At 35.8% G+C, this 72,089-nt stretch overlaps 1 protein-coding gene across 3 annotated transcripts; it reads left to right on the forward strand.

Annotated features, from left to right (window-relative positions):
* Nucleotides 1-4,252: 4,252 nt before the first annotated feature.
* LOC142326731 (uncharacterized) lies at nt 4,253-55,771 on the forward strand. 3 transcript variants are annotated; one of them, XM_075369509.1, is made up of 7 exons: nt 4,253-4,452; nt 8,214-8,282; nt 9,712-9,880; nt 16,945-17,179; nt 18,406-18,776; nt 48,972-49,452; nt 53,779-55,771. In XM_075369509.1, exons 3-7 carry the CDS (start codon nt 9,732-9,734, stop codon nt 53,953-53,955), a joined length of 1,413 nt encoding a protein of 470 aa, XP_075225624.1. In that variant the 5' UTR covers nt 4,253-4,452; nt 8,214-8,282; nt 9,712-9,731; the 3' UTR covers nt 53,956-55,771. The 3 variants fall into 3 exon arrangements, with proteins under 3 accessions (XP_075225624.1, XP_075225541.1, XP_075225697.1); XM_075369426.1 differs by lacking the exon at nt 8,214-8,282 and having other exon boundaries at nt 53,779-55,763; XM_075369582.1 differs by lacking the exons at nt 4,253-4,452; nt 8,214-8,282 and adding an exon at nt 5,877-6,017.
* The last annotated feature ends 16,318 nt before the right edge of the window (nt 55,772-72,089 follow it).

Raw genomic sequence — 72,089 nt, forward strand, 5'->3', positions numbered from 1 at the left:
TCGTTCTAAACAGTGTCATAGTTTTGTAAGTTTCTAAATGTGAATTGTCAAGACGCACTTTATAATCTTCAAATATAATACATTTTCGCACAATTATTTTACACCCTTTGCTTTTTTGGCAATTTTATAGTTTACTGTTTTAAAGGTGTGTATTTTCAATCTCAATCCGATAAATTCGATTATTTGATTACCGTTTACTTCGTCTTTAAATTTACCCAATACTTTTTTAATTTTTGTAGAATGATTCGGGTGATCTTTCGGATAATCTGACGTATCGAAATGTTGAAACAGATCATCGCATCTCATGTCGGCGTAAAAATCATCGGTTTCAATGTCGTAGGTGAAGCTGTTCGTATCCATATAACATAAATCTATTTCATCTCTGCATTTAACCTTCATAACGTTGTAATGAAAATCTTACATTATAGTTTTACTGTGATGCAATATTGTTAATGCTACGTAAATCGGCTTATTTAAATGCACCGTATCTTTGGCCATTCGTACGTCGACTAAATACTTTAAATATTATTCTATCTATAAAATTTGATTTCGCGATTAGATTACTCAGTTGATTTCTTTAAATTCTTGTAGTTTCTTACGTTTTTCATAATTTTACCGAATACAGAATTGTTTAAAAATTTCAAGAAGTCATTTTCGAAATCGTTTGTGGCTGTTTTCCGGTTATTAGTATTCAAATATATATAGCTCTTTAACCACGCTTTCTGTTTAAAGGATAGTATATTGCTTTTGTTCTACAATCAATCCGTTCGCTATAGCTTGTTTTAAAACTACATAGTGGCACGTAGTTTGTTTTATCGTCTAATGTGGTCAATAATTTTCTACAATTTCAATTTCAATTACCAGAGTGTCGGCCCTACGACGAGCTTGTTGGATACGTTAACTTTGTAACTTAACATATAAAGCCTACATCCGCATCATGAGGATGATTCATTATAGAATATAAAATTTGATTAAAATTCTGTTCATCGATCCATTTAAAATTATTATAAGGTAAAGAAAGGCTGACTCATTGAAAATTGATATAAGTTATTGTCAACGTAAGTTATATATTTACTGGGGGCAATGTTATTATAGTTTTCAAAATATTTATTGTTTGCTTCAAGGTATTTTTTAATACAAGTTGAAATGGCGCCTCGGATGCCCGATTCAATAAACATATACATGTCGATGTTCGCGAACAGTTCCAGTAAAATATTTGTTTTGTACAACATGGTGTCAAAAACTAAACCCGGCACCGATATATAGTGCGCAGCATCAAGATGATATTCTCGTAGGCATAATGTCCTGAAATTCTCGAAAACATCGGCAACAATAGCACATGATATTTTAAATATACATCGCTGTATTCTCTCAAAGTTTTACATTTAAAACGATCCCAAACTATTTTTGCGTGATTATATTCATCGTCAGTAATATGCGAATCGGTTAATGAACTATAAAAGTGTTCTTTTGCCGGTAAAAAAGAACATGTGTTCATCCAATTTCAACCGTGAATCAGTAAATTCATACGGATACAAATCATTTTTTGTGACTAACAGTAAATCGTCTACCGTAAACTGTTGTTGACATGATTAAATGATTGTTTTAGTAAATTGGACGCTAATTTTTCCAAACTCGAGACCATAAATTGAAAAAATGTCTACAAATTTTCTCGAGAGAGGCAGTCTCTGTGATTGCCGGTATCAAACCCATTGACATTCTAGCTACCGAACGTAGCAAGCGGTGTGTTTCTAAGAAGGGAGGCCTTCTTACTTCTGGCCGTTTGCGAGAAATTGAAGACCAAGGTTTTGACTCTTGGCAAGTTAGGTGGAAGGATTCTTCTACTGGTCGATACACGCATGGTATATTTCCAAATGTTAAGGAGCTGCGAGCAATTAGGTGGGTCTCCCTCAATCGGTACACAACTCAATTCCTTTCAGGACATGGTGCATTTAAGAATTGTTTGGCTAGGCTTGGTTTGGTCAACCCACCAACCCGGTGGGTTGTCTAGTGGTGAGCGCGTCTTCTCAAATCAGTTGATTTGGAAGTCGAGCGTTCCAGCGTTCAAGTCCTAGTAAAGTCAGTTATTTTTATACGGATTTGAATACTAGATCGTGTATACCGGTGCTTTTTGGTGGTTGGGTTTCAATTAACCCCACATCTCAGGAATAGTCAAACTGAGACTGTACAAGAGTACACTTCATTTACACTCATACATATCATCCTCTGAAGCAATATCTGAACGGTAATTCCTGGAGGCAAAAAGGAAAAAGAAAAAACCGGTTTGATTTGGTCGATTCGGGCTTGTGCCTGAAATGTAGGATCGATGACACTGCGAACCATGTTTTTTTATGTTTGTCCCCGGTACGAGGCTTAACGTATCAGATTTATTAGGAAATTTCGAGAAATTGGATTCGTTTTTTGATCTGCCAGACAACTGGAGGACTCACGGAGAATGGGCTATTGTGGCTTGCTCGCCCTGAGCAGGATGACTGAAGGGAAATAGTAGACCTCGGGTGGCTAGGGACCGCTTGGGCAGTTGATTTGCCGGAGGTAGGCGTATTGGCATCGAGTCACGGTCAGTTAGAAATTAGTGGTGATTTTTGATAGCGGAACGACGACTGCACTGCCGAGGGTATGGGTTACCATGCAGCCGTGAGGTGTAGCGGCGTTTCGACGTTGGCAGATTTTTATTGAGCAAAACATCAATGTCGGCGGTATGGCGACTGCACTGCGGAGAGCACGGATCTCATGCAGCAGCGAGGTTTAGCGGCATCTCGACGATTGTAGTAGTGAATGTAAATGTCACGCGGGACTCTGCATTGGAGCTGAGTGGAAGTAGGAGGTCTGTCCGCCAATCCCTGGTAGATCGGACCGGAGTCCACAAATGAAAAGTCGGGGGGATGAACTGAAATTTGAGTTCACTAAGAGAACTACGTTTAAATTTTGTTGTTGCGAATATAATTTTTGGTGGTACGTTAATATTCATTCTATTGCCTCGATTATTATGAGACATTTACGAAATTGGCTCTGTAAAATGTAGAAATTGGCGTGGGGTTCGTGCTTCCGCACACCAGTTAGCTAGTTCAGAGGGAAATGATGTAGAACTTTCAAGATGTCCGAATGAGACCCACTGCGAAGGCAAAAAGTGAGTTTTAAATCCCATTGGTGGCTTCCCAACGAGCCCTGATTTATTACTATGAGGTGTAAAACGTTAGAGGGCGAAAGACGGCTCCCGTTAAATCCCATCAGAGCTAGGAATGGAGGGGGGGGGGGGGTCGTGGCGACCGGAAGCGTCGCAAGGCGGGTGTCTTCCACTACGAGGTTGGGATGTTCGTGATCGGCCGGGTCTTCCCCTGTGCACATTTTTAAACTCTCTCTGGCACCGCCGTTGAACCTCGTGAATGTTCTCGTACTTCCAGTTCCACTTCAGTACAGCCTTGCGTTCAACTAACGATAAGCGAATCACAGCCATTGTTGTTACTTGACTGTCTTCTGTTGCACTGGGTAAAATATGACTGGGTCGTTCCATTACCAACCACCCGCGCATGTGCGGCATAAATTGCCAGCTCCGCCTACCCTGACAAATTTAATACCTTACACTACACTACACATTAGATTTGTGTAAGTATTTATGTTTAGATATTATTTACTTACAAACAACGATTACAGTTTTTTGGACTCATCTACATACTGTATGCAAGGAATTAAGATTCTGAAATAAAATGAACGACAATAAATTACTTGCAGACTTTCTGATTAATATCAAATTTAATACTAGAATGAATATATATGTATGGCTTTTTATAAATCTTTAAATGATATCTTACTTCACCCTCTTTTCCGCCTTAATAGTAGGGTAAATTTTCATTAGTTTATGGAACGATTTGATCAGGAAATATACAAGCCCGGTGCAATTATTTTAATCATCAATTTTGAAAAACTACTTTAACCGCGCTGCTGTAAGAGGATAGTAATAAAGGTGTACTTATCTTTAGTGAAAACTATTTATTTATATAAATACTAATATATTCTTTAATGATAGATAAAAGAAATATAGATTAGAAAAATAAACTTTAAGTCCTTTCGTTTATTTATTATAGATGCAATTTACATTTAATTTTTAATCGTACCTGTTGAAAAAAAATAGAAAATTTTTCAAGTATCACTTCAAAAAATATTTTAAGTACAATTTTCTGGTATCTAAGATAGTATTATTTTATTAATAATTCAGATTAGATATACCATTTGACGATGAATTAAGTATGTTATTTTAAGAATAACATTTATGACGAGTAGATGAGATATAACAAACATTTTTCCACCTATATAAATAAAATAGCAACAACCAGTGATAAAATTATTTTGATTTCCATCAGAATTGTAATTTATTTTGCTCATCACGCTAACTGACAGTTTTAAAAGTTAAACGGTAAACATCTATTCTTTTTTGTAAGTACAGTTATTGATGATTTTTATTTTTGTGTGTTACTTATATCTGTAAATTAAATATTTATTAAATTAATTTACCTTTATTTACTGCTCGATTAACATAAGAACTTTAAACTTTTTTGCCCGCAAAGCCTGATCGGTTGGATTTAAATTCGGATGTTAGGAAGTTTTATGTAAAGCTCTTTCGTTGGAAATGGTGAGGAAAGATTTTCTTTATAAATGATAGGCGGGATTTCTTTTCCGTCTTGGAAAAGATTTTCCTTATTAACTCATCACATACCTCCGATGACAGACTCATCTCCGTCATCGGAGATGACGGAAACTTAATAGAATGATAGAATTCTGTCACCTGCAATGACAGAATTCTATCTACTCCTAACATAATAATTAGCATTAACAAGCCTTGTCCCAAAAATATGATAGATTGTAATAATATAAGTAAATATAACGTGGGCAGTTGTCAAACTGATTCTAATTTTGTACGAATATCAAACGCTGATTCTTTCTCCCCTTGTGTAGTTAAAGTTAAAAAAAATTTAATTTCCCTAAAAATAACATATCCCACTTAAGCCTAAGAAATAATACCGAACGGGGTGAATTTTTCTCCAACGAGCACCAGATTTTGGATATTTCTCAGAACACTGGTTGATCAATACGGAAGAGATTTCTGTGCTAGGTTAAGCTTCCCGAAGCTTTTTTTAAAACTGCTCATAAAAATAAACTGAAAAAACTAAGAAATATACTGTCATAAAAAGTGTTTTAATTTTTTGTTAAAAAATACCTTTAAAGTTGAAAGTTACCGTATATTCACGGAAGAATTTAATTTTAAATGCGATTTGTTAATCTAATTGATGGTGATTTACAGATATCTGGTTATTAATTTATCATTGGTTATTTTTAAACCTATCTTATAAATTATCGGAAACTTTTTTTTTAAATTCCTAATAAATTCAATATAATAGTGTGTAGCGATTATAATTTTAAATTTCTACCTAATTCTGGTCTTGTGACTATCGAATTTTTTGTGACTGTTAGAATTAGAAAGCTAAAATATTTCGATCTCTCAGGCAACCGGACTTACGAAGACTTCGCCCAATTGTACAAACAATATTTATACAAAATTTAACGAAAGAAAATTCTTTTGCGCAGATAACTGTAATTCAGACCATAATTGTCAAATTGCAGTAACATCATTTATTAATGAAAACGTGTGACGAGACAATGATTATTTTTATCTTTTATCTCTTCTTCAAGAGGATGAACAATAACAAATAACCCTATCGTTTCAGAAACTTATCTGAAACAATAGGGAAAATAATAACAAAACTAGCTTTAACGAAATATAACAATTTTCTTAATCAGTTTCAGAAGGTTTTTTTTCTAGTTTCACCTTCAATTTGTTCTTGTTTGATCTTTAATAAAAAAGAAACAGTTTTAAATATTAAAAAAAAAGTTTGGATTACTAAAGGTATTTTAAAATCATGCTCTACGATAAGAAATCTCCAAGAAATGTCTGCATATAATTTATCTAATAACTTCCAGAACTATTTGAAAAGTTACAAATGGTAGGCTAAAATTATTCTAACTGCTAAAAGATCATATGATAATTTAATATCTAATTCGAACAATAAATTTAAAACTATGTCGACAGTTATCAAAGTGAAAATGAATTTGAAAATAAAACAAGTCAGATAACGTCACCAAAATTACAAAAGAACTCAACTTTCGTTTTCTGATTCACTCTCCAGGTAACTGAGGAGTTCAATAATTTCTTTTCTAGTATTTCAAACAATATTGATCCATTTCAAACAAATCCATTTACAAGGTAAATATTCATAAATAGTAAATACTCACTGAATATTCATGCTAGTATTTCAAACATTGTAGATGCAGTTGTTATCCCTTTTACAAATTTAATTAATGGATTTATCAGCAAAAGAGTAATCGGTAGCTGCCGAACGGCTGTTGCTAGCCCACCCTTAAGAAGGGTTTGGCACTTAATTTATAAAATTAGACCAGTTTCGTTAGTATCCATATTCTCTTAAGTTTTGAAAAATTTTTTTAAATCTACTTTTATCATTTCTTGCAAAGCATACCGTATTAACGTACTTTCAGAATGCTGTTAGGAAACATTTTAGATAATATTCATTTTATAACTTCAAGAATCCATTTTCAATTTTTTTCAACCTCTGTAAAGCTCTGGATTTAGTTCCCTTTTTTTAGTGATGGAAGAACACAAAAACGTAAAATTGGTTCCGCAGATGATGTAACTGTATGTATATTTGAAAAAAAAACTATTTAAAAATTGTAAAGTAATTTCTCATGGGATGATCAAATTGATTTCTTTTGTAAAAAAATCAAGCCGTACTATTTTGCTCTGAAGCGCCTTAATAAAACGCTAGCTTGTCATCATTATCAAATATTTATTTTATTACGTCTCCTTATATTCTTGTATGAAGCTTAATGTCATCTCTTGGAACTCCATCAAAAATCAGGAAGAGTTATGAAGATACAAAAATGGGCTATCAGATCATTATATGGAACCCATAATCGTGTAGACCTATATTTATTGTATATTTAGAAAATTAAATATGTAATATATGTTTCTATTTATATATTATATATATATATATATATATATATATTATTATTATTATTATTATTATTATTATTATTATTATTATTATTATTATTATTATTAAATATAGATTTATATTTCCGAATGTGCAATATTATAAAAAAAGAACGGTTAACTAATTAAAAAAAAATTACTACATCCAGATCTTACTTATCAATCAACGGAATAGTTTCCGTGTAACTCAACACAATATCACAAGACAGACATATCTTTTTTTACTTACGTTGCCATTTTTAATAAATTGTTGAATTATTTGAAAAATCTTTCCACCAATTTATTTAATATTAATGAATTATTTAAAATGGAAATTATATAGATCGGTAAAAAGCATCTAAATTATTTGAAATTTAAAATCTAAATTAACAGCCTAAACTAAACTTAATCTAAACTGCCTTAAGGAGACAATTTTTTTTAATAAAAAAAAAACTTATAAATTGTAAATAAACTGCGAAATGTTTTTTCCAAGTTAAAACAGTCTATTTTTGTTAGACTACATTTGTCTGTATGTAACCTGTATTTAATTGGATACAATAACCTGTATTTGTTAAAAGAAGAGACAGACTTATAGGCCACATACTAAGGCATCCTGGAATAGTCGCTTTAATATTGGAAGGACAGGTAGAAGGAAAAAATTGTGTAGGCAGGCCACGTTTGGAATATGTAAAACAAATTGTTAGGGATGTAGGATGTAGAAGGTATACTGAAATGAAACGACTAGCACTAGATAGGGAATCTTGGAGAGCTGCATCAAACCAGTCAAATGACTGAAGACAAAAAAAAACAAAAAAAAACCTGTATTTAATTCTTATAACTCTGGACCACGTTGATCGATTTTCTTCAAACATTGTTGGCAGGTATACTGGTTCGGGGGGAAAGAATATTTTAATTTTTTTATAAAATTGGAAAAAGGATGGGATGTTGTGGGCGAAATAAAATTTCAAATATTTACTGGAGAACTCAGCGAAAATTTCCTTACAAAAGTTGAAGTTTTTTTATCACAATCACAAAGTGCCAAATATTTTGATTTATTATTCACCTCCTCCCCGAAAAATGACTTTAGATATTTTACTGCCTTGTACGAAGTAAAGGAAATATTGTGATTGTGAAAAATTTCGGTTTCCAGATTTCAACGGAAATATCCATTTTGACTAGTTTCGACTTGGCGTCTGTATGTACGTATGTCTGTATGTATGTAAGTATCTATCTCGCATAACATAAAAACGATTAGACGTAGGATGTTGAAATCTTGGATTTAGAACTGTTGTAACATCTAGTTGTACACCTCCCCTTTTGAATGCAATAGACTGGACCAAATTCATTTGGATAAAATGAATTTGGATTTTGGACTTTTTCTTAACTGCAGTAATAAGCCCTCATTGAGAGCTTTTCAACGATATATCATAAGTTGTACTTATTTTCATTGGTTCCAGACTTATAGTCAAATAACTTTTTAATTAATGATACGTTTGGATCTTACAAGGCGAAGACACAGCGGTTCAAATCCGACTTCATCTCCTATTCTTTTATTTTTTATTTTTTAAATTTAAATACATTGATTTATTAATAATTATTAACTTCTGACTGTAAAAAACTTTTTGCATTAAATAATAATTCAATAATTACAATAAAAAAAATATGAAAAAAATATCAGAAGTTATTAATGAAATAGAATTTTATGTACTTTTCATTTTAAAAAAAATTGTGTATATGTAATTTAATAGGTGTACAAGGAAGTCATCTGTTGTCCATATCAGATTAATTTTTACAAAAAAAATATTTAGGGGCAACTATCTACATGGAATTCTATGGACAATTTTATCTTCAATTCTACACAAAAAATGAAATCAAAACACTTTTTCTCAAGGTTAAAGTTTCATTCGATCATTTTCCTATTACATTAAGTTCTTTTATATTTTAAAATAAGGCTTTTTTTACGTAAATATATTTATGCCTAAATATATTTATATTGAGCTAATGCTTTTTGCGAACCATTTATATACCAGATCTCAACGAAAGAGATGTGATGAACAAAATGTATCACAACTTATTTTTAAATAGTATTCTTAATGGTGTTTCGAATGTTATTGAATTCATCCTATAGAATTCGTTGTAGGATAAAAACGATATGTCTCGTTTTAAAATTAGATCCCTATAGAAAAAAATGAAATCGACCAAGTAACCTGCGTCGTTATCAGATTTATTTTCAATCGAAAACACACAGGACTTGAGACGGCTGTTGAGCGAGAATATTGCTTCGTTACTCAAGATGAGGTAACTCTTAAGGTGCGTTTAATACGGCTGTACCGTTTGGTGAATTTACATATTAAGGGCAACTTAAATCTGTAGCGAAGAATATTTTAAAATAAGAAAATTTAACACCAGCTCCTCCAGATTTGACAAAAAATAAGCATCTTGCAAAGTAAATGCATTTCTGTAAATAATCTCAACCGTGAATTTTTTCTTGAATTCGTTATCATTAAGAAAAATGTCCGCTTGTTGCAGAGAACGACTACGTTCTATGACCAAGCCTTTTATTGTACATTTTTTTTTATTTGGGAATGAATATTAGAACTACTTGTTCATAGTAATTTTGATTTCACATTTGTTTTTCACTGTTTCAGAAAACCTTAGTGAAGAAAGTATGGAAAGTATTGAAAATTTAAAAAAAAGCCTGCAAGAACTAGAGTGTCCTTTTACATGGAATATTCCTGAATGTATAGATCGACAGAATATTTTAGAGAGATTAAGTAGTAATTGTGAAGACATTCAGTCAAATTTTTTATTTAATGGGTAAGACTAATAGTTAATTTTTAAAACTGTATAAATAAATAAATAATAAATAAAACTAAATTATGAAGTGAGTGAACGATCTTTTAATTCTAATATTAAAAAAAATGCGTCAGACTACTATCATCTTACCGGTCGTTTTGTAGTTTTGAAACCTGCTTGTGCAACTCGTGTAATTTAAGAAGGAAAACAAAGTAATGGTTTTTATTCACGATGTGACTAATTGCAATTCGTATTTAATATCAAACCAGTTGGATTACCGCTATAGAGATTGGTTGCTTGGCATTTCTTCCGCCACCACCCAATTCGGTCGCCCTAAAGCATAAGACCGTCAACAGCTAAAAAAAAAATATGACATCCATAATAAAATTTATTTCATCTAGGCAGCAATTCGCTGCCACGCCTAGGTCGCTGAATGCCAGCAAGTACCTGTCCACTATTTTATAGTCCTTGGAGCCATAATAAATGACTGATGGTCCGCCATACTCAGTGTTCGCTTCCCATGGCAATACGGTAAGAGCCTTTCCCGTAAGCAAACTACGGACGCCGATTAAACAAAGTAACCGCATCTAGGAACTCCTACACGATCCGAAACTGCAGTTCTCGCCACATTGACTTGCCGCTTGTGAGTGGCCAATTTTCCCATCCATTTCTTAGTTTCAGGCGGCCCGGTATCTGGCCCCTCCCAAGAGCAGGGCAGTCAACCATTAGGTGTTCATTTGACTGGACCTCTCCGAAGACGCACAGCTCATCAGCTGCCAGGGGGGAACCTAAACAGATATTGGTTCAAGTTAGCGCGGTTGGTGAGCATCTGGGCATCCGTTGCCTTTAAAAAGATCTCGAGTCATATCATCCCCCTAGATCCTGTATAAACTTCCTTAGTCTTGTATAAGAATCTTCCCTTGGTCGTGGTATTCCATTCCAGATGCCATGCATCCATCGCGAGGCTCTGCAGCCTCTTTCGTAGGCGAGAGATGGGCAACTGAACGAAATTTAGATCCGGTGTATTGTGATCATCGTTCCGCTCCGATACTGGCCCGGCTCGAAACCTCATCCCAAATACTTCAACCACCACTTCTACCAGCCCTTTTCGTGAAGCCATACTGGCCTCCATTTAGAAAGCAAGTTCACCTCAATGCTTTCCCAGAGTCTTCCACAACCAGCATTTCAAGTAACTTGTCGATTACCGGCAAGAGGCTGATGGGCCGATAACTGCCAAATTCACTCGGATCCTTACCTGGATTTAAGAGCACCCTCACCAAAGCCACTTTCCAACAAGTTGGGAAGCAGCTCTAGCTTAGGAACTAAGATCCGCAGACCCTCGGCGCTTACGTCATCAACGATAATCATCGTTAGGGGGCGACGCTGGTATCTTCTTCTAGCGGACTAACTCTTGCGCGCAGCGACGCTAAAGTCAGAGGACCACCACTTTTTCTCGGGTTTCCGCCTGCGTTTAACAGACGGCTTCCTGGAAACAGAGGTTATGACGGCTTGGATTCAGAGGTCATGAATAGAAGGATCCGTCCATTGGCGCAGGCCACCGTAGGACCCTATCGCAGCCAGTCTTGATGGCTCGGCCGAATTGTTCAGCCATCAATTCCACCTCGTTCCGGTGCTCCATGTGCCATTCAAATTCCTGCAAGTCAGCTGCGCACTCGCGCGTTGCAGCCTGTCCTGGTCCAGGCCCCTTAGGTTATAGCGAACCCAATGTGGAGCTCTAAGACCGCCTCCGTAAACGATCTCATAGGTTATAAGCCTATGATCGCTCACACTAACCTCGAGCCAGACAGTCCAACTACTTGTAATTCGTAGCAGGTCGCCCGTCACCAAAGTGACGTCTACGTAACTTTCTCCCAGTTCGCAAGAGGAGGTTGGTAGTTGTTCTGAGTCATTAATCAAGTAGAGGTTCCTGGCTTTAATGAACTGTTCCAGATCAGCGCTTCTGGGATCAATGAGTGATGAATCCCAGGTGGGAGACTTGGCGTCAGTGTTCAGAGAAACCAGCACTCTGATGCTCGAGAGACCGTCCTGACTTACCCTACCCTACTTCGCCAGCAAGTCATCGATATTCCATCCAAGGTGGAAGTATCCCGACACTAGTACGACAACGAGCGTACCCCTAGTGATTCGCACGACGGTGAATTGGTCATCAGATCAATGGGGCATCCAGAAGACACCCTACGAATCTGAGCCAACCATGACCGCGGAGAGCGGCCATCCCCCTCGAGAATGAATAATATCCACCCCGCGGAAACCGACCACCCTATCCCCGACCATGTACGGCTCCTGGATGAAGAGGACCTCGAGGTTGTACTTCTCAAGGATCCTCATAGCTTTACTGGTGGCTGCCCGGGAATCATACATGTTTACCTGCCCCAGGGGCAAGCATTGGACGTGGTGGAATCCGTCCTCAAAGGCTTCCCCCAATTCAGGCGTCGCAATAAGCTGTATTCTTTACCGCTCTTGCCGGAGCAATCTCATACGCCCTACACTGCCTACCTCCGTCCATCATCGCTGCCTTTCATCAATGTACAGTCAGCGCAATTGGCAGGCGAAGACTTGGCAGGGCAATTGACTGCCGTGTACCCTGGAAAAGTACAGTGACCACATATCTCAGACTGTGCTCTGCAGCAGAGAGAGGTGTGACCAAAGCCCTGACACTTGAAGCATCGACCGACTTCTATATGGTCGACAACCCTACATGAGGTCCACCCGAAAAACAGATGTTCATCGGCCACAAAGATCTGCCGGATCTTAGGCGAGGTCTCTAAAACCCAGTGACTCTTTGAGCCAGGTCGCAACGAAATCGCTTCCCGAACCTGCCAGAGGATCGAAATATTATTCGCCTCACGAACCTAATAACGGGTATACGACTATAGAGATAAAAACATTGTACCCAAATATAAATAATGTTTATAAAAATATACAACATACATTCTGGGTCTTAAAACAGAAGTCGCAGTACTTAGCATTTACTTCCTTCTTGTAGATGAATTTACATAAAAGTAGTAGAAGTAAAAATATAAATTAGTAGCAAATAAATCTGTTGAATATGATAGAAAATTATCAAATGTTTTAATAGAAATGAGTTCATTACATCATACTCCAGCTCCAGTAAGGGGTGATCTTATTTTTTTTCTAATTTTTAATTTTTATGTTATTAGTAAAATAACTGGAGGCAGGTGCAGCCAGTAGCATTGCACATATGCACATACAGTAAAAGAGCTACATTTCGTTAAATATAAATGGTATGACTAATGATACGTTAAGGAAAAGTATAAATATATGTCGCTACCTTTACTCCAGACATGCTGGTTAATATACATGATTAATTCAACTACTGGTTGGATGTATGCCGTGTATGAAAGGTACTTCACATTGAACACTTGTAGGGAAAACTATGCTATACTTACTGGGTAAAATGGAAAAGGTGTTATAGGAAAAACTACAACAATAAAGGCCAGAAAACTGTCGATGCCAACAGCTGATGTTCCATTGATCTCGTAGATGTAAATAGGATATTACAAACTGTGAGCAATGTGAATAAAAGCTCTGCAACCAAGAACAAAGATTGCAAGCAACATTAAATCTTGCATGATGTTGCAATCATTTGCAACATCAAACTGCTGATAAACATACTCAAAATTTTGCCCAAAAGCATTACAGGCAAGTTTTGGGTCACAAGTTATTTTGTCATAAAACTATTGGGGCCAATGTATTATTGCTATCGGATTTATTTTTTGAAAAAACTGCCAGAACTTTAATGGATAATCATGCAGATTACCTTCGCTAATCTAAGGTATCTATTATTATTCTGTGTATCCCTTTGTAAGGTTTGCTTCACTAAACGTCTCAATTTTGAGGAGTTCTGCTAGTCAACAGTAAGCCAGAAATTTTATAGCGGTTTTGTGTCTTCTTTTTCTTTTCTATCATCTTGACCAGAGTTTGGGATAACCAAGCCAGAAACGTAAGAAGATCTTGCCTTATTTTTATACAGAGGAACACTCTTGAATACTGCTTTAAAAAGATTAATCTCTAGGACTTCAACAACAACAGTATCAACATCCACATTAAGCAATATAATACTCCATGAAGCCACCACAGCAACATCATTACACAAATTAAGGTAGTCACAACTTTATTATCCAAGTCGCCAAATTCTGAATTTCCTGTGTTGTCACTACCACTATCATGTTGCAAAGAATTTGAAAAGATTCTGATTTCATGCCCTTACTATATCTCATGATTTTGACCAAAGATTTATATCAGATTGAGACATAGCATATAAGTTGAGGAAAAGATAAACAATTTAATTCTGAACACTTAACTTTGTTTTGGTGGGCGCAATTATGAAATGATTACAACCAACCACAGAAAAAAAAGCTCATCGTATTTGGCAAGAAGCCTTCTTACATTCAGGTTTCCTATGATATACCATTTTCCGAAGGCAACATCTCATTCTCAACATAACTAGAGTCCTCTCTTTATTTGCCATAATATGGTGCAATTGGAAATACTTCTGGCTAGATACTTGGATCTTTGGAATTGAGAAAATCTGACTCACAGACCTAAATATGAAAAGAACTGTATGCATTAAATCTGGTGTTCAGCCTTACTCATTTAACAAAGCCTAGATTTAAAGTCTGCAAAAATCTTTTCAGCAGCAGTTGTCATAACTGAGGGTGCGAATCTTGACAGAAATATAGCCCTCTTCTTGGGACAAGAAGGTCTGTATATTATTCCAATCAACACTGACAAATTTTGACTTCTTAGGATTAAAAGGCTTAAAAACTGTCTTGCTCACTTTATGATTGTACTTGATTTTACTTTTTCTTCCGGTTACAACACACATAAACTAGCTTCATTTTTGTAGTTATCAAAGGGTGTAATAATGGATCTTCCAGATGTGTGTTGTCATTCAAATTAATACAAATTTATTATATTACTTGCAGCAGAAACACCTTTGTCTGAATGTTCTACAATTTCTTTTCTACTATTTCAATTTTCTTTAATTTTGGATTCTATATTTTATTATTAATTTTCTTCTCCTTCTTCTTCTTCTTCTTCTTCTTCTTCTTCTTATTATTATTATTATTATTATTATTATTATTATTATTATTATTATTATTATTATTATTATTATTATTTATGCCAAAAGAAGTTTTACTAATATCTTTTACTAAATGAAAATTCATCAGTGTATGATTTAATAGTGAGGAAAAGATTTAAGTCTATGAAGAATTATAAAGGTAAATGTTAACTCCTAACCTAAAAAAAAAACAGCTGTTAACATTTATAAATATTAGTTCAGTAGTAATATAAATTTGGACTAGACTGGAACATTTGAATGTTTTTTGCTATCGATGGATTGCTGCTCCCACCAAGATGTAAAGAAATTAAATAAATCTAGATGAGACAGAGTAAATGATTGAAAAAACTGTTGTTTTAAATGTATGATAGTTTTTTAATCTGAGAGTTGAAATATACATAAAAATATCAGGATAATGAATTTATGAGGTATATACAGGTAGCAAAATATACATACTATATAAATAAATAAAAAAAACATGGTTGTAAAGTTGTCTAGAGAGAATAAAGTTAGAAAAAAAACTTGTCTTGGAGAATAGAGAAGAGATGACTGATGGGTTAAAGAAAATAATGTTGTGAGGAGGGGTTTAGTCCAGAAACAGAAAAATAATACACTAAATGAATAAACACAATTCAAATCTAACATAGTTTTTACCAGATTCTCAATGCCTCTTTTTTAACTAAAAAAAAGGTTCATTAGCTAGAGGATAGCAACAGCAACTGACCTTGAAGATAATTGCAAATGTGACTGAATAGTTAATTCAATTCAGTTTTTCATTTGATAACTTTACCGTTTACAAAATTTATTCTGCCAAAACTAAATCCTAGACAAAATGCTGCACAAATTACACTTAGATTTTCAGCATTTTATTGGAGAATGAAAAAAAAATACAAGAGGTTTCAATATTAAAATGTTGATTTTTAATGAAGGAAATATTATTAAAACAACTTCTTACATTGCATTGTACTAGAATCTGCATCAAATTAACTGACTGGTTAATTTATGGATAACAATGCAATTACAGATATAAACTTCGTTTTTTATGTAGTAGCAACTAAATCAAGATTTTGCATCTTGAATACAAATTTGCCATCTGGGTCAGAAATATGTACTTTTGGAAGTATTCAATATGTCAAAAGTCATCACAACCATCCAAAACTTTCTTAGGATTCAACACAGTGGCCATTTTACAAAATGCACCACAAAGTAAACTACAGATCTTCAAAAATTTGCTCATGAATTAGGTATAATTTATTATTATCTTTATGTTAACACCTTGCCTGTGCAACTTACTATAGTAAATTCTCCATTGGTAATATAGTTTCTATTTTGCAAAATATCATTAAATTTGTAAACAATAAATGGCAAAAACATTTAGCACACATTTTCTTGAATGTATGCTACATCATAAATTACAATAAACACATATTGTGTAGTTTTTATAAGGTTCTACAGATTGCATGAAGCACATATGCTTCATATGATATATGAATACAATAGGATTCATATGACTAATGAAGGCTACAGGTACTTCAATCCTGTGCCTCAAATCAGATAGATCAGTAGGTAGCTCTTTTATTGTTATTCCTATTATTATTTACAAGTTTTTTTTGGAGAATGTGTTATCTTTATTGCCAATAATTTTGCTCACAGTCCACTTAACTTTAAACACATTTGTGAGTTCCAAGAGGGAGAGCTTTAGTGCTTGATATTCTGCTCAAGATCACATATCTCCTTATTAACTCACTATAAGGAGTGGAAACCCTCTTCAATCACTGTCTGCAGTACAAGGTTGGTCACTGTACTCTTGAAATCATCTTCAACAATCTCGAGTTGTCACTGACAAAACTATTCTCCTCAGAATCAGTGATTTTAGATGAACCACCAGAACTCTTGACTGGCGTATCATTATCTGCACTATATTTATTTTTATTGTTGTTAAGTTACGGTTTTATTTTACTTATAAATATATTTTTAGGTTTTGTAATTACATTCAGGAGTGTTTTGAAAGAGCTAATAATGATGAAACTGAACTGGCAATAAGAAAATCTCAGGAGTGTGAAACACAGTTAGAAGAATATTTTCCAACAGGCTTGTTTTCAACATTTTATCAACAATTGTGGGAGAAATCATCTAGGGTTTTGTGGCATGTGTTATTAAGTTTACAGGCACATCTGTATTTTAAAAATAACAATATTAAAATTGCTGAAGAGGTAAGAAATTTTAATTTAAATTTTCACATTTGGGTGGGATAATTATACAGCCTTTATTCAAATACAAAATTATCGGAAATGCTAATGAATCATAATAATCAATAACATAAAAGTATTTTTTATTTCTCACTCGTTAGAGAATATAAAAGGTAGCTGTTTAAAATCATTTAATGCATATTTATGTTTTCTAATTGATTTTTTCAGATTAGAATTGTATGATAAATAATCTTTGAAATATATCTGTATAAACATTGGGTTTGTAATACACTGATACTTGTAGTTTTTTCTTTACAGTATTTTATTTATCTTTTAATATTAAACATGAAATCTCATGTTCAATATGTTGCTCATTGCTTACAGATGGATACTCCACTCTAAGGATTTTGTTTCAAATATCATCTTAACTATTCATTTCCGAATTATCTGTTTACAATACAATATGTCTTTACCTCATAAAACGTATTATTCAGTTAATAATTTATTAAAATGTATCTTATTAAAAAACAATTAGCGTTATAATTCAGTAAATAATTATTTATTTTGTGTGGTAGTGCATAACAGTTTGTGTGATAAAAAGGGAAAATAAAATGCATTTACACCAGTATAGCCACGTGACACATACTTGTCACTTTCCAGTATGTCTTGATTATTTTGAGATAGGTGTATTTTTCTTTACTGAATCTTAAAAATGTTAAGTACTGTGGTGACAAAGATTTCATTATGCAGCTTGCAAAGTGAGAAAAAAATACACAAGTTTTTTCTTAAAACTGTAATTCTATATTTATAAACTCTTGTGTCTCTTTCAGACATATTTTTGTGCCTTTTCTTGCATTGGCTTTACATAATCCTACAATAATCTTTCTCTCTCTCATACACACACACACACACACACACACACACACACACACACACACACACACACACACACACTCCCTCTCTCTCTCTCTCTTCTCTCTTTCTAGTACCAAATTCAACTGTATCAACCATTCAAACTATCCATATTTAATTGTAATTTTTTGCAAAAGCTGGAAAAGAGTTAGCTGTAAATTTCACAAAATAAAATTTATGAGTGGCAGCATTCAAAGGAAAAACGAACATTGAGGCAACAAAATTAAAATTCAGCATAAGGTAGGACAAAAAAGCAAAACAGGAATGTATGGATTTTATTTATCAATCATTTACAATTTAAGCTGCTCAGTGTTTGTCTAAAAAAGTTATTTTTTCAGAAACTTCAGAATGTGATTCCTCTTGAGAGTAGCACAGGAGCATTGTGTGCAATTAAAAGTAGATTCTATCTCTTATATATCAATGAACAATGTCAAAAATTGGCTATAGAAGAGGCAAGACAAGCAGTGAAATTAGATAATTCTGTAACAATGTGGCACTTTCTTCTTGGTAAAAGTCTTGCACAGTATAGGAGAAAATATATTCTATTTGGTCTTCCATCTGATGAAGAGGTTGATGCATTAGAAATAGCATGGTCAGAGTGTAAGGCTCCTTTTATTGGTGTTATGTTATTACATTCATACTACAAATTACATGTAAATTATGGAACAAATAATGAATCATTAAAAAAGAAAATATTGGATCTTGTTAAGTAGGTATTTTCTTCCTATTTTTTACAATAGACAATAATTGATTTATTTATTTTTGCTTTTTTTTGCTCAAATTCAGAAAATTCTGTGATAAAATATAAAAAAAAATGTCCATACTTTCCTTATCGGTTAAGAACCCCTAGAAGTATATAATTTTTTTTTTTATTATCACTGCCAATAAACATGATATGACAAATCTATCTAGCAACTTTATCAGAATATCTGGAAAGTTAGTTGTATTATGATTGTATAAATACCTCATAATTACCTTCATAATCTGAATTTTTATAAAGATGATCATGACTGAATTAATAACAGACTTTTCTGTCTGTTATTAATTCACTGAAAATATTTCAATCTTTCTTATTATAAATTATTCTTTTAAGAGTGTAAAATTTCAGTTTAATAGTTCATATTTCTAATTTTATAGATTATGACTTATATAGACTTATGGCTTACATAGTTGTCAGTAGTGTATAATAACTGTGATTTTTATTTACAATTTTTAAACTTAATCAGCTACAGCCTCGGTAACATTTACCATATTATAAATTAAAGGATGAATCTTCCATTCATTCACGATCATGTTTGTACCAAGTACATAGTCCATTGAAAACTGTGATTTTGGTCTGTGTAACTAAAAAAAAATACTTTTTATGGAAATGTAGGCTACTGTTTAACTAATAGTTAGTGTGTCCTGCTTCTTAGAAATACAGTCAGAAAAAAATCTGGGTAGAAAAAAATCTGGAGATTTTTAATAAGTTTTAATGTACGTAGCAGATAAATTTTTTTTTCTGAAAAAAAGAAATTTTTAAATTTTTATTTATTTAATAAATATTTTACTTTCAATTTGTTTTATGTTAACTAATCAGTTTATTGTAAGAATATGCTTAGCCTTTAAGTGATTGAACAAAAAAAATAATAGCTGATGTGGACACTACATAACTTTCTTGTACGCCTATTAAATTACACATACACATTTTTTGTTGTACTTAATTTATACTTATTTCATTTGAAAGTGAGGTACGATCCTCCAATTCTTTAATAAAGTGGACAGTTGCGCAATTACTGAAATATTAGTTTTTATTATTATTATTTTTTGAGCTTTTTAAGGGCATCGACTACTTTTAGTCATTAGCCCCATCCCACTTCAAAAAGAAAAAAAAAAAAAAAAGGTTCAGTATTCATTTTCATGAGACGAAAATGTTCAAAATTTGCATTCTTCTATAATTTATATCCAAAAAATTACTTTCTAGGCTTTCCTTTCGGCCATCCTTTCTTGCACCGTTTCTCCATTCTTCTGACGGCCTCAACCTCTGATGACAGCATATCTGAGGCCTCAGACATGGCATCGCCTTCCTCTATTTTGGATGCCAGTGACGTTCTACGGCTGACGTCAGTTGATGAAAGTTTCGCCGGTGCTGTTAGCATCTTTGCTAAAGAATCTAAACTAATAAGCGATGATGTCTCCGCGGCTGATGAGCTGGACTCTATCTCTACTGCAGTGCTGGGTCCAGCTGAAATAGATGCTCTCACCAAAGCTGATCTTCGCGCTTTTGGAGGCTCTATTGGTAAAGGTTTTATTTCATCTGCGTCTGGTGCTTTTTCTATAATAACTTGCACCTCCATTTCCGCAGATTCAGATTTTCTTGTCACAATTTCTTAAAGCTTGTGACTAGACGACGGAGTGATCCGTTTCTCTTTGCTAGAAAAGTCAAGATTTTTTATTTTTACTTCAGTTGGTGGCTTAGTAATCGCAGGTTTAGCTGGTGATTTAAACTGTGCTGGTGCGTCTCTGATGTCAACGGCGTCAGTCCGGGGATGAGCCTTCTCATCTTTACTTTGTTTTCTCTGATGAGTCGACTCAATCTTTGAATCAGTGATTCTTTCAATCATTGTCGCAAGACTTGGTGCCATCGTGTTAAGCAACTGCTCCACATTAATTTTAGATGTGTTAGGGGCAGCCGCTGCTTCTGGGTAAGAAGTCGATGGTCGTGGTGTACGTTGATTAACAATCTTCTTCGGTTCAGGATAACTGACCTTCTGAAGCGTTTTAACTTCCTGAATCGCTGTTTCTAATTTATATGTAGGGCAGTTTCTTGAACGACAATTGTAATGCCCTTTACAGTTAACGCAGGTTGGAGGGTCTTTACATGGGTCCCCCTCATGTGTTTTCTCTCCACATATGCATATTTCCTGCGCTTCACATCTAGCTGCTGTGTGTCCGAATCGTTGACACTTAAAACATCTCATCGGCTGCGGAATAAATGCTCGTACATCAAGCCGATGAATGCCAGCTCGTACCTTTTCAGGAAGATTCGGCCTATTAAATGTTAAAACATGCGAGGCCGAAGGAACAACTTCACCATTTCTTCGCACGGTTAGTCTGCGACACTGAGTCACTCCCTGACTCGACATTTCTTGTACAATTTCTTCTTCTGTACAATTAAGAAGATCGCGACAAACAACAACTCCTTGAGTTCAGTGTGCTATGCGGTTGAACAGAAACCGCAAATTCACCGATCTTCTTCAACGCCTGGACTTTCTGGCTTTGCACTTCGTTGATAGTTTCGACGTGTAATCCATTAAAAGTCTTTCGAATTTCTTTAACGGACCACCAGCACAATTTGTAATTTCTCTTGCGATTAAGAATGGACTAACTTTTTGAAAGTTTCCATTCTCCTTTGTAATAATTAAAAATCTTAGGTACGCTATAGCCAAATAAACGTTTCTTTAATTCTTTACTGATTCTATCAGCATCTTTCTTTATCTTATCAGATTCCTTACTTTTTTCCTCTTCGCTTGTGGCGAATCGGAGGTTTCTAAACGAGGGTGTTTACGTGCACCCTCTGCCACGTTAGTTTGTTCAAAAATATTCATGAACATAAATCCCTTCTGTAGCAAGTCTAACCGCCGGGGTACACCCCCACTCCAGGGCTACTAACCTTGGAGGTCCGATCCGGTACTCCGGTGGAACCGGCATATGTCCTGGCAGAGAGCGGATGCGCAGTCTCTGCACTGACTCCAGGCTCCTACTCACCGAAGCTTTCAGAGCTCCCATGCACCGACATACATGGGCACCATTGCTACATGCTTGCCATCGCAGGGGGCATGTTTTTGACAACGGAAGGGTCTCCGTTACACCTGCAGTAACATTGACCCTGGCCGCCACATCGCCAGCTCCAAGAGTGGTATGAGTCCATTTCCAAAATCGTTTATTATTCCATTTCCTGCAGGTAGCCGAAAATTCCAGTCCGTTTAGTGACCTGAAGTTGGAAACAAGTCATAGGTAAAAAAGCATAACCGAGAAACAATACTCGGAACCCCGTTAGCCAGCTATATGTAATGTACATGAGTACAGCTGTTGCCGCCCTGGACGTGGAACGTAGATGTTGTGTTCCGGACGTGGGAATTATCTACCTCAGGGCTTAGTTTTTATTAACATCAAATTTTGTATAATTATTAATTCAACAATCTTACATGAAATATTAGAATAGAGTATAAGTCCCTTTATTACTCATATACTTGATCAGTATTATTCGTATCTTTGTGAGTTGCTGATTAACAAAAATTTCAGATTTCTGGTGTTTGTATAAATAAAAGTTAATAATAATTAAAATAATGCATTAATTTAGTGAACTCTTGTGTACTGGTTACAAATGTTAATTTTGAACTTATGGTGTAAAATATTCAGTTTTTGTTATTGGATTATTTGGTGAATAATGAAAATGAAAAATCAATCATACAGAAAAAAGAAAGATAACATGAAGAAATATATCTCAAAAAAAAAAAATTATAAAAGGATGAATTTGAAGAGGAAGAAAATGTTAAAAACAAGGAAAGAATAAAAGGATTAAGAGAGTATGATGAATATAAACACAGAAAATTTGAAAACTAGAGAATGTGTACACAACTTAAGATCAGAAGAATTATATCAAACCAAAGAGCAATTAAATGATTGGCAACAAAAAACAAATAAACGAAATGATGATCAACTCCGACTTAGGGAGAATACTGTCCGACAATGTCAGAGGAGTATGAACTTAAAGGAAAAAATCTTTAGCAATGTATTAAAGATCGGGCATGTATGCCTCAGTGTATATGTTGTTCTTGTGAAGGTCTATTTTTCAGTCTCTCTGAAGTTAACATTAATGTAGATAAAATTAAACAGAAATTCCAGAATACTTGAATAAAATTATACAGAAGTAGAAAATCCAAAAATAATGCGATTCTAAATTATAATTTTCATTTGATATTAAATAATCAGATGTTTCACCAAATCTATTTACATATTCATTTACGTAATAATGCCTATTAAATTACATATACACATTTTTAAAAGGATAGAATTTTACTTCACTAATATTCTGATTTTTTTTTTCATTTTACTTTATTGTTATTATTGAATATTATTTATTACAATTTTTTTTACAATTACGGGTTAGTAATTATTAATAAATCAATATTTAAATAAATAAATAAATAAACAAAAATTTAAAAAAAATAAAGTTGAAAAAGAGGAGACGAAGTCTGATTCAAACACGATTTCCCTTCCGTTGTAAGTTTCAAATATTTCATTAATTAATATTTTATTTGGCTATAACTCTGAATATCGTTGAAAAGCTCTCAATGAGGGCTTATTATTTCAGTTAAGAATAAGTTCAAAATCAAAATTTTTTGATATGTGAGCTTTTTGGACACTTTTGGTTTAGAGTCTATTGCAATCAAAAGGGGAGGTTCAAAACTAGATGTTACAACAGTCCTAAATCCAAAATATCAACATCTTACGGCTAATTGCTTTTGAATTATGCGAGATACATCATACATATGTCATACCGAAACTAATTGAAATGGATTCAGGGATGGTCAAAATGAATATTTCCGTTGAAATCTGAAAACCGAAATTTTACGCGATAACAATACTTCCTTTACTTCGTACAAGGAAGTAAAATTAATAAAGCTTTTTAATTAAATATATTTAATTTAACACAGTTAAACAATACATTTTATTCACAGGTAACAGAGTTAAAAAAAAAATTATATTAATTTATTTAGCAGGAGCAGAAAAATTAAACTGAATAAGCAAAGAAAACTTATACTGTTCTTCCTCTACAAATACATTTGTTCATAAATTTTTGTTGTTATGAAGTACTCAGTTATATTAAATTTTTATCACTATACATCCTTTGTATTTAACTGATTCATCTATTAGGTAGCACTGTTTAAGAATGTTAGCAGATTCTGTAACATTTTTGCAGTGATAGTTCAAAAAATGTTGTTCAAGAATCAGTTCTAATATTTATGTGTTAATAGTGAAAAAATTACTACTTTTACCTAGTATTTGCTACTATTTTTCTGACAAACAGAAACATTATTCAATATTTTTTTCCTTATTTTCTGTTCATTAATACTGTACTACTTTCTATGATTTTATGAAACTATTAAGAGTACGGAAATAGGGGTACTGCATCAAAAATGACGTCATCCAAGATGGCAGATGGCCGCCATCTTGTCCACCAGCTTGGATGAATCCAATACGGCGGCCAAGATAGCGGTGGTCGGGCATCTTGGATTGTTACGTCATTTTTGACATCGTAGCCCGCAGTGTTGCCAACCTGATTTTTTAGATTTGAGTGGTATACTCTCTCTCTCTCTCTCTTTGTGTGCGTGTGTGTGTGTGTGTGTGTGTGTGTGTGTGTGTGTGTGTGTGTGTGTGTGTGTGTGTGTGTGTGAATAAATACAAATTTAGACATTCCTCAAGGATGATCCTGGTCATCGAGGCGACACCGTCAAGGTTCTCGTCGTAGATCGTGCACCGGGAAGCGGTGTCTGCCCATGCGTGTGTTTGCGGAACGAGGTGATGTTTACCGTGCGGGATGCGGCGCTCGACTGAAGATTCGACTCTCCGACGCGGACGTACTCGAGAATGATCCGAGTCGTCGTAGTCGTTGCACCAGGAGGCGTCACCCACCCTGCTTGAGGTCTTCGTTGTGGCTAGTGCATCGGGAGGTGGTGTCAATAAAAAATCGTCGTACCTCGAGGATGATCCTGGTTGTCACCGCGAAGGAGAGAGAGGTTCTCGTCGTAGATCGTGCACCGGGAGGCGGCGTATGCGTGTGTGTTTGCGTGCGTGCGCCAGAGGAGCGACGCAGAGAGATGTGTTTACCATGCGGGATGCGGCGCTCGACTGATGAACCGTCCGGCTTACGCATGACTTTTTTTTCTTATAAACAGGAAAACAGAAATAAATTGCTATTTTTTCCTTGCAGTGGATCTTTAAAAAAAAAGTTAGTTTAAAATACATTTATGTTAAACACTCTCCTCACCATTCGCGGTGTAATTTGATATCAGATGGTGAATCTGACGTCGGATTACAACGCAGGCCTTGTAATCTTCATCCAGTAATGCCGATCGACTAAATTTTATATAAAAAATAGTCTTATATTACTGTATGGGGGTTTAGAGTGTTGTTGCATTTCCACACCACACAAGAGGTAGCAACTGTCGCGGTGCGTTGAGATTTTTTTTAGAGTGAAATCTCTCCCAGTAGGCCTACAAAACACTCGTACAAACGTATACGATATAAAAATTAAGTTTGATACTATAAAATTACTCCGAACAAAAATAAAGAGAGACTTGTATTCTGTGTATAAAAATGTACGTAAATAAAAATAAGTGGTTGCATTTCTACACCACCCAGGAGGTAGCAACCGCGGCGCATTGAGATTTTTTAACGAGTGATCTCTCCCCTAGAGGCCTACAAAACACTCGACTATATATCTTAAGAAATGTCTTCATGATACTTCTTTACAAGACCGGGATGTTATGAACGACAAATGCAGATGATGAGTAATGATAAACTCGCACAAGAAAGCACATCTATGTGAAAAAAAATCCCATTTAATAAAGGTAACTCTAATTTATGTATGCGATACCCGCCTTCTCGTGCAAGTTTATCATTACTCATCATCTGCGTTTGTCGTTTATAACATCACGCTCTTGTAAAGAATTAAGAAATAATATTTCGCATAAATAAACGTAATATTTCATATGCAAACTTGCACGCATATGTCAATCGTACCACTCCCCTTTTTTTGAAAAACCTAAAATTTGTTAAACACTGTCCTTACCATTTGTAAAACAATTGATAGTGGATAAATCCAATATCATGTCGTGTCGCGGGCCTTGGAACCACTGCATTCAATAAACGTAAATAAATATATTTTTTTTAAAACGATAGTTAGTTACGACTTATTGTATGGGGATTTAAAGTGTTTTTTTGTTTTGTCTATGTGTATAATTTTGTGCTGTTTGTATAATATGTGTTGTAGTCCTTAAAAGGACTTTTTTAAGAAAAACTGTTTAAATTAAAAAATTCGTTTCAATGAACGACGGTTTTCTTTATCCTCTTCTTCGTCTCTTTGTTTACGTTTCGTATTCTTGTATAAAATAAAATAAAAAGGAGCGATATGATGTGCTCTCATATATCGATTGATTTTAACGTAATCGATTTCTGAATTTTCATCCATGTCGTACGCCACCAAGAGAGGTAGGGTATCATCACCACAGTTGTTAGAACAATCTACCTCATCACGTGTTCTGAAGAAAGGTTCCCCGTCTGACGCTACTACATTAGCAGTTACTCATATTTTTTCATTTGCAACAAACACGTTTACAGCGAGTACGTTGTTTTTTTGATGAGACGTACTGAGATCGAACACCATCGCGTCCAAATTCATATTCGACGAATGCTTTAATTTGAACGCCTTCACGTTACCATCGTCACCGTAGAATCCAGAAAATAGCACTTATTTGCCGTCAATAAGTGCGATAGCTTTATCACCGCATTCAAATTCGCAATAATATCTTCGTCCGTATCTGAAATCATAATTGAAAATTATCTTCACAATTAGGTTATCACCGTTTTTATCAAAATCGTGTTCAGATAAATCGACAACATATACGTAACTGTGTTTTAATTTAAAACATATAGGCGTCGGACGTTGATAACCAACACGTACGCGCAGATCTTCTTCACTAACAGGAATCATGATGTTAACACCTCGAGTGTCTCCCAAATAATAAACTACTTGGAATGGAATGGAATGCAAAGTTGGCAGGAGTCTATTACTCCCTACTTTATCGCAGAGCCTGGACAGAGTCCCTTGCTGCTGGATCTTTCTAATCGGGCTTGTTTTTAAAAGGGTCACTTTTAGTCTCGGTTCTTATTTTTCAATTTTTGTATATTATTATTATAGTGAATTTAAGACGGATTTAATTGCATTCCAATTCCGTTGTTATACCAGCGTTACCGAACCCATTTTATGGGCCGACCGCGGAAGGCTAGGCTTATAAAGCCTGTCCTCCCGACGTAATTCCCCTTCAGACCGTCCACTGAAGTCCTTTCGGTGCTAACTCATTAATAGGCTAGCAGGAATACGCCACAACGGGGCACTATCTGTGAGGAGGGAGCAATGCGTCCCCTTTTCCGGAGGAGTCGCAATTGCTGGGTTATTTGGTCTGATTGTAAGTTTGAATTAGGAGAGGTTGTTAAGAAGCTCTTCATCCGCTTCTGGTATGGCTGCCCTTCAGGACGCATCTCTGCTGGGCTCTGTTCCGGACTCCAGTCCGTGATGTTGAGACGAGTGGCTGGTCTTCCTTCTTCTTCATCTTCTCCCTCTTCTTCTCCCGAAGACCTCTTCTTTCTTCTTTGGCCTGCACTTTCCAAGAATTGGTAGTAACCGAAGTTACATACCGTTAACCTTGTAATTCCCGAAGCCCCGAAGGGCTGAACGGGGGAAAGTGCAGGTTTCTTCGCTCTTCTGTGCTGTCAGTGGCTGCTGGGCAGGTGGCTGCTGGGCAGGTGGCTGCTGGGCCGGTGGCTGCTGGGCAGGTGGCTGCTGGGCTTGCGACTGCTGGGCTGATGGCTGCTGGGCTCGTTCCCTCTTTCTTCTTTCTTGAAAGGAAAGGAAGGTAATAGGGAACTTACAAATGGTGATACCTATTCGCGATCGCGGTTTTGGGGCGGCGATTTTTGTGGAAGAAGTAAACAGTAATTATTCACTCCACGTAATTATTAACCTTCAGACACACGTGTGTCTGAGAAGGGGTTGGGGGGACCGCGTGGCCGCAGTGAAGAAACCATTTGTTTTGTGGTGGCTGTTGGTATCTGCAACAGAAGAAGCAGAACACACACACGAAAAAAAAAAAAAAAAAAAAAAAAAAAAAAAAAAAATCTTAATTATAACTTTCTTTCGGCTGGCGGGATGAGACGGCACGTCGAGTCGTTCCACATCCACGTTTCTCCCGTTTCTGAAACAAGAGAAACAGAACAAAACACGCAAAAAAAAAAAAAAAAATAAAAAATAAAATAAAATTTAGACCGCGTTTTTGTTGTATGCGCGACTTACCGTATTTGAAGTCTTCAAATTATATAACTCGCGAAAAAACTAATCACTCGCGACCCCGGAAACGCGTCTGACGCACTATTCCGTTTATGGCTCATGCGATATGGAGGCCCCTAAGCCTGGTTTGTCGATTTTCGGCTACCGCACCGCACCATCACGGTGGTTCGTCCAGTACGGCGTGAGGCCGCTTCCTTACACCTGTCGGAGTTGGGTCCTCTCTGCAGATGTCCCGAAGATGACTGTGTTCGGACACAGCCGCTCTCCCGAACAGTCTGCGCGCCTGCGCCACCCCCACCTCGGACACGGATTGAAATCTCGCATCAGATCGGAGAGTGGCGTTCCTGACGAACCACGGAGCTCCAAAGATCGTCCGCAACGCTATGTTTTGGACGGCCTCGATCTTCTTTTGAAGCGAGGAGCTCAACACTGCCCCCCATGCCGGGTAAGCATATGTTAGAATCGGCAGTACGTACAGCCGAAAAATGAGCAGCTTAGTTGCCAGTGGGTACGGGCTGGCACTGTCCAGCACTGGGTATAGCGAGGCTCTGGCGGCCTTAGCCCTTCGGGTCGCATAATTGACATGCTCGTCGAAGGTAAGCCGCCTGTCCAACACCACCCCCAGGTACTTAACTGTTTTCTCAAAAGGGATTTTCTCCCCTGAGATTTCCAGCTCTCTGGTCGGTTTTCGTGTCTTGCATGTGAACATCACGGCCACCGATTTTTCACCGTTGACCCTGATTCTCCACATGTCGAGCCACGGTTCCACTAAGTCCAGCTGCCTTTGGAGCCTCCGGACCGCGTAATCCACATTTGCGGATTCGTAGAAATATGCCGTGTCGTCTGCGTAAAGGGCCGTTTTGACCCCTTCCGACAGCGGCATATCGTTCACGTACAAAGTGTACATGAACGGGGAAAGTACTGCTCCTTGGGGAACCCCAGCGGCTATTTCTCTGGTAGAGGAAATCGTTTCCCCTACGCGCACGACAAAATGTCGGTCTAGTAGATATGACCGCATCAGTCTGACATAGCGGTACGGGATCGCCGATCGCGCTAGCTTATAAAGCAGCCCGCTATGCCAAACTTTGTCAAAGGCCTTGGCCACATCCAGAAAAACGGCTGCAGTCACCCGTTTCCTGTTCAGGCCTCCGACAAGGTCATCTATTATTTTTACCAGTTGGAGGGTAGTTGAGTGACCCTCCCTGAACCCAAATTGCTCGGGCCGCACTTCTCCCTCCATGTATCGCCTCAGTTTTTCGAGAAAAATCCTCTCGAACAACTTAGACAATACCGGTAACAGGGAGATTGGCCTATAATTCCGTGGGAAAAGTAAACTTTTCCCCGGTTTGGGTAAACATACGACTTTGGCCGTTTTCCAACAATTCGGGAAATATCCAACGTACAAAATGGACGTGAATATCACCGAAATTGCCGTAATCACGGAGGCCGGTATGTTCCGGAATGCACGGGCGCTGATCCCGTCGACACCCGGGGCCTTGTCGGGGCTTGTGGCCTTAATGGCTGCGGAAACTTCCGCTTCAGTGACTTGGTCAATCTCTAGAGGGGCGTCCTCCACCTGTGAGAAATAATCTACAAGAAAGGATTCCACCTCGGTTGTGTGCTCGTCGTTCGGGGATGGAGGGGGGTTTGGAGTGAACTGCTCCTCCAAGGTATCGGCGAATACCTCGGCCCTCTCCGCCTCCGAGTATGCAAGAAAACCTCGCTGCCCCACAACCGGATGGCGAGGCTTCTTCCCTTCTCGCAGTCTCCTGTTCAACCTGAACACCGAGGAGATGTCGTCAGAGACCGAGGCGAGGTATTCGTTCCACGAATCCTCTCGATGGCTTTTTAGCAGTTGTTTTACCCTGTCCGTTTGATTATAAAAGGCCCGCTTATCAGCGGGGGACAGGGTGATTCGATATCTCCTCCTCAATCGTCGTTTCTCCGTTATGGCTTCGGAGATATGAGGAGGGAGGTCGTTTCGAACAACTGCTCGAGTCTTGGCCGATGAGCTGCCTGCCAGGGCCTCGGTCATTGACGACGTGACGCGCCCGACAGTGTCGTCGATTTCCTCCGGGGTGTTCAGGAGCTCAGGATTTACCGGCCTGTACTCCCGCTGGAGGGTTTCGTAGAACCTTTTCCAGTTAACTGACCTTCGGGGTATAGGCGGGGGATCTCGGCCACCCCCTGCCTGACCTAGTTCCAACAGGACAGGGGAATGGTCCGAGCTGAGGTCTTCTATCGTTTCAATCATGAATGGGAGGGTACCCCCCTTCATGACTGCGATATCCAGCACGTCAGGCCTAGATCTGCCTGAGCGATGCACGAACGTGGGCACCTCAGGGCCTACGACGACCAAGCGGCGGGCTCTCGCCCTTTCGTACAGCATTCTGCCATTTGGATTTGTCAGATTGCTGTTCCATGACACGTGTTTGGCATTGAGGTCGCCCATGAGTATCATGGGCCCATCCCAATTTTCCAGCACGGCATCCAGATCTGCGCCGGTTACCACGTCGTTCGGCTTGCTATAAGCCGAAACCAGCCGATACACCGTGCCCAGATGCTCCACATGCACACACGTTTGCTCCATCACGTTTGTATGAAGAACAACGCGCGTATGCATGTGGCGTCTGTGGACTAAAACCGCAGTTCCTCCAGAGGAGCGAGATCCGGGTCGAACTGGCCTATCCGTCCTATATGTAAAATAGTTCCGAAGGGTCAGTTGCTTGTTTGGGTTCAAGCACGTCTCAGACAACAGTATCACGTCTATCAGTAGATCCTCGGCCAGACGGCATAGTTCCTCCGTCCGGCCTACTACTGAGTTGGCGTTCCACTGCAAGAGTCTGAGGGTGGGCCTAACCATACCTGGACAGTACAGTCATGAGGCACTCTATTAAGGACTGAATACAGTCCTTGAGAGATTTTGCCTGGAGCAGGCGTGGCAAAACCATCATGATATCTGGCAGGATATCCTTCACTGTCATCTGCGACAGGAAGTCCCTGCCAGTGGTCTCCAACGGGGTAGCCGGTTTCGGATTTCCGCTGGGGGTGCCTTTTGGCGCGGCCGCCCTTTTGGTGGGGCGCGGGGCCACATGGGCCGCGGTGTTTTTAACAGCCTGCTTGGCCTTCCCAGCCGGAGCAGGCTTTGCCTTTCCCGTCGAGGAAGGCTTGGCCTTCTTCGCCGGGGCCGGCTTTGTCGCCGCCTTTTGTTTTACCACCTTCTTGGTGGTCGCCGCCGGTTTTGGCTTGGCGGGTGTTGGGGAGGGTACCTCCCCTTTTTTCACCACCGCCTTGGCCACAGGTGCCGGCACCTCCGGTTTGGGGGCTGATATTCCCCCACCGGCAACACGGGCCCAGCTGCGGCCGTCTAAAGTCGCGGGCTTTTTAAGTCCCTTGACTTTATTTGGCTGCTCCTTATAATAGGGGCAGCCCCTGTAATTGGCCGGATGTGGCCCCTTGCAATTGACGCATGAGGCTGGTTCCTCACGCGGCTTGACACAGGCAGAAGTGTCGTGGTTTCCACCACACTTCACGCATTGCTGGGCCCTCTGGCAGTAATTGGACGAGTGTCCAAATTTCTGGCATCTGTGGCGCTGGGGTGGCCCCCCTCGTGACACAAACGCAGTCACTGCGACCTTGCAGTAAAAAATACTGCCAAGGTCGTAGATGGTACGGGCCGAAGGGGTCCTTTTAAGGGCCACAAGGCAGGTCGGGGTTTCCCGACCGTCCCTCGTGAGGAGCTTCTTAGCTGAAACTACCTCATAGCCAAGGGAGGTCAGTTCCTCCCTTATTTCCTCCGGGGCAGCCCCATAGGGGATCCCCCGTATAACCACCTTCAGCTCCCTATCCTTCGGGAGCTGGAAGGAGTGGAAGGCGATTCCCTTGGAGTGCAGGAAACTCTGCACCGCCCGGTAATCTGCCTCGCTGCCCAGCTGCAGCCTGATGGAAAGCCCGGTGCTTTTCGCCACCAGGCGTCCCCCGATACGCGACTTAATGTCGCGCGCTAATGCTGGCCACTCCTTCGGGCAGTCCAGCATAATTGGCGGGATTTTCTCCCGCCTGACGGTAGCAGGCTGTGATGGGGCCCCATCATCAGCCTGCGGATTGGCGGCTGCTGCAGCCTTGCTGCAGCCCGCTACGGGCTCCGCCTCCATAGGAGGCGCGGAGTTCCGGCGTTTCTGGCGCTTCCTAGCGCCAGACCCGCTTTCCTCTCCACCGTCGGACAGTTCCGGGGTGGGAGAACGGGGTGGGGGAGGCCTTATTTTTCCTTCCATGAAGGAGAAAATACAACCAAAAATTTAGAAATTTAAAATTAAAAATTAAAACTAGCACTTCTTATAACTACACTTCCTGGAAACACAAGAAATAAAAATAACAATGGAAAGTTAGTCTTTCCTTTTATATAGAATAATTTAAAATTAAATTATTCTATATGGATTAACAGTAATAATAGACCTATACAAAATTTGAATAGGCTATTAAATCTATTACTAATGACTTAGAAAGTTCAATTTACATAATAGAGAAGAATAATAAAATAAAATCTATTATAGTCTTATCTGAATGTAGACAATAGCCTGCTATACAGGCAGGTGCGGCCCAGCGGGTGTCCTAACAGCACTCCTCTACATGGTCGGTCAGGCAACCAGTCGATCCAGGTATAAAGCACTGCAGAAGCCGGTTCCTAGTAGCACTGCACACAGACACACTATAAATCACGTCCTTTCACTTCAGAAGCCAAGGAAGGAATCCATAAACTACTTCACCTGGTTACACTACATTTATATGCTGCTCCCCACCACACCTAACACGTCCTACTCTCTCTACCAATCAGAACGTCAGAGTCTCCCCACCTCACGACGCGGGAAACAACAGCATACCCTGATATGCTGACAACAGCATTCTGAAACATTTTCAAAAAATAGAACAATGTATTAAACCCGATTTTTTTTTTGTTAAAACACTCTGCTCACCATTTGCAACATAATTTGATAGTAGATAAATCTATTACCACATCATTTCGCGGACTTTGGAACCTGCATTCAATAAATGTAATTAAATATCGTTTTTTTTTTATTATTTAAAAAAAAAAAAAAAAACAATAGTTACAATTTATTGTATGGGGGTTTAAAGTGTTTTTGTTTTGTGTATGTATGTATGTGTATTTTTTGTGTTGATTGTGTAATGTGTTGTAGTCCTTAAAAGGACTATTTAGATCTTACTTGTTCACTGTGGTGTTTATTGAAATACCACACGAAACATGCTTCCAATTCGCCCTTTTAACACTAGCTTCAACTTCATCTCAATTATGGCATTCAAGTCTTCAACACTCATCGTAGCAGCGATTCGTTTAGGTAAAAATACCTTAAACATTTCTTCGTCCACATCACCTCGAACTGTGCAAACGATACTTTTCCCGTATCGTGTGTCCACCATATTTGCGGTCAGTATGTCGTAGGGTTTGTCGATTGTCATTTCGCTGACGCTCTTGGTATCCAGATTCTGGTGTACGGTCATCGTGTTTAACTGATCGACAAATTTTTTTCTGTTACTCCGCTTGTAACGCTTGTAGATCCGCTTGTCATCGAACAAGTAGATATAAATCGTTATTATTTTCCTTATGATAACGCTAAATAACCACACAATCATGTTTTGACCTGCTTATCTATTGCACACACATCTGTTCAAGTTATAACAACTATGTTTTCCTTACAAACAGGAATACAGAAATAAATTGTTATTTTTTCCTTTAAAACAGGAAACGCTGCTTATCAACCGCATGAACATGTTTTGACATCCTTATCGCCAATCATATCCGCTAGACTCCGATTAAACCAAAAAAAATAATCTTTTCCTTATAAAACAGGAAAACACAGTCAACCCACCACATCCTACCAATTTGTATAAATAGTGAAGTTTAACTAATACACTTTCACTTCAAAAAATGGATCTGTTAGAGATGAAGAATTTGTAGTGTAGGTAATTGAGAGCGATAGACATGAAAATCTTTCTCCAAATATTGATGAAGATATGATTATTTTGAATCAGTACGTAATACATATATGTTCCAAAGAAGATCTTTTAAGAAAAAAAATAATAATGATTAAATACGATAAAATATATAAACCTTTACGAATATAACTATCCTTTTATCCCAAAAAAACGGTCCTTTTCAGGACCACCTTAAACTAAATGTATTTGTGTTTAACACTCTCCTCACCATTTGTAACACAATTGATAGTGGATAAATCCAATATCATATCGTGCCACGGGCCTTGGAACCACTACATTCAATAAGTGCAATTAAATATTGTTTTAAAACAATAGTTAGTTACAACTTATTGTATGGGGGTTTAAAGTGGTTCTGCTTTGTGTATTTTTGTGTATGTTTGTTGTTTGTGTTAAGTGTTGTAGTCCTTAAAAGGACTATTTACACATTACATGTCCACTACGATCACGTAATTGCACATCCACCAAATATATAATAATCTATGCCATCGAAAATTCAAATACATCGTCTTCTTCAATATTCGGATCAGACCAAACACAAACGACATTAAATTTTTGCGGAACCAACGCACTATATAGTTCTAAAAATTGATACGTTTGATCTTTCTTTATGGTGCTTTCATTATAATATAAAATATAATAAATAATAGTAAATAGTTTTACTATGCGTTAGAATAGTATTAATAGTTGTTTGCCAGCTTAATGCTTGTAATTACTGAATCCCAGTCATATATTCCCGTACGTTTTTTTCCTTGATACACATAACAAACGCTAGTAGTGAACACTGTAAGGTCTGACAAGTGAATGAAAGTTACACGAACATGACTAAACCTGTTTAAATGTTACAATTTCCACACCACCCATGAGCTATGTAACATGGAGTGTTGATTTTTGTTAAAGAATGATATCTCTCCCCGAGAGGCCTATAAACACTCGACGTATAGTTTTACAAACTTACTTTCAAATCCTCAGTGAAGCCGTCTTCTTTCATTCCGTAATAAGTTAATTTCATCGGATGATGAAAGTATTCTGGTAGTCCACGTCCGCAATAGTCGAATTTCTTACATTCGATAGCATGTGTTTTATCATCATCATCACCACCACCACAGTGAACAGAGTGAGTGACAAGCATCATTACACAATATTTGCAAATATACGATGCAATAAATTTCAATTCGTTAACCGAATCGGTAAAAGTTTTCTCCATCGGTAATACAAATCCGATAATGTTTTACAAAAAAACAATATCTCGTTGTAATCTTAGCTTTAACTCTTTCCCAAGCGCTATCGGCTAACTTACGATCCGCAGCCGCTCTGTTTTCGTTATCACTGTACATAGCGTATGCGATATCGTGTTCTTTACAAGCCATGTCCAACTTGTTTATACCAGGGTCACTTCTCTTTAATCGTTTTTTTAAATTCGTTCCCGGTCCGCAGTACTGATAGCTCGGAATCTGTAGCTCTACCGGCAGTAAATAGATTCCTTTGTTTAAAACTTTACCCACGACCTTTTTGACACCTTTTAATGCCTTATCACCGATATAAGATCCTAACGCACCTGCAGCTCCTGTCGTTAGAGATGTGTTAACAATCCTCCGCCTCGTTTAAGACTGGCTATTCGTTTAGATATTCTCACCTTACCCTTTCGAACAGGAAAACGTTTTGACTTCCTCACTCTTGCCATGTTGGGCAGACAATGAACCCATTTACAATGTTCCACCATCTTACATTGGTTCCGTGATCGGTGTTCGTATCATATTTTTATTAACATCCTCCTTCTTCTTCGACGCATCTTTATTTGAATCCGAGATTGGAGGGTGTATCATATTTTTGTTCACATCCTCCTTCGTCTTCATCGTCGTCGTATCTGTGATTGGTAGACGAACGTCATTCTTAGTCAGATCCTCCTTCCCCTTATGTTTAATGCGTATTTCTAGACCTGTGTTCAGTTGGTCTTTTTGTAACTCCACTTTAACATTGTCTAAAACTTGTATTCTATTTTCGTCAACGTAATCAGACTGTTGTTTGCTTGGCACTCTGGCTTTGTCTAAAAGTTGCATAAAGGCGTCTCTATCAACATTATGATAGTTCGGGTAATTAGGAAAATCCTCTAAATATTGCATTATAAATCTGTAAAATCTGAACAGATATTTCACAACGTAATACTTTGTATTTAGATCTAATGACTCTACTGGTATTCTAGCGTTGGTAACAACACTTCCTTTGACATCTACCATTCCATCTTTCCTAAACAAGCACCTATCATCGATATCTTTATTTATACGAAACTCCATTTGATCAACATACCACCTTGTGATAAGATCCTTTGCTCTTATCGCTTCTCTAGAATTCATCAGGACGCTTCCTTTCATATCAATAATATTCTTTTCACCAAACAAGTTGTTATGTAAATAATTGAGGTTAACGGCATCGCTTTTTTCGATAGGTTCACCAACATCACACAAACGCTTATTTGAAAAGGAAAGTTCGTTGTTGTTGATCGAAGGTATGTATCAACTTGCTTTGCTTTATCTTGTTCGTAAAACCAAAAGTGGTAGCATCATCATCCTCTATCGGATATCCCACGTTGCACAACCTCCGTTTTCTAATATTGTAATTTCCATCGGTCGTTTTATCAAACGTTTCAATAACCCGCATAGGTGGTGATCTGTTACCGTTCGCTCCTCCACGAAAATGTCACGAACTTGTCGATACTCATTTTTAGACTGATTAAAGTAAAATGTTACCTCAACCCTCCTTTATGTATCCACTTTCTTCCAATTCTTCTACAATGGACACGATCTCGTTATTATGACCAGTATGACCTGCACGCTTAGAAGCTGCTAATAGACGAAGTCTATCGCAAACTTCGTTCGGATCGTCCCAGTACACGTAATCTGGTCTTAGTGTTTTCTTCGTCCTCATAATTAGTCTTGCACCGGTTATAGGGCTTTCTTCCTCTTGACTACCTAGTCGTCTCGGGTGGGGAAACAACTCTTTAATAATATTATTGTACTTGAATGATACTGGATAATACGCGTCCAGTATTTTGGCTTTAATGCGCCTTTTAGAAAAAATAGATCTATTATTTGCGGACCGTCTAATTCCGGAAAAACAAATGCTCTATTCAACTTGTTGTTTTCGCCCGACAGCTTGAGGTTCAGAAATATTTACGTATTTTCTAAATTGCTGTACCAACCGAAATATAAATTTCTAGAGCGAGCTTTTACCTCACACAAACATATTCCAATGCTGGCAAGCACCTTGTACGAGACAACGCAAATCTCCTTCTTATATTCAGATAAGACGATCTCAATTTACGTCACATCCATCAGGATCACGTAAATACCGATATGAAATTCGACGGTTTAAAAGCCTGTGCGGTGTAGCCTGGAAAAAACGACACGGGTTCTTGGTTGTTAATAAGTAGAGCGACATCAACGTTGGGCGGTATCGAGTAGGCTTCGATGTGTTTGTTAAAGAGATCAGTTGATAAACGGTTACAATGGCAAGCATACACACTACGTGGATGGTATACCGTACGGGAACGCGATAAAATTTAGACAAAAACCACAAAACAACCTGTGCTTCAAATACTTTAGCGATCGACAGAAATTTTGCGGCAACTACGTTTTTCGTAAAGTGAACTACTGCGAAAATAAAGACCGACGATGTTGGCGACAAGTAAAAAGAATGAATCGTGACTATCCTTTGGTTGTGTTGTTGTTAGTTACTAGCGAAAGCAAGATTTTCAACAAGCGTATATGGTTAAAGTTTTTAGAAGAATGCGATGAGTACGAGATGCCTATCGAACTGGTGATTTACGATAAAAACATGTTCAACCAACGGTTCGACATAATGGAACTTTACTTTGAGATTTAGACACTCTCCGCTCGTGTACAAAAAAACCTTTTTTGGAACTTCGAAACTGACATGCATCTACGGACTACACAAACGTTTACATGCACATGTTGGAATACGATAGTAGACTGGAAGGATTAAGATGTAGTACAGTGATCACAGAACGAACTATTCCAATAAGATCACCCAAAACGCTGTACCGCTTAGCGTTATCGTAGGTAGAATGTGTTTTGTAGACACGGCTTACGGAGTAAAATTTACCGACCAAGTACCGGAAACTTTACCGATTAGACGTGGAGGATTACCCTTTGATATCATGAACAATAGGGCTCAGGCCCTCTTTTCCTGCGAGTTTCTCAACAATGCGCTTCCTACATTGTGGTTATACGTCGATTTGTTCGGATTAAACTACGACGATCATCGCGAACTGTTTCATATCCAAAACAAAGATTTGCTGCAAAAATGGTGTGAATATGCAGGCGCGAAACCAGATGAGTTTTGGTTGTTGAACAGCTATCTCTTGCACTTGCATTCACAGAGTGATCGGCATCTGATCAGACGACTTTCCAATCGGTACTTCACAAAGGTCCCACAATGAGATCACTCAATGGTTGTGGATATTCCACTGTGGAACGGAAATGTAAAAAGGTCTGTTGTCTTTAAAGACACAAACACAAAACTGATGATACCGTCTATTGATCACGGTATGACACAATATTGCCGCGAATTGTGCAATACCAATCAGTCCGGTGAGAATGAATGTTTCGTTAATCAATGTTGTACGTTTCTTACGCAGAACCAAAAAACATGCAGTGTTCTTTAGATCGGTCGAAATAGGATGGTGATCGAATGTTTTCCGATCATTCGTAACCACGATATCAAACATGATTGAGGTCGATTCATTGACGTTGTCGTCGTCGTCTGCGAAGTTGGTAATGGAAATCTATAGAGAACGAGATTCGATTAAAAGAAAACATCGCGATATTACACAAGGAATAATGGAAACTGATCAAGTGCTACAAAACAACTTTAAACTGATTGTGGAACCACTACGGGAGCTTAAGGAAATATTTATTCAAATAAAAATGATATAAAAGAAGAAGCGGAACAAGAAATAAAGGAGGAGGGTGTGAAAGAGAAAGAGAATGAGGGTGGAGTATCTACGCCAACAGTTATGAGAACACTTTTTAAAACACCAAAACATCGAATCGTTAAAACTACACACCCATCATCACCTCTGGTTTATCTGTCGTGGTTGGTGATACTAAAACAGTCGATAGTATCACAACCCTCAAAAGAGGAGATGATGCTTTTATGTTTGATAACCCACGGGATCACCATATGCGTATTAGTTTGTGGGTTACAATACACAATTTCTTCGGATTATACACTGTATATCTTCGGATAGATACCGTATTATATTTATTTTTACGTGGGGTAAAGATAGTACATTTGAGTGATGTGTATCCATATGTGAACAATCCATTCGGTTATGTTTCAAACATAGTGTATGCTAGTTTACATTTGACCACACAACTTACTAAAATGGATTATATTAATCACGAATTTAAATTAGAAAATGGATATTCTGTTAAAATAACGGTACGCAACTGGTGGAAGGATGAATCCATCAGCGATGGGTGGTGATACTAGTAAGTACATTAAATTCTAAACTATGTTCTACATAAAATTTAATTCTGGATTAAGGTTGTTTTTTTTTAATAGAATATTGGAAAATTTACGTTTTCTATTTAGGCTGTCACCATCACCACCTGGTGCAGATGTTGTATTCAGAGAGGAATATTATGAATTATTACTCGACAACTGCATGGCAATACCAGAGAATTTAACCAAATTATATTAAATTTTTTATCAGGAACTTCAATGCAATTTATAGTATTATTTTTCAGACATTTGATGAGGAGGTATGTAGGTTTTTTTACTTAAGAAAAAAGTAACACAAAACATAATACAATACAATAATTTATTTTATATTACACACATACATAATTTTTTTAGTTATAATAATACATAATGTTTTTTTGTAAATAAAAGAAAGGCAATATATATATCCGCATGATAAAAGAATTAACAATAGTCATGGTCGTGGGCTACTAGGGTTTTGTTTACGGTTATTGAACTACAATAGTCATGACCGTGGGCTATGAGCACATCGTTTACGGTTCTTGGTCTCTTTTGGGGAGTGTTGTCCTCATTGTTGGGTGAGAGTTTACGTTTCTTTTTGTTTATACTGTAATGCCGGTATGAAACTGTGTTGATTTTATTTTAATATATGTAACGTTTATCGTCGTAAGGCGAAAGTGATTTCTTTGACTTGTTAATAGAAAATATATTGTTCAAAGTGCTTATGATTCCGTACGCGCTTGTAAACGTAACGGTATCATTAAAAAGACTTTTTTTGTACAGATCGTGTCTAAGATCCTTTGCAATGGATACTCTACGAATACCCCTTGCAACATTCTTCTCCTTCTTGTTGAAATCGAGAATGGTATACTTCTTAGCACGAAGTCCGACAAATTCACGAATAGCTTTTCTATTCATCTCGTCTTTGAATATACCAAGTGGTTTCTTATTGATATTACTAAAACATGCGTGACCGCGAGGGTAATCTGAAATATCGAACCGATCGATATCGTGAAGAATATCGTTGTAAACGTTATCGGTCACGATATGATACATCAGATTGTTCGTATTGGTCATTAGAAGATTTATATTACGACCGTACTTTTCCACCATGTAGTCATTGTGGAATTCGTACATGATCATTTTGCTAATGTCCAATACGGTAAATCTGATGTAGATCGGACGATTGAGGAATATCTCCGATTTCTTCAGACTTACCCCGACGACATCCTTATTATAGATGTTCCAAGCCTTAACTCTCGGATAAACCTTATCCAGTTTACGTTCGTTAGTGACCAGTTGGAAGTCTATTCTGTTTCGTACGTTTTCCAAGGACTTGCTGTACACCGCGTTGTTCATCAACTTAAAAAAGTCCTTTTTAAAACTGTTTCGTGCTTGTGCACGCTTTTCGGTAATGAAGTCTTTTCAGTATTTAATTCAAGGCGACTGGGAGAATTCCAGAACTCTGTGAATATTTTTCACTTTCAGTCCTAGTTGAGTGTACAACTTTAGGTTTCTGTAATTTAAAACTTATCGTTTTTTGTCGTACAATCTTGTCAATAATTTCTTTACGGGACATCTCTTTATGTCCTTCAAATAGGAGGACAACATATCATCGGTTGGTACTAATCGTTCTGGTGCGAGAGGGTAATCCTTGTGACGATCGTGCAATTCTTGTGGATACTCAAGATCCACTTCCAAGATGTACCCTTATTCACCACGATCGTCAACGCTGTTAATATTGAGATTGTTAATCTCTTCAGTATTCAACCATCTAAAATTAGCGTATGGTAAGGGCTCAACCATGGCTGTCCCGTAAAGGTTGTTGCAATCGTAATATTGAACCCCAATATTGGACGTGGGTTCGGATGGGTCATACTGATGTGGAATGTTTGGATTGTTCGCATTGGCGTATCTGTTTGAAATCATGGCTATACTGCCTCGTGTACCTTTTTCAACAAACAGATGCATATCCACAATTGGTCAAAAGTTCCAATTTTTGATGGGTAAATTTTAACATGGCATTCCACGTGAAATAGGGGTTGGAGTTAAAGTGACAGGGGTCAAAGCCGTAATATTGCATAGACGTACTACGAAAATGTTCAAAGACGTCTGCCAACAATAATACGTCGCTAAGAAGGTAAAGATCGTGGTAATCGCCTATCGTATTGCATTCAAAAATTTTCCCACACGTTTTGAGCGTGGACGTAATCATCGTCCGTTATGTTCTCTCTTCTTAGCGAACTGTAGAATATAGTCGAGTGGGAGACTGGATAGTGTTTACACGTGTTCGTTTTCGCTCCGCAATTTATTGTATTTTTTAGTGGTTTATTGGATATATTAACGGAACTATACGCCGGGAAATATTGAGGATTGGATAACGGACTAAATTATAAAATTTTATGTGATTTGGTTACGGATTTCTTTAGTTATTTGACTTTTTTATAGTTAAATATTTTACAAGTGAAAAGTGAAATTTTTTATTATTTTTTCTGGTTTTGGTGGGTTGAATTGTGATTGGAATGGATAAATAACTGATGTCTTTACAATACAATATAACGGAATGATTAAACTTAACATTTTTAAGTGAATAAGTTATTTTAAGTTTATATAATATATAAGTTTTAGTAAAATATAAGTTATACTGACAAGCTTTGGCTTGTCAGTAACGTCATACTCAGAAGAAGTAAACAAGGGCTTAAATTTATTTTCGTATAATAAATCTTCAATAGTGAAATATTGCAAGTCAAACGGAGTGTTGTAACGGTTCCAGTTTCAGAACTATAACTTTTCCCTATAGGTCCGATTCCAAAAATTCCAACATATCCATCCGAATCATAAAATTTCTTATTCCCTGACCCCCCATCACCCCTAATTTTTTCAATAGTTTTTGACATCATACATTTTACCTACCCACCCCAAAATGTTTTTGGGGCCTTCCATTTTGGAACCCCTAAAATAGTGGTGTGGGTACTTGTTGGAAAAGGAATTGTCTCCAGAGTGTAACTAGCTATAATGCGTCGCCGAGACTCACTCCCGACGGAAGACATGGCCTCCTAAAATGGTAGTTTGTCGAAGGCGTCCACGTCGAAGAAGGTAAAGAGGAAAAAAGAGCACGTCAGCGTTCATCAAAAGAAGAAGAACCTTCGCCTGGAAGTTTGGGGAGCCTGACCTATCAGTTGGGTTCGGTCATGGTCTCCCTTAAGCAACATATGGGAACCGGACTATCCAACTATATTAACGAACATGAGCAGGAGTTGAAAAAAATATACTTGGGGTTGAAGTCGTTGATGCAAATGTCACTCCCATTTGCGCCAGTCACTCAGGCTACGCAGACAGACACATTGGCTATGGAGGTGGACATGGAGGCAGTATTGTCTGGAAATTTGTCAGACATAAAATAAATAGAGCTCTTACCGAGGAAATGGCCAAATACATTGCGAGAATGAATTTTAAACATCACAGAAGTTCCTGCGGAAGCGGGTGATAATTGTAGTATTAATGACATAGCAAAAATCAATAGAGCAGAGGATAGTGAAGGTAGTCGTTTAAAGTATAAGGCGGGCGATATATTAAAGGATGAAATTTCCATTATTGGAGAAGAAACGGTTGAAGTCAGGAGAAGTAAATATAAAATATACTATGATTCAAGAGCAGCGGAGAAAATAAGTATGAACATCATTCTGAAGGCAATTAGGAAGGTTTTACTACAATCACCGGGGGCTGCATTTTTACTGCCGGCCGGAAGCATTGGTAATTATACCAAAAAGGCATTGTCATATAAAACAAAAGACCAGGTTGAGCCGGTTATAGTATTGACGCTCCATGCAGATAAACAGGCAAGACAGTTAAGGCCGGGACAAGCGGCAATAAAGAAGGCCACTCCACCTGCGGAGGAGAGCTGCACAGTGATAGTAAAAGCAGTGGTTAAGTCGTATGCTAAGTCGTACTGCTACTCAAAACATAGAAATCTGCGGTAAATAGCGACGAGACCAATGATGTTACATCCCTCAGAAAAGGTATGAATGAGGAGTAACATGTCCGCATTCAGGGGGTTCAAAGAGCAGCAGATTTTATTAGTCCGCTCAGGAATAAAGCCGCGGACCTGCAAGTAGACTTAAAAACTAGAGCAGTTAGAAGAACAATAGTGCACATAAGGGACATTGAAATGGATACTCCGGAACAGGAGATACTGGCAGCAATAATGAATAGGACAGGCGATGGTGAAGAGGTTAAAATTACATCCATAAGACCAGGGTATGGTGAAACACAGATTGCTACGGTAGTCACGTCCTACAGAGCAGCATGCAGATAGGTTGACCAAAGAATAAAGATAGGATGGGTCAATTGTAGGGCGTACATACGAGAAGATCAAGAAAGGTGTTTTAGATGTTGGAGCACGGGACATCGCAGGAGTGAGTGTAACGGCCTAGATAGATTGAACCTTTGCTTCAATTGTGGGGGCAAAGGTCACAAAATTGCGGATTGTAAACAGCACAGTAGCTGTCTTAACTGCGGGAGCCAGGATCACCAAACATGGGCTTGGGCATGTTTAAAAAATCAAAATGCTTAGGGCTCTCTTAGTTAATACTAATCGGAGTTCTATGTCATGTGATTTGGTCAGTGAACTGGCGGTGTCACAGATGACAGATTTGTTGGTGGTTACAGAACCCAACATTTATGTAGCAGCAAGAGCGGGCTGGATAGCAGATACAGAAGGGGATGTAGTGGTGAGAGATATCAGTGGGAGAATAGCCTGGAGGAATACGGCGAGAACGAAAAGGGATAGTGACAAACGAATCCGACTCTGTACTCGTAATTGCAGTATATATTTCGCCTAATTGTGAGTTGAGTGAATTTGCGAGATGCATGGATACCATACAAAGAATAAATACTAGAAATAGGAAGAAATTCATACTCCTGGGGGGTTTTAACTGTAAATCAGTGGCTACAGTGTGTGTTTACACAAATAGAAGAGGTGAAATATTGACGGACACTATGAGCTCTATTGGCGGTCATTGTGTCAATGACAGTACCCCCACCTATCAGGTGAGAGGGCACTCGTCGGTACTGGACCTTACAATCCTGGCAACAGGTGGAGAGGGGAGCAATGGGACTAGCAAGTATTACCTTACGAAGTCTCCAGTGATCATTTAGCGACCAGAATTTGTATTGATAATCCGATGTGTGCTACTATAGAAAGACCGTTATCCCGGAAGTAGAAGACCGTTACAGCAGAAGAGATAGAAAGAATAGTTAGTAGGACATCCACGAGGCTCATAAATATGACTGAATTTACACCGCTGGCGCTGACCAATGTAGTCAAACAAGAGATGGAAAGGGAGGAGAGTAGGAGCAGAAAGAGAAGCTCATATTGGTGGTCAAAGCAAATAGAGACCCTAAGAGATAAGTTACAAAAATCCAGGAGTAAGAAACAACTCAGGATCACAGGTGGACAAGAATATGAGGCAGCGGTTCTTGTATATATTGAAGATAGACGATCATTAAATAGGGCTATTAGGACAGCAAAGAGAAATTGCTGGCGGGTATTGTGTGAGAAGTTAGATAACGAATAAAAAAATTACAAAGAGATTTGGCAGGCGCCTACCTATTTTAAGTAAATTGTAAGCGGAACAGGAAATTAGCGAGTTATTTCCTTGTACAGAAGAGGTGATCGAGGGAATCATTAATCGTGACAGCAGGAGGTTCACACTTGGAGAATTAAACGCAGTGGTCGGGCATCTTGGGAATAAAAAGAGCCCGGGATTGGACGGGATTCCTGCGGCGCTCCTAAAGGGTCTAATTAGGAGAGTCCCATGGGAAATGCTGGAGATTACCAGTCAGGGCCTGGAGAATAGAAATTTCCCGACGTGCTGGAAAGAAGCCAGAATTGTGTTTTTTTTTTCAGAAGGGTCCGAAGGAAAATGAAATATATCTTACAGACCACGTAGCCTCCTTAATACCTTGGGGAAGGTAGTGGAAAAAATGTTGGCCAGCCGGATCATCAGAGAAGTGGAGGAGGGTGTAGGTATTAGCAATAATCAGTTCGGTTTCTGGAAGGGGCGATCCACAATACATGCAATACAAAATGTAATGGATTGGGCACTAGAGACAAGAAGAGAAACTTGGAGGACGAGGCGTATTCCCTTGTTCATCACATTAGATATTAAAAATGCATTTGGGACCATTAGATGGTCATCAATTATTGAAGCTATGGCTCAGAAGAATATAAGTCCATATCTACAAAGACAAATTAGGGAGTACCTCTCAGACAGAAGGTGTCAGGTGGAAGCACAGGAAGAGATATTAAGATTTCATTTGTATGGCGGGGTTTCTGGAAGGGGCGATCCACAATACATGCAATACAAAATGTAATGGATTGGGCACTAGAGACAAGAAGAGAAACTTGGAGGACGAGGCGTATTCCCTTGTTCATCACATTAGATATTAAAAATGCATTTGGGACCATTAGATGGTCATCAATTATTGAAGCTATGGCTCAGAAGAATATAAGTCCATATCTACAAAGACAAATTAGGGAGTACCTCTCAGACAGAAGGTGTCAGGTGGAAGCACAGGAAGAGATATTAAGATTTCATTTGTATGGCGGGGTGCCATAGGGCTCAATATTGGGTCCTTTATTATGGGTCCTGGCCTTTGATGGGATATTACAAATGAGGTATCCATGTGGAGAGCAGGTATTGGCTTATGCCGATGATTTGGCGATTACTGTAGAGGGTAAAAGCGAAGTAGAAGGTTCAGGAGAAAGCGAATATAACATTAGGGATAATCAGCAGTTGGGTAGCAGCACGTGGTTTAGAGATAGCTATGGATAAAAGCAGATTCTTAATGTTTACAGGGAAAAGACAATTAGAATCTCCACTCATTACTTTAAATGGACAGGAAATAGCAGAAGCCCATACAGTTAAATATTTGGGCATTACCCTAGATAAAAGCTGTCGTTTTAGATTAGGGGAATTTAGATTACCGGAATAATTGTAAAATTAAATTAGATAAAAGAGAAAAGACCCGACACCAAGTCAAGACAAATAATGGTATGGCGTGGTGTCAGAAAAGAGGGTAAAGAATAATATTTAAATTTATATAAATTATTTTACTCATTACCCTCCCGCTACCATTGTTGATGAATTTGGTCAGTGTCTTTATGATCTTTTCAACGGATTCTATTCATAATTCTTCAAAAACGTCGGTGTTATCGTCCAAATTTATCACCGTTCTAGTCTTTCTGTGCAAATATAGATCAGTGAATGTCGTCTCTACTCCCTCTTCGAGACGTGTCTGCTTCATCAATTCAAGGTTTGCAGCAACGTACCTGTAGAAACAGAATAATTTTAGTACATATTGACTACTATGTTTTTATAACTAAAAAAAGTATTAAGATAAAAACAGTACATTTACAACAAAATATTAACGTTTTTTCTTTATAGCTGAAAAATACATATAACATGTATAATTACCATTTTATGTTGCCGTCAAAATGTCTGCCTTCTTCCTTCAAACGGTTCAGGATGTTCTTCTGATACCGCAGAGGGGTTGAAAGGAGATAGATACATTTCCTCACTCAGACAAATTCCATCGAAGACGAATGTCATTATTGTTTATTGCACGGATAACCACCGGTGATGCCATTTTAGATGATAACGTCTAAAACAAATTAAAATAACATATATCATAACATTGTTTTTTTTTTAAATGGTATTTTTTTGTGCGTTTCAGTGAGTAACAGAAGAAGACATTATATATATTATTTATTTAATTTTTTTAAAAATTATAAAAGTATTTTTTTTAGTTGTATTTATTTTTTAAAATTTAATTAAATTATTTATATTATTTATTTTATTTGATTGAAAGTCATTAATCATACCATATAGTCATATTAAAAAAATAAGTTATATTCAAACTTACCTAGTTGCTTAAGGTGATGAAGAAACTACACTTAATAGTTTTTTTAACTACAATAATACTGTATTCACTGATCACAACTCGGTAAATAATGAAACAATTTTGCAAAGACTTTATATAATGTAAGAAATGAGGGGGGTATATATATATTGTATCAACTGTTGGTGTCAGTCGTACGCGAGCTCCCACACCATCAACATCAATGGTTGATGCACACACACACACACACACACACACACACACACACATGATTGCGCAATAGTATGTGTGACCGATAATATGTATAAGGAAAAATAGTTGTTAAAAATTGAGCAGATGTGTGGACAATAGATAAGCAGGTGTTTACCTGTTTTATAAGGAAAAGATTTTTTTGTTTTTGTTTTAATCGGAATCGAGCGGATGTGATTGGTGATAAGAATGTGAAAACATGTTCATGCAGTTGATAAGCAGCGTTTCCTGTTTTAAAGGAAAAAATAACAATTTATTTCTGTTTTCCAGTTTATAAGGAAAAAAGTTACGCGTAGGCCGGACGGTTCATCACATCGAGCGCCGCATCGCGCACGGTAAACATCTCTCTCTGCGTCGCTCCGCTGACACACGCACGCAAACACACACGCATACGCCGCCTCCCGGTGCACGATCTACTACGAGAACCTCTCTCTCCTTCACGGTGACGACCAGGATCATTCTCGAGGTACGTCTAAATTTTTTTTATTCACACCACCTCCCAGTGCACGAGCCACAACGAAGACCTCAAGCGGGGTGGGTGACGCCTCCTGGTGCAACGACTATGACGACTCGGATCATCCTCGAGGTACGTCCGTGTCGACAGTCGAATCTTCAGTCAAGCGCCGCATTCCGCACGGTAAACATCACCTCGCTCCGCAAACACACGCACGGGCAGACACCGCTTCCCGGTGCACGATCTACGACGAGAACCTTGACGTTGTCGCCTCGACGACCAGGATCATTCTCGAGGAACGTCTAATTTTTTTTTATTCAGACACACACACAGATTATACCACTCAACTCTAAAAAATCAGGTTGGCAGCACTGCGGGCTACGGCATCCAAAATGACGTTACAATCAAAGATGGCCGACTACCGCCATCTTGGCGGGCTACGGCGTCACTGACGTCACAATCCAAGATTGCCGACCACCGACATATTGGTCGCCATCTTGTCCGTCATATTGGACTCATACAAGATGGCGGATGGCCGCCATCTTGGATGACGTCATTTTTGACGTCTATCCCTATTTCCGTACTAATACTATTATTAAATACAATACATAATAAAGTAAAAATATGTTGTTTAAAAATATTTTCAGACTAAAAAAATATTTTTCTTATTTTAGAGGTATAAAAAACAATGCTGGAAATGAATGGTATATCTATTGGCGCTGTGCACATGTCTGTGTTAGACTACGGGGATTAGTGGATAAAAAAGAAGTTAAGAGTCTAATTGATTCAGCTTTTGAGTGGAGTGATAAGACTCATAACCAAAATAAAAAGCATTTATGGGAGATTCTGGCAAACTACTATAGATTTTTTGAATATAATTATGAAAAAGCAATAGAAAATTTTATTAAAGCAGCTGATGAAGGGGAATTTACATGTATACTTAGTATACTGTCATTAAGCAAACAGTTAAATAAAAAAGATAATTTATTGCCTTTATTTGATAAATATTTAAAGCTTTATAGCCAACCAGATTATGTAATGGAATTACGAATTTTGAAAGCTAATTATTTAATGTTTAAAGAAAAAAATATCAATGATGCAATCAATATGTATTTAGATCTAATGGAAGAAGACTGTAAATATATAATATTTCGTGTAAGTATGAAAAACCAGGAATTGTTTTTAGAAATTTTCGCTTTCATTGCATTATAAAATAATTATATGCTGTAAGATATAAGTATTTTATTTAATATGTGCCTGTTTTCATGGTCAGAACCTTTCCAAATGCTTTGGTATCAGATATTAATGACTAAACTTTACATAATCGTATTATGATGCACACAGCACACAAGCACATAAACACACACACACACAAATTCTTTACAGGTTTATATCAGATCATTCTTTACATTTGGTACTATTGCAAATGAGCAACAAGGGTAGCAAGTTAGAATTAGAATCTTAACAAACATATGAGAATTCTATAGCACATTGAAAGTCTAAACATCGTTTAGATCATTCTAAACAGCTTAGACATTTTTTTGGTCAAAAAACATATTGTTTTGTTATCAAAAACACAAATCATTATTTAGCATCCATAAGTATGTATCTTGTTAACCTGAATTTAGAAAATGAAATATATTAACTTTTCTCCTTGTTTATACTTCTAAATGTTCAATCTTTGCCAAAATGAATGATGAGTTAATAACAATGAATGATGAGTAAATAATAACAATACACACTTCCAACAAACCAGGCAACAGAACCGTTTTCATATAAGTCAGGATAATAAACAGTAATTCAGGAAAACAGGAAATTTTGAAATTTGTACTGGTAGTCCTGGAGTGCAACTTATTAAAATCAGCTCACATCATCATGCCACTTAGTAGTCATGGATACATGGAGTGGTGCATTACCATGAAAGGTTTTTATAGAAATAATGATAGGGTGAAGATTGCATGCAGAGAATTTCACTGTCAATTTAATTTCCAACATCATGAAATGAACCGTCAGCACATGCAGTTAAGTCATGGATATATAATTTTGAGAGAACAGGCTCAGCAACTATAAAGAAATGCCCAGGTGGTATGCAGACCGTTCATATGTCAGAAAATATTAATATGCTGTCATAAGTAGCCTACATCATTAATTTCTTGTCATACAGTGTCTTTACAATCATATAGATCAAAGGTTCAAAGAATTCTGTTGCAGTACTTAGTTTACTATCCATACAAATTGCATATCATCAGGAACTGAAACCAAATGCACCAAAAAGTGCACCATCAGTTCTGTGAATGAACGTTTGTGAAATTAAGCAATGTTTGTTAAACCGTGGATGTTGGTCGAAGCCCATTTCCTTCTTAATGGATTTGTTAGAAAACACAATTTTAATTTTTGGGCACATGAGAATCTTACACAGTTCATGAATGCCTGCTACATGGCAGCAAGGTGGTGCTCTACGTTATATTGCGGCATAATAGGTTTTTATTTTTTTCAAAAAGAGGTTGGCCACATCATCAAGGATGATATGATTTGAAATGTCACATCAGATACGTCATTGCACTGAAAAACTTTGTTGCACAAAAAATACAGACATTCCACAAATTATTGACAATGCTTGGTTTCAACGGATGGATCAACATCCCACTCATATCTTTAATATCAATGGTTGTTTTATGCTGTTTGTAATCATGTAATTTTGAGAAATGTTGTCATTCCATGGCCTTCCAGGTCTCCTGATTTGTCGATGTGCAATTTCTTCTTGTAGGGGTCATCTTAAAGGTAAAATGTATAAAGTTAACTTGATATCACAGAAGAACCAAAACCCAACATCAAAATGGAAGTTGATGAAATTATGGTAGAAATGTTGCATCAAACCACGGAGAGTTTCATTAAGTGATTGCAAGAATGTCTACCCAAAGATGAACCTCACCTGTAAGGGATGATCTTCAATAAAAAAAATTTGTGTTTGTATTTATAAATGGGATATTTTTTTCTATTTAAATAATTCAATTAAATTTATTTTATGTAATTTTTTTCTTAACAATATTTAACGTTGAAAATTTCCATCTTCCTGAATCACTGTACTTTGACTTATGATAATGGGCTTTATTATACTTCTTTTGTCATTTTTAAATAAATTGCAAAATCATTTGAAAATTTTCCCAACAATTTATATAAAATACAATTAAAATATATTCTTTTACAAACATAACATTACTCTATTTTATCTAATTGTAAATTTTAAAATAATCTTGACTAAAACATTTTAAAAAAGCTTTAAGTTTCCGCATCCTGTTAACATGTACATAACTGTGCTCAAAATAATTTTAAATTTCACCTTCTGTGCTGTGAATTATTTTATAGGTTGTATTTATATTTAATATTTTCATGTAATTCATATATCTAAATAAAAATTATCTCACTTACATTTTCAAGAATAATATGGACATTATTATTAATTTATTTTTCATCTTAAATTTTTTGTTTTCACACCTATAATTTATCTTATAATGAAGTGAGCTATTTTTTTTTGTCTTCAGTCATTTGAGACTTGATTGATGCAGCTCTCCAGAATTCCCTATCTAGTGCTAGTCGTTTCATTTCGGTATACCCCCTACATCCTACATCCCTAAAAATTTGTTTTACATATTCCAAACGTAGCCTGCCTACACAATTTTTTCCTTCTACCTGCCCTTCCAATATTAAAGCGACTATTCCAGGATACCTTAGTATGTGGCCTATAAGTCTGTCTCTTCTTTTAACTATATTTTTCCAAATGCTTCTTTCTTCATCTATTTGTCGCAATACCTCTTCATTTGTCACTTTATCCATCCATCTGATTTTTAACATTCTCCAATAGCACCACATTTCAAAATCTTCTAATCTTTTTTTGTCAGATACTCCGATCGTCCAAGTTTCACTTCCATATAAAGCGACACTTCAAACATATACTTTCAAAAATCTTTTCCTGACATTTAAATTAATTTTTGATGTAAAAAAAATTATATTTCTGCCTGAAGGCTCGTTTCGCTTGTGTTATTCGGCATTTTATATCGCTTCTGCTTCGTCCATCTTTAGTAATTCTACTTCTCAAATAACAAAATTCTTCTACCTCCATAATCTTTTCTCCTCCTATTTTTACATTCAGTGGTCCATCTTTGTTATTTCTACTACATTTCATTACTTTTGTATTGTTCTTGTTTATTTTCATGCGATAGTTCTTGCGTAGGACTTCATCTATGCCGTTCGTTGTTTCTTCTAAATCCTTTTTACTCTCGGCTAGAATTACTATATCATCAGCAAATCGTAGCATCTTTATCTTTTCACCTTGTACTGTTACTCCGAATCTAAATTGTTCTTTAACATCATTAACTGCTAGTTCCATGTAAAGATTAAAAAGTAACGGAGATGGGGAACATCCTTGTCGGACTCCCTTTCTTATTACGGCTTCTTTCTTATATTCTTCAATTATTACTGTTGCTGTTTGGTTCCTGTACATGTTAGCAATTGTTCTTCTATCTCTGTATTTGAACCCTAATTTTTTTAAAATGCTGATAATTTTATTCCAGTCTACGTTATCGAATGCCTTCTCTAGGTCTATAAATGCCAAATATGTCGGTTTGTTTTTCTTTAATCTGCCTTCTACTATTAATCTGAGGCGTAAAATTGCTTCCTTTGTCCCTATGCTTTTCCTGAAACCAAATTGGTCTTCTCCTAACACTTCTTCCACTCTCCTCTCAATTCTTCTGTAAGTGAGCTATATAAAATATTATTACATAATTATCACAGTAAAAAATTTACTTATCAAACTACTAAATATGCCTTAATTAAAATATTTCACCTTAATTTGGGTTCAAGGAATTTCTGTATTGTTTCAACTTACATGAAAGAAGTATACCTCAATGATTTTTGCTTGGAACAGAAATCAAGGTGAAATATTTTGCTAGCCACAAGACCAAAGCAAACTGTTATTGAACATATGTTTCTAGGAACTTTTTTATTTACATTAATGACCCAAATCAGCTCCCAGCTATTGTCATGCGATTTTGAATTATCCAGTATAATTTAATTCTTCTCTGCATATACACTGTATAGTACACTAAATATTTATTAAATATTAATTATTTGCTATTTATTAGGGATATACTTTTTTAAGCTCTGTAGAATATTGAATCCATGTTTCATAGTAAATATTTTCTGTTGAATAACTTTTCAGTTAAAAATCTGTCCGAAAGATGTGCATGTCCTTTATTGATCTGTAACCTTGGTGAATACTTCTTTTATGAGTGAAGTCATTGAACTGAATGAAACAAATCTATTATTTCTTGCACCAATTAAATGATAATTTCTTGAAATGAACTTTACGAATTTTATTGTTTAAAAAAATGTTTTGTTACTGTGTATATTAATCCAATCTTTTGTATTGTATGAATATAACTTTTGTTTTTTTGTCATCTTCATTGTTTCATTTTAATTTAGGAATGCAGACCTTGGTTTGGAGAGAATAAAAACAACTATTCTGTTTATGACAAGTTGAAAAGTGAGTTAGTTAAAATTATGGAAAAAAATAGTGCAGAAAAAGACAAGACAGCTTTTAGAATGTACCAAAACTATTTAGACAGAATCTGTGATTATGAAAAAAAGTCATTGGAATAAAAATATTTGAAGCTTTCTGAAGAATTTCTTTAATTTAAGTTTCTTATTTTTAAAAGCGATATATGTGTGTGTGCTGTGTCTGAATACAAAAGTAAATAGGCTATTTTTATTAGTTAATGTCATTATGCGTTGTGAATTCAGGCTAAATAGGCAGTTACATGTAACTGGGCTATGTACCTGGACAAATCTTCAGTAACAATAGCAAAAATTTACTTTGCTTTTTGGAAAATTATGCTGTATAATTTAGATGATATTATCTTATAAAATTATTGACTGTTATCCCTTGTTAATATCAAAATCATTTATGAATAAGTTTTTTCCCACAAATAATGCACAGGCATCATTAATGTTATTTGTTATGTTGTTACTATACTTTTCATAATTACTTCATTTTTTTTCATTCAGCTTTAATTAATTTAGTTTTTTAATTCCTAATGTTGCAGTCTGTTCAACTAGTGAACAATAAGCAAACCCCCCCCCCCCCCTACCTGTGCCAATGAGATAGACATGATATATATGACATGTAAATAAAGTTTAGTCTTGTACAGACTCAAGCCGACCATTCCTGAGATGTGTGGTTAATCAAAACCCAACTACCAAAGAACACTGGTATCCATTCTCTAATATTCAAATTTGTAAAGAAAAGCAACAACATACTAGGATTCGAACCTGAAAAACTTTGACTTTGAAAATCAGCTATTAAATGATATTTGCAATGATAAGTCTAGCAATAATCGTCATAGCAAATCAGCTGATTTCGAAGTTAAGAGTTCTAAGTTTCAAATCCTAGTAAAGGCAGTTACTTTTATATGGATTTGAATACTAAATCATGGATACCGGTGTTCTTTGGTAGTTGAGTTTCAATTAATCCACATCTCAGGAACGGTTGACTGAGAATGTACAAGACTGCACTTCATTTACATTCATACATATCATCCTTATTCATCCTCTGAAGTAATACCTTACAGTGGTTTGGTAGGCTAAACAGAAAAAGAGAGAGATCAAAGTGGTAACCTATATTACTTAATGATATGATTTGAAACATTTTAATTCGTAATAGTAATGGCAAATATTTTTCTAATTTTCCTGGTGCTGTGAAGTATATATCGGCTGAATATGCTGTTTAGGAAGATAAAACCAAAGGTCAATAAAAATTCAATAACAGTAAATTTTATGACAGAAGTACAATTTTGTAAGATTGCAGCACAAAGCAAGATTGTTTGGCATAATAGTCATTAATAGAAGTACAAAAAAATTTATACAGATAATGGATTTGTGATAGCAAGAATCATGACATTAAGAAAGCCCAAAATCTACAGTCCATTAATTACTCTGTTTAGCATCGCATAATGAACATAAATCCGAAAAATTTTTATTTTGTGCTGTTGTATTCTATTCAAAATAGTTCATCTAGGTATGACTAAATATTAGTAGTGAGATAATAATGAATAATAATATAATAAGTAAAATTAATATAGTCTTAATTTTAGTAGTAGTTAGAAAATCATTACTCCAATTTTATTTCATAATAAGTGATCTTATAAATTATTAATTTAAATTGTTTGTTGTTTGCTTTTAAATCTTGAATATTGAATTGATAAAAAATAAAATAAAATCATTATCGATTATATTTTTGTAATGAAACAATGAAAATATATCTTTATTTTATAGGTATTAGATTAATTGAATACATTTAAAGTCAAATGATCAGATTTTTATTCAAAATGCTATAGTGTAATAACCACTTATTTTTCTAATTCAATGTATAATTTTTCAAGGTATTTTCTTTGAATAGTTCAGAAATTTTGACTGAAGTAAAAAAACATTGTTAAATCTTAAACAAAGAAACTAATTGTAAAATAATGAAAAATTTTAATAAAATTAGAAAATGTTATACTTAAAATGAAATAAAAAAAATTAGAAATATTATATTTAAATTAAAATATAATAATATTTTAATAATAATATATTTATTTAATATATATTTATAATATTATTAATAAAATATTATAATACTATATTTATAAAATATAACAATATTTTTATAATCATACTTAATTTAATAAAAAAAATATTCATATTGCACTTATTTATTTTACTAATATTTAGATTTTTAATGTGTCTTATTTTTATTTTTAACTAACAATGATGTTGAAGTTTTCAGCTTCTTTAAGGAAGAATTAATGAGAACGTCTGCAATAACATTGACCTTGGCCGCCACATCGACAGCTCTAAGAGTGGTATGAGTCCATTTCCAAAATCGTTTATTATTCCATTTCCTGCAAGTAGCCGAACTTAAAAAAGCATAACCGAGGAATTTACTCGGAACCCCGTTAGCCAGCTATATGTAATGTACGAAGTACAGCTGTTGCCGACCTGGACGTGGAACATAGATGTTGTGTTCCGGACGTGGGGATTATCTACCTCAGGGCATTATTATTATTATTTTTTTTTTTTAACTGAATTTTTACGGGCATCAACTGCTAAGGTCATTAGCCCTCGTCACATTCTTTAAAAGGAATTATTATCTCCATCTGGATCGTCATATGTAAGGGTGTAAAGGGCCCTTACATTTTATTTAAAAACACAAACTTCACAATAAACATTAAGACATAAAAGACAAGGACAATCACAAACACTTACGGGGTGTAAAGAGCCCCAATATTAAAATTTGAGATAAGGTTCTCAAAAGACCATGAAATTAAAATTAAAATTATCAATACCATTTCTTTCTTTATATATATATAAACTACGGCTTAGAGATTCTTTTGTCACAGCTTTAAACTTTCATTTTATAGACTTTTAAGAAGTCCACTGGCGTGTAGAAATGCAACTATATTTTCTTCATTTCCATTATCCAGATCAGCACTAATATTATTTGTAAGACGGAACCTCTTTCTGAGGTCCTCATATATTGTACACTCTTCTATTAGATGCTTGATTGTCAGTGTTTTATTACAAACACCGCACATTGGTCTCACTTCGCCGGTTAACAAATAGAAATTTGTTAATCGCGTGTGACCGATTCTAAGTCTAGTCACCGCTACTTGTTCACGGCGAGTCAACTTAAAGTCGCTTTTCCATTTATAAGGAGAAGTTTTTACTGAGTTTAATTTTGTATTTAAACTCCTCCATTCAGCGTTCCACTTGTTTCTTACTGTTTGTTAGACGGTTTTTAACATCTGCCACTCTTACAGGAAATGCATCCAAATCATCGCAGACTGTTGCCTTTCTGGCAGCTTCGTCTGCGATTTCATTACTTGTAGCATGCCCCGGAGTCCATACAAATACGCATCGCTGTCCTCGTTGTTTTAGAACGTATAAAATGGACAGGATGTTTGCAATTAGGACATCCTTAATGTTCTTGTTCTGAATTGCGACAAGTGCACTTAATGAATCGGAACATATTAACACTCTCTCTTCGCAATATTGTTCAGTGTAGTGAAGAGCTTGCTGAATTGCAGTGAGTTCTGCCGTGTAGACACTGGCCACATCTGGCAGTTACCAAAAGTGGGCTTCTTCATTTACATATTTGGAGCATCCAAAACCATGTTCGGTTTTAGAACCGGCTCCAAGTCTTGCGACGATGATTGAAAGTATCATTGATTCAAAGATTGAGTCGACTCATCGGATGGAACAAACTAACATGAGAAGGCTAACTCTCCGTCTGACGCCGTTGACATGAGAGACGCACCAGCACAGTTTAAATCACCAGCTAAACCTGCGATTACTAAGCCACCAACTGAAGTAAGAATTAAAAATCTTGACTTATCTAGCAAAGAGAAACGGATCACTCCGTCGTCTAGTCACAAGCTTAAAGAAATTGTCACAAGAAAATCTGAATCTACGGAAATGGAGGTACAAGTTATTATTGAGAAACCACCAGACGTAGAGAATATAAAACCTGTACCAATAGAGCCTCCTAAAGCGCAAAGATCAGTTTCGGTGAGAGCATCTATTTCAGCTGGACCCAGTACTGCAGTAGAGATAGAGTCCAGCTCATCCGCCACGGAGAGTGCATCGCTTGTTAGTTTAGATTCCCTAGCAAAGATGCTAACAGCACCGACGAAACTTTCATCAACTGACATCAGTCGCAGAACGTCACTGGCATCCGAAAGAGAGGAAGACGATGCCATGTCTGAGGCCTCAGATACGCAGTCATCAGAGGTTGAGGCCGTCAGAAGAATGGAGAAACGGTGCAAGAAAGGATGGTCGAAAGGAAAGCCTAGAAAGTAATATTCTGGATTCGAAGTTAGAAGAACGTAAATTTTTGAACATTTTTGATTCATAGAAATGTTTATAATTGAACCTTTTTTTAATTTTTTTTTAAAGTGGGATGGGGCTAATGACCAAAGTAGTCGATGCCCCTAAAAAACCACAAAAAAAAAGTAATAATAATAATAATAAATAATAAATGATATCTTGTTGGTGTTAGGTATCGGTGACATTGCAGTTAAAACATTGTAGTAAGAGACATTATCAATTATGAGAACGCTTTTTGGTTCTTTAGGATGGTTTGGTAATAATTTTTTACCGATCCATTTCATATAATTAATCGTTTTCATTTGGTTGTGGTAACCTCCTGAACTGTGACTAGCACATAGTGAGAACATTAGGAACAAATCCTCTTTCTCCTCCGTTACGGATAACGATCAAACGCTCTCCTTACAGGTCGGTTGTCGAAGGACTTTTCCTGAGCGGTCTCCCCAGGACTTGCCAGAAACATCATTACTAAGGACGTAAGTTTCGTCCGTGTAAACAACGTTACGGCCGGATTCTCTGTAATGTTTTACGGCCTGCAAATACTTTATTCTTTTGTCTCGCATATCATTCCAATCCACCAGCACATTATCTTGGGGTCTTTTCCCACTTAAAAACGAGATTTTTTAATACAATTCGAATACTCTTTTCACTACCGTTAAAGCCAATCCTGTCTTCTAGTGGTGCGCGCAATAACTCGACTTTCGGAAGACAATTTTCTGTTATGTGAAAATTATACGCCGATCTCCAAACAATACATTTATCAAAATTGTCAGTCCGGTAATTGCCTTGATTTTTCCCGGCGCTTGTTAAGAGTTACGAACGACTGAGAAAAAGTATTATGAAACACTTGATTGTCCGAACTCGTAGAAGCGGAATTGGAAGCGGTCATGTTTTCAAATTCATTTTTAATTTTCGTAATCAGTCGGGTCGAAACGCCAATGGCTTCAGTAGCCCGGTCTCGAAATTTTGTTAGTGGGATCGTTGGGGCATTTGTTGACGTCTCTTCTTTCATAGTTATATACTCTCCAAACGATTTCCCTTCTCAGACTATGAAGCACTTTACCTCCAAGGTTTGATACAAAATGAACGTCCTCTATGGTTATTGGATGATAACAAATACCGTAATTTAATTTTAAAGAATATACAGGTTTAAAATAAACAATCGCGACAGACACCGAATTTAACACAATCACTATGTCTACGCATTCACTATATGTTTTGAACAAACCAGGGACACGAAATTATTGGCGCAAATGTGGTGAATACTCTTTCAAGGTTGACTGTATAAAATGTAAAATTTGTCATGACTAATAGCCCTATAAATAAAATTATTAACTGATTCATACTGTTATCAAATAATACATAAAATTTATCATGCGTAAAATGATCTCATTTTATTGTTTTGAAATGTATAAAGTAATTAGGATATGTTCAGACTACGTCCCGTTGTCGTTCGTAAAAATAAAATGTTTATTACTAGTATTTTTAAATAAATAAAAGATATAAGTTGTAACAACTGTGGCAATATACTGCATACTACATACGTATACGGAACTATACGAGATGTTTTCGCAAAGGAATCACTCACTACCTAACTGTTTCATTTGTCCTATGAGTCTTATCTCTCGCGCACGCAATGTGCACAGCTGTAGCCACTCGCTATACCACTAGCGGTGAGCGTCACAGCGGTGCCTGACGATGCTACACCGACAGTCAAGCTACCTGTCCATCGAACATATTCGAGAAGTAAATTAATCAAAAAGTATTTTTCCAGTGCTTCCGGGAGCATAAAAAATTTTTTTTTTCTATCAGTGCTGATCTAGTTTTAATTTAGAAATATTAATATTTATGTGCTTTTGAAGTTCACTGATATTAAACAAATTTCGGAACAGTGTGTCATAGGAGTTTTCGTTAACTTGTTCACCACGAATTGGCGATGGTAAACGGAAATCACATAAATAATATGTGATTTTCAATAGTTCTTATTGAAAACCGAAATTATTGAAGACCAAAGTTTTCAATTTCAATAAGATCTCTAATGAAAACATCTCTATATCATATATAAATAATATATTTGCACAAGCAAAATACTCACGATTTTTGACCTGATGAAGACAAAAACTAACAAAATTAACTAAAAAGTTATTACATGTTAATAATGATTTTTATAGGTCTACTTTCCATTTCTAGATAATTATTATTTTCTTACAAATAGTATATAAATTTTACAACTCTAATAATAATAAAATTATTTTCTTATTTTAAAGGATAGTGTTATCAATAATTTCTTCTAATAACCAACAAAAGTAATGATGTATCGTTTTCATTAACGATTATTTTTATTTTATTATGCAAACAATGAGTATGAATAAATTAATAACAGTACATCAAACTACTTCAGTTGTTTTTATTAGTTTTTATGCATGGATAGATAAATATTTTAAGGCAATTCACACAATGAAGACAATAAACCAATTTGTAACATTTATTTATTAAAAATGTAAAAACATAATATAGATATTTTCAAAACATGAAATAAATTCCTATACAAATATTCATTTTCAACAAATTATAAAAATATACATAATTTTGATTACGTTTTAATGAGAGCAAACATTTCTTCAGGAGGTATAAGACAATGTTTATTCTAGACAACTATAAGTACTGACCTTTAACTGAATTCCAAATCGTTGTAAAGTGCAATTCAAAACCAAATTCTAAACATGCTTTTTTGTAAAATAGGATAAAGTTCTGGTAGAATATCTTTATCAATAGTTTGAGACATATGATGGAATGTATGAACACCAAATATATATGCGCCCATGTAATTTGAAATGCAGTATCTATTTTATCACGTGTAGCATCCATTTGATTTAACGCCCAATCATGATCTTTCCTGTAGAAATTATTTTAAAAAATAAACAAGTTACAAAGGAAGAAGTAGAATAATTACAAAAATTTAATTTTACAACCCACAATTATTATATTATTTCCCTTTCATTTATAGGTATGCAAATAATGACAAAAAGTACTTAACAATAAAATCATAATTATAAATTTATTCACCACTTGTAATGTATCCTCTATTTGTATTTATTCTATCCTCTTTTTTGTTTGTCTGTAATACATGTAGAGCTTGGATACAAGTAAAAGTTGCTTTCTCTGTTCTTTTGTGTATTAAAAGGAACGGGTGTTCCTTTCTTTGGTCATAGCCTAATGGATGTTAATAATCCACCAATGTGTTTAATGAACAAGTGTCATTTGTAGAACTGAATATTATCTATATGTGGGAACCTTGGCAGTTGGGAAACTCTAAAGCAGTGATATATTATACTAGAAATGGAAATTCACAGAACTCTTAATTTGTTCTTGAAAATAATGTAACACTATTAAAGGAACAACTTTTTTCATGTCAGATCACCTACAATCATTCTGGTTAAGACACAACTACATGGATGGATATTCTTAGCATATTTGTGTAACATTCACACCCTAAAGTTAGACAGTTAAAAAAAACATATGTTTCTCTTGCTGACAAAAGCAACACCTTACACAGAACATTTATACAAAATTAAAACTATTTCAAATGTAGTGTTCAATATTATATCAACTTTAGGAAGAATTTTCTGCCTGAAAATCCCGTAAGAAATAAATTCCTTTAAAAGCATACGTGTACTCTTTTGTCTCTAATCGGTGCATTTTATTTCCTCCTGCTTTAATTGCAATTGATATTTCTTCTGTTTTATAAACTGTCTTGCCATTCAAATAAACTCACTTTTCTTCAACTTAAAAAAAAGCCATTTTTTTCAATGAAGAAACATCAATTTTTTCTTGGCAGACATAAACTTTTCTATCATTTTTCTCCAAAGCCTAATGGAATTTTTGTTGAGGCTATTATATTTTTTTGTTACTGCTAATTTTATAATTAGTGATTATTTTTACACAATTTCAAATTTTCGATTTGGAGTATGAATAAGATACTTCACAAATTTACCATCAGTCATGTAAAAATAGAAACAATAAACATAAAATTACAATTAAAATTACAGTAATTTTGTGATTGATTCTACGTAAAGTTACTAGATTAATAGTAGTTACTAGGCAGTGAGAAAAATTTAATATGTAGAATTGTTTGTTAGCTTATGTGTATATCTTTGTGATATAACGAGTTTTAAATAAACTTTTATTCTTGTTGTCTGCCACACAGCTGCACAGCTGGTATCATTAACGTAAATAGATGGTAGGTACCAATATACAATACATAATGAATTATTATTAACATTCTAATATGCTTATAATAAACCCATTATGTTTATTAAACCTTCTTTTCTTTTCTTTTCCTATTTAGCCTTTGGGAATCACCATCAGGTTTTACTACAGAGGATGAATGAGAATGATATGTATGAGTGTAAGTGAAATGTAGTCTTGTACATTCTCAGGTTGACCATTTCTGAGATGTGTAGTTAATTAAAACCCAGCCACCAAAGAAAACTGGTATCCACAATCTAATATTCAGATCTGTATAAAAGTGTTTATTAGACTTACAGATCGAATAAATTACTTCTTGAGGCAGACAAACATATGCCAATAAATATCATATTATAAATCCTGTTCTTTAAGTTATTTGTTCAATGATACTTCTCATTTAATATTTAAAAAAAAAAATAATAAAACAACTTAGAGACATTAAACTATACAAATAAATATGCTATTTAATGCCTGATAAATTTCTTTGAATTTACACACTTTAGAGAATATTTTTGGTTTAAATTTTTAAATCATTGAACATTTTTTGAATTAACATTTATTTTATTCTTTAAGTGATGCTACAAATTCAATTCTACAAAACGTCAAAAGTTTTTCTTCAGTAGATCTTAAATTCAATTCTACAGAACTGATTGTTTAAAAAAACTCCAAAAATGAGCCTGCTTCACCAAATAAAAATATAAAGAAATTACTTTATAATATATAGTCATAAAAAATATTAAATAAGAGCACTCTTATAAAAACAGAGATGCTTAAGCTACGGGACTAAAAACTAAAACACTAGTTTAACAAGTTTACTTAATTAATAAAAAATAGTTGGTACTTGTTTTTTATCGCACTACCACTTCTTCTGATTCAACATCTTCAGATTTCATGAGAAAATTAATAATAAAATGCTTATTTACAGTGGAAAAAGTACATTTTTTAATGAGAAATAAAAATTGCTAAACTTTTTAGATTATGTTGACTTCATGTACTGACAAATCATACATGTATAAACATAACTTTTTTTTTAAGCCTCTGATTCCATCATTAGGTACCGGATGGTTCATCAAATATTTGGCCCCTCACATTTGTTGTACTACTTTTGTTAGGCTATTTACAAGGTGGTCAAAGGGCTCTCAGCACATAAACTTTGCTATTCCAATGATTTGGTGAGAATCAAAAGATCATGCTGCTGATTGTTACTTTTGTTTGACTAATACTGCATTAGTCCAAAATCAAAGCACACTATTTCATACCCTATTTACCATCTGCCATGAAGAACTAATTTACCTTCTGCTCGCAGTAAAGAACTAACTGTGTCTAAACCACTATGAAGCTTCGTGTTATTTAGGTGAACCACATTTACTAATAAAAGGGGCCCTCAGTGATCTTTTATGAGATCTGAATTTATCAAAAAAGAGGCAGAACTTTTAGAAGTTGTAGAAGTAAGAACTTTTACAAGTCCAAATTATCTTATGGGAAGAATACCTGGATAATTCAATCAGCTTACATTATTTGTTCGTAAAAACTGTATTTCTATATTTATAAATTCTTGTGTATCTTTCAAATATATTTTCTTGCACTGGCTTTACATAATCCTACAATAATCTTTCTCTCACACACACACACACACACACACACACACACACACACACACACACACACACACTCTCTCTCTCTCTCTCTCTCTCTCTCTCTCTCTCTCTCTCTCTCTCTCTCTCTCTCTCTCTCTCTCTCTCTCTCTCTCTCTCTCTCTCTCTCTCTCTCTCTCTCTCTCTCTCTCTCTCTCTCTCTCTCTCTCTCTCTCTCTCTCTCTCTCTCTCTCTCTCTCTCTATCTATCTCTGTCTTTCTATAATCAAGTTCAACTGTATCAACCATTCAAATTATCCATACTTTATTGTAATTTTTTACAAAAGCTGGAAAAGAGTTTGCTGTAAATTACACAAAATAAAATTTATGAATGGCAGCATTCAAAGGGAAAAATGAACTTTGATGCACCAAAATAAAGATACACCAAAGGTAGAACAAAAACATACAGGAGTGTATGGACTTTATTTAACAATCATTTGACTTTATTTAACAATTATTTATAACTAAAGATGATTATTGTTTGTCTAATAAAGGTTCTCTTTTTCAGAAATTTCGGAATCTGATTCCTCTAGAGAAAAGCACAACAGTTTTGTGTGCAATTAAAAGTAGTTTCTATCTCTTATATAGTGATAATGAACAATGTCAAAAGTTGGCTATGAAAGAGGCAAAACAAGCAGTGAAATTAGATAATTCTGTACCACTGTGCCCTTACTTCTTGGTAAAATTCTGTATAGTATAGAAGAAAATTTCCATTTGGTCTTGCATCTGATGAAGAGGTTGATGCATTAAAAACAGCATGTCAGAGTCTAAGGTGTCTTTAATTGGTGTTAATTTATTGCATTCATACTACCTCTTACATAGAAACTGTGGAGCAAAAAATGAATCGTTAAAAAAAAAATATTGGATCTTGTTAAGTAGGTATTTTTCTCCTATTGTTTTCAATAGACAACAGTTTATTTATTTATTTATTTTTGTTTATTTCTGCTCATATTCAGAAAATTCTGTGATAACATAAAAAAATGTCCAAATTTTCCCTACCGGTTACGAACCCCTAAAAGTAAACAATTTTTTTTTATTGTCACTGCCAATAAACATGATATGACAAATCTATCTAGCAACTTTTTCAGAATATGTGGAAAGTTAGTTGTTTTATGATTGCACAAATACCTCATAATTCATCTGAAATTTTATAAAGATGATCATGACAAAACAGACTTTCTGTCTGTTATTAATTCACTGAAAATATTTCAATCTTTCTTATTATAAATTATTCTTTTAAGAGTGTAAAATTTCAGTTTAATAGTTCATATTTCTAATTTTATAGATTATGACTTATATAGACTTATGGCTTACATAGTTGTCAGTAGTGTATAATAACTGTGATTTTTATTTACAATTTTTAAACTTAATCAGCTACAGCCTCGGTAACGTTTACCATATTATAAATTAAAGGATGAATCTTCCATTCATTCATGATCATGTTTGTACCAAATAGATGGTCTATTGAAATCTGTGATTCTGGTCTGCATAGCTAAAAAAAAAAAAAAATACTTTTTATGGAAATATAGGTTACTGTTTAACTAATAGTTGGTGTGTCCTGCTTCTCAGAAATACAGTCAGAAAAAATCTGGGAAGACACTTAATTTCAAGTTTTAATATACGTAAAAGATAAATTTTTATTTTCATTAATTTAATAAATATTTTACTTTCAATCTGTTTTATGTTATCTAATCAGTTTATTGTAAAAATATGCTTAGCCTATAAGTGATTAAAAATCAATAGAAAAATCTATACACTATTGTCAATTAATAAGGTTATTAAAATTAAATATATTTAATTTAACACAGTTAAACAATTCATTTTATTCACAGGTAATAAAGTTAAAAAAAGAAAAAGAAACAACTATATAAATTTATTTGGCAGGGGAACAAAAATTAAACAGAATAAACAAAAAAAAGCTTATACTGTTTTTCCTCTACATATTCATTTGTTCATAAATTTTTTTTGTTATTAGGAAGTACTCAGTTATATTAAAAAATATATCACTATACATCCACCTATCTATCTATAATTGTATTTAAGTTATCCATTTATTACATTATAATGTTTAAGAAGGTTAGCAGATTCCATAACATTTTTGTGGTGAATAGTTTAAAAAATGATATTTAAGACTCGGTTCTAATATTTACGTGTTAATAGTGAATAAATTACTACTTTTACCAAACTGTTCCTACTCTTTTTCTAGCAAACAGAAACTTTATTCAATATTTTTCTTTTTTTTTGTATTCATTAATACTATGCTACTTTCTATGATTTTATGAGGCTAATATTAAACTTGATACATATAAAGTAAAAAAAAATGTTTAAAATTTTTTCAGAAACTAAAAAATTATTTATTTTATTTTAGAGGTATGAAAATAATGCTGGAAATTCTGTATATCTGTTGGCGTTGTGTCTGTTTTAGATTAGGTGGAATAGTGGATAAAAAAGAAATTAAGGATCTAATTGATTTAATTTTTGAGTAGTGATATGATTCATAACCAGAATAATAAGCATTTATGGGAAATTCTGCCACTGCTATAAAAATTTTGAATATAATTATAAAAAAGCATTAGAAAATTTTATTAAAGCAACTGATGAAGGGGAATTTACACGTGTATTTAGTGTAGTGTCATTTAGCAACCGGATAAAAAATAATGAAAATTTGTTGTCTGTAATTGATAAATATTTCAAGCTTTATAGCCAAAGAGAATAGTTAATGCAAACACAAATTTTGAAAGTTAATTATTTAATGTTTTAAGAAAAAAATATCAGTGATGCTATCAATGTGTATTTAGATTTAATGGAAGAAGATTGGAATTATAAAACATGTAAGTATGGTAAACCATGAATTGTTTTTAGAAATTTTCACTCACCACTGCGTGTATAAAATATTTATAGACCATAAGAATAAACTACTTTATTTACCATGTGCCTGTTTTCATGTTCAGAATCTTTACAATGCTTTGTTATCAGATATTAATGGCTAAACTCTACATATCGTATTATGATGCCATGTCATCAAGAATGAAGAGAATTTTGAATCTCACATCAGATATGTCACCATGCTGAAAAGTTTTGTAGCCCAAAAACTGCAGAAATTTCTGCAAATTATTGACATCGCTTGGTTTCACTAGGTTGATCAACAACCCACTCAGAATTTGAATGTCAACGTTTTATGCAATTTGTCATTTGAAATGACCTCCCAGATCTCCTGATTTGTTGGAGTGCAATTTCTTCTTTTAGGGGGTCATCTTAAAAGCAAAATGTACATAGTTATCTGATACAACAGAAGAATTTAATCCTAAGATCTCGGGTGGCTAACCGACCAGGTTTACCTGGGACTGTCCCAAGTTTCCTGGTCCTGGGCATTCTCTCCTTCTCAGGAAGCTTGAAGTACTGGTTTTCAGTGATGATTGTATAGCACATCTCACCCTTAAACAACAGTATTGCTCTTTTGGAGTGTAGTGTTGCATGTAATCTATATACACGCTTACAACTAAAGTGTGCCGTTGCAATCATGTACTAATTTAATGTCATATTTTGAATGATACATCACTAAGTAGTGAATTATTTACACTGCTATTAGAGGTTATTGTAGCACATACAACTTTCATATGCATTGTCTCTCTCCAGTCTCTCAGATAGCGTGTGCAGAACTGAAAATTGTAATAAGTGAACATTCACACCATTTACTTAGTGATTTGGCTATGCCACCCAAGTAGAAAAGGATGGAGTTAATGGAAACATGCATGCATTAGAAAAAGACAGAGATAGCCATTTACTTTCATACTCTCTTCAGAATTGGGTGGCTCCTTCCCATAAGTTTCTTATGGCCTTCCCATGAGAAACTTCAATTCAAGGAGAACTTACAGTATGTTGCAAGGAAGGCAAGTAAGGATTGATGCTTTCTTTGGTGTTCGTAGGGTAGTCTACCCTGATTGGGGGATGAATTTCTGTACCATGTAGATTCTTTATAAAGGTGTCTATGAGGCCATAATGTTGTATGCTGCGCCTGTCTGGGCTCATCGTGTGCAATTTCAGTGTTATAGAGATATTTTATAGCAAGCCCAGTGTCTTCTATTGCTAACTGTTGTCGGGAGCTATAGAACTGTCTCAGAAGAGGCAGTCTCTGTAATCACTGGGTATAAACCTACAGATATTCTGGCTATGGAACGTAGCAAGAGGTATGTGTCGAAGAAGGAAGAGCTTCTATTCCCAGGGCGTATGCAAAAAATTGAAGACCAAGGTTTTGATTCTTGGCAAGTTTGGTAAAATGAATCTTCTGCTGGTCGATGTACGCATGGTATATATCTGGATGTTAGAGAATTGGTTAAGTGGGTTTCCCCAATTGGAGGAACATAATTTCTATCGGGACATGGTGTATTTAGGAACAGTTTGCTTAGGTTTGGTTTGGTCGATTTGGGCCTTTGCCTGGATTGTGAAGTTCATGACACTGTGGACCATGTCTTTTATGTTTGTCCCTGGTACAAGGCTGAACGTACCAGAGTCGCTAGGGAACTCGAAAGAGTAAATTCTTTTTTGGATCTGCGGGTCAATTGGAAGACCTGTAGAGAATGAACAATAGTGGCTGGCTTCCTGAAGTATATTGTTCTGAGCAGATCAGCTGAGGGGGTATGAGTAGAGTAGTTCCTCTAGTGACTACAATACTGCCTGGACAGTTAGATTGGCCAGAGGTAGGCGCTTTGGCATCGTGCCTTGGTAAATTAGAAGTATATTGGGAATTATGTAAAGATTAAGCTGTTTGCAGGGCAGCAACTGTACTGCCGAGGGCATGTTAGCCATGCAGCCGTGAGGTGTAGCGCCATCTTGACGAGGATGGTTAATAAATGAGTAATAATATAGCTGTTGGCAGGATGGTGATTGCACTGCCAAGGGATGGGTATCCATGCAGCCGTGGGGTGTAGCACTATCTCAGTGGTTGTTTTAGGTAATGAAGTAAATGTCAGATGGGAATTTGTGATGGAGCTGAGTGGGAGTCGGCAGGCTATCCACCTCTCCGTGGTAGACCAGACCAGAGTCTGTAGTTGTAATCTAATTGAAGGCTTAAATCAGAAAGAGATGAGAACATTAAGGGAAATAGGTATAAATTCCATTGTTGCGATCAACATTGCTGGTGGTATGCATTATATTTACCAAATAGACTCATACGATATGAGGCATTTACAGTCACAAGTAACTTATTTAAATGTAGAACTTGGTATGGAATTTGTGCTTCCACAAACTAGATTAACTAGTTCAGAGGGCAACGATGTAGGACAGTCAAAATGTCTGGAAGGGGTCTCCAGCGAAGGCAAAAGCTGAGTTAAAAATCACTGATGTAAATGTCTACAGAGGCATTTACATCTATGGGTCCCAACTGAGGCCTGGCTTATTACTGTGAGGTGTAATCAGTTAGAGAGTCTGAAGATGACTCCCGTTAAAGTCCATCATGGCTAGGAACAGGGGGGGGGGGTGACAACCGGAATCATCACAAGGTTGGGATGTCTTTTAAGATTGAGACAAGCTATAGAAATAGAAAATTCTGCATTGAATCTAAGATGTTATCTCTGTTCTATTCTCTCTCTTTCTAGAATGCGGTCAGCTCCAGAATTTCATTTGCACTTCTTTTTTCTTTGTATCCTGTGACGTCAAACCTACACATGAGCATTGATATCGAACTACCTTCTTCATTTTCTATACATTATTGCCTGCCGTAACCTAGTACCATATGTGTTATTCTATGCCTAGAACCAGTCATTGTTTTGAACAACTAACATTTTCAAACTGTAATCAGTAATTTTGGCTGTTATTTCATTGTGATTATTAGGTTATGCCTTTAAGTGAATCAGAAAGGAAAGAGAAGAAAGTAACTACTAAAACAACAAGGATGTGAAGCAGACACCATTGAAGAAGAAAACCAGAAGACTATGTTATTTCAATAAAACATGGGAAGAGACTTATAGTTGGATTAGAGAGGTAAGCAATGTTCACAAAGCATATTTCATAATATGCAGAAAGGAATTTGGAGTTGGGCATGGCGCAGAAATTGATGTAAAAGCTCATATGGCCACAGAATCATCTAAGTTGGGGATGAAACAAGTCCCTACTTCTAAGTCAATAAAAAAATTCTTTGTTTCTCTTAAAGAAACTAACCCTCAGTAAAAAATAACTGCTGCTGAGCTAGCATGGGCATACCATAGTAATAGCCATGCTTTATCATATCGTTCGCTAGACTGTTCTCTGAAATTAAGTAAACTTACATTTTCTGAAACAGAAATTGCAACAAAAATATGTTGTGGGAGGACAAAAGCAGAAGCATTAGTAACAGATGTGTTGGTTCCATTTAGTGTAGAAGTAATCCTTTCAGATCTAAATAATGACCATACATTTTGTAGTATGTCAAGTGATACATCAATCCATGGAAATAAAAGATGTTCCCTTTAATCCTCAGGGACTTTGATGTAAAAAATGGAGTATCCAATAGACTCCTTGATTTTTATGAAGATTTTAATGAAACTGTAGTGAAAAGTAAAGATAAGATTATGGATATTTTAAATGAACACAATATTGACATTTCAAAACTTTCTGCATATTCAGTCAACTCTGCAAATGTAAATTTTGGTAAATTTCATTCAGTGAACCAACTCTCAAAAAAGAGAATATAAACTTGCCTGCCAAATGAATCTTGCCTGCCAAATGTTCAGCACACCTAGTGTATAACATTTGCAAGAAAGGATGTGATTCACTTTCAGGTAATATTGAGGCTTTTGAATTAAAAGTATTTGGTCACTTTTCAATATCTGCAAATGTTCAGAAGCTCTAAATGATTTTTTTAAATTTTGTTGAAATAGAAGGAGATACCCTCATTAGGCATGTCCCAACAAGATGGCTTGCACTCTTACAAGCTTTAAAAAAGATGTTAAAATAGTGCTCGCCTGTCATAGTTTCATATTTTCAAAGTATAGGACAAGAAGTTGTCCAAATTTTATATGGAAATATGTTCAAAATGAAACTGTCGATGATCTGGATAGTAGTAAAAAGAAATTAAAATGCTGTTTATCCAAGATGTTTTGAAAGTATTTGAAGAGACCATCAGAAGCCTCGAAAAAATGAGTTAACTGCATTAGAGTTGTTCGATGTTATGAACAGGCTGTGACAGATCATTCAATGCAAAAATGATTAATTTTTTGGTTACTTAACTGCAAATAAACTTAAAAATGTACCTAAAAAAAATTGATTGAAAATAAAACAGGATTTCATCAAATTTCTAACCAAAACTCTATCATATCTAGAAGCAAACTTTGATTTCAATATTTTCAACTATCTTTTTGTGCTTTAACCATTTTCCTTGAAAACAAGTAGCATGACATATGGTGATATTCAGTGTACTTCCAAGTGTTTGAATATGTTAGACATTCTATGCATGGACAGTCTTTATGACGAGTTTGTAGATGAGGAGGACTTAATTAATGAAAAGTTGAAACATCAAAAGAAGCCTGTAGATAAAAAGTGGCTGGATATTTTTACAGTTCTGGAGACTAATCAAGTTTAGAAATCTAGCATTACTTATTTGTAAAATTCTTAGTACCTCCTGTTCAAGTAGTTTTGTAGAGAAGGTATTTAGCTTGTCATCACACTGGAATGATATGAGGAACCAGTGTAACTTCAACTTAGGGTTAATTCTCAATTAGAATGTATTCAATTCTATATAAAGGAAAGAAAGATGTTCTAACACCTGCAGGCAGCTTAGCAAAGTATTGGAAAATAAAATAGCATTTGTACTTAAGATGACTTGTCTCAGTTTCTTAAAATAAAAAAAATTTAATAACAGTAATTTATTAAATTAATATGTTTCTTTGCCTTTTACATTGTACATGTGTGTTCCCCTCTCCAGTTCTCCATGCTCATTATCGAAAGAGTGTGTCGGGTTGGCTCTTTGAAAAGTTGGTCACCCTACCAAGATCCAAACTGCAACTGCTGAAATTAC

This window comes from Lycorma delicatula, chromosome 1 (genome assembly GCF_047948215.1).
Source record: "Lycorma delicatula isolate Av1 chromosome 1, ASM4794821v1, whole genome shotgun sequence".
Taxonomy (NCBI): domain Eukaryota; kingdom Metazoa; phylum Arthropoda; class Insecta; order Hemiptera; family Fulgoridae; genus Lycorma; species Lycorma delicatula.

Excerpts from the sequence above, each read along its gene's own strand:
- LOC142326731 (XM_075369509.1), top strand. The coding sequence starts at position 9,732 with ATGGAAAGTATTGAAAATTTAAAAAAAAGCCTGCAAGAACTAGAGTGT. Across the intron at positions 18,777-48,971 it reads AAAATATTGGATCTTGTTAA|AGGTATAAAAAACAATGCTG; the intron begins GTAGGTATTTTC and ends TTCTTATTTTAG. Across the intron at positions 49,453-53,778 it reads GTAAATATATAATATTTCGT|GAATGCAGACCTTGGTTTGG; the intron begins GTAAGTATGAAA and ends ATTTTAATTTAG.